Raw genomic sequence first — 67,778 nt, forward strand, 5'->3', positions numbered from 1 at the left:
CAGCTCCCCTGCTGGGATCCATCCCTTCCCCTGTGCTGAGAGGGGCTCAGTCTCCAAGTGCTGGGCATCTGACATACACTGGGATTTGCTTTGCCTGTGGCAGAAGTGGAAGCCAAAGGCGATACAGACAGGCTGTCCCCCGAGGAGCTGAAGGGACTGGTGAATAAGCCGGAGTTGCTGAGTGTGACCGAGCGCCACACCCCCAGCCAGGCTGTGGCCTTCTGGCTGCTGGAGACGGAGCTGGAGAAGATGGAGCTGGAGCTGGGAACAGAGATCCGTCTGAAAACCCAGGGTGACAGCCCCTTCATATGTGAGTGGCCCCCTGCCCCGGGCTGGGCTCTTCGTGCACCTGCTCCACACAGCGGCACTGGGTCATTGCTCTTGGCTTTGAGGCACCATCCTCCAGCTGCCTCCTGCCTGTTAGTCACTGGTATTAACAGGGATTGAGGCGCTGCGGCCCTGTGCGTGGTGTTGGGTGTGGCCCTTTGGATGTGTTCTGAGGCCTTAACCCAGATCCCCATGTAGTGGCACCAAGACATGTCCTAGGCATTCCTCAGCTTACCCAGGAACCCAGATTCCTGCTGCTCCTGCCTTGTTTCTTCTCTGCCGGCTTCACCACAGAGGCAGCTCATCAACCTCCATTTCCAGGGCTTACCTGCCATGTGGGAAACTGCCGCCGCCAAACCCCCCCGCCCCCTCACCCTGCACTCTGCTCCATTAGCTCCTTTCTCCCTCTCAGTCTCTCTAGCCAAGCTGCATGCAGGGACAGTGACCAAGTGTAACTTTGTTGGCGACGGACAGGCTGGGGCTTCCTGGACAGACAACATCCTGGCTAACAGACCTCCAGGAGGGCCAGCCCCCGAGCCCAGGGGACGAGGGGACGGCGCAGAGGAGGATGAATGGGTAGGTGGAAATACTTCCTTCCATTCCTGTTGAAGTGGGGAAGCAGGATCACAGAGAGGGATTAATCATCTGGGAAGTTCCTCTCTGAGCAAGGTCCAGTCGCTCAGATGGGAGAGGCTGGGATTGCCGTCCTGGGGGCTGACTCCTCTGGGAGTATGGCAAGGTACCAGCACGGTGGGCTGCCCCATAGCAGCGTGCCTTGCTGTGCCCTGGAGAGAGGAGTGGGCAGCTCTCCTGAGAGCACAGTTCTGCTAGGGCTGTATTGAGTACACAGAGGCCACTGATCAGTTGTCTGAGTGGGAGATCTCAGTGTGAAAGGCTCCATCTCCTGGGAGGCAGCCGGCCCCTTGCCTGCGAGAGCTGTGTATTCCGTCCCTGTCCTAGGCTGCCTGACTCAGGCTCCCTCCTCCAGGGCACACACAGGGGCTCTGGGCTGGCAGTGCCCATCCTCTGCGGTCTGCTCTGAGGACAGACCGCAGGATGTACCAACTGCCCCTGAGCTACCCCTGTCCTGCGCAGAAAAGGGAGCCAGCCATGGGGCTGTGGAGTCCCTACAGTGCTTCAGCAGCTGCTGCTTGGATTTCAAGAAGTGGGGACAACGGCCAGGCTGGGTCAGAGCATGGGCCCAGGTAGCCCAGTGTCCTGTCGCTGACAGTGGCCAGTGCCAGGTGTGTCGTGGGGAGTGAACAGAACAGGCCAATAGTGATCCAACCCCATCATCTACTCCCAGATTCTGGCAGTCGGAGGCCTCATGGACACCCAGAGCCTGGGGCTGCATCTCAGACCTTGACATCTGCACACCTGCATTCTGGGAGATGGCTTCTGTCCTTTACGGCCAGTGCTGTGCTTATTCCTGTCCAAGGGGGGACTGCCTCTGCTCCAAGGAGCACCCGTCTCGATTCCTGACTCGTACTTTGTTGTGTTTGTGGTTTTTCCACTTCTCTGTTTCTTCGGCCTGTTATCTCATGCTGCTTCTTGGACACGCCGGCTCTGTGGCTACACAGCTCCCTCCTGCTAGTCCAAGATGAGGCCAGCAGTGGGCGCTGCACCACCAGCCAAACCCACACTGCTCTTGCCTTTCCCTCCTCCCTTGGCTCGCTGAGCCCATCCCCTCTCCTGGAGACCCTGCATGGCTGCTGGGTTCTGAGCCCAGCCTGGATTCTCTTTCGCACTCACTGGCTCTGTTTTCTTTTCTCTTAGGATGACTGAGAGCCGAGGGACTTTCTCCACTGAGGCAACAGCCACTCTGTACAGTAACTTCTGTTCTTGCTTTTGACTCCACGGCACCAGGGATGGTGCAGAGCCTGGATGAGGGGATTCACACCCCTGCGTTGTTCAGGGTGCAGTTTGCACTGGGCCAGCCCTGAGGAAGAGGTCTCCATGCCCAGCTGGCCTCTGTATGTTTTGCAGTGTTTGTCCACCAAGGCCTTTGGGGTCCATATCACTCTGCCCTGAGTTCCAAGAATCCCTGTCTCTCCTCCTCACCTGCCTCCTGCTTTGGCGGAGGCTGTGGCACAAGTGACCAAGCTTATGCTTCCCTTTGAAAAGGATGGAATACTCAGAGCATGGCAGCTCGGGCTTTTCCTGGCTGCTGTGAGCCACTTGGGGCAGGGTGAAGGTTGGCACTGCCCCTCTGCTTAGTGCACCCTGCTCAGCCGCGGCCCCTGAGAAATCCCACTCAGTACGTGTGGTAAGGCCTGTCTGGCCCAGCCAGTCCGTCTCCCTTGGCCATAGAGTCTGTTCCTTATGAAACACTAACCCGTGTATGCTGCTGATTGGAAATGTCCCAAGCTGCATGCATGAGCCATACTCTAACATCCTGCCTGTGTATTTATGAGCAGTGTCTTTTTTTAATAATAAATCTCTCAAACCTACACCAGAAGCATGGGACTGATGTTCTCAAAGCCTCCCCAGGGAGAACTGGCTCTTGTATCTTTTCCAAATACTGGCCTCTTAGTTTTGCCTGTAACCTAAAAAAGAAGAAACTTTCAGGGGCAAGTAATACAAGCATCTCTGTCTGGCTAGGAAGAGAGGGTGGTTCTGTGGGGAATTTCCTTAGCTGCTGGCTTAAAAGGAACTGCCCTTCATTCCGTACCCTGTGCATGGGTAGAAAGGGCACATTTTGTTACAGGGCCCACCTGGGCTGCCTGCTTTCCAGCGGGGGTCTCTCACTGAGGAACTTGAGAGCTACTGTACATTGAAAAGAAGCGTGTGGTCTGCAACACAAGGCTGCCTGGCCCAAGGTGTGAATGGGGAAGCAGGGGAGAAAGCATCTCCTAGACCCGCTTCTGGGGAAGTGCCTCTGGCTGATTTCCCACTTGTGGGCTGTCTCTAGCTATGATTGCTCCTTTGGGCAGCCGCCCACCTCAGGAATACGGGATAGGTGCTGAGAGATGAAGGGATGCCTCTGCTTGCCCCGGCACCAAGTGCTGCTGCATTTCAGCCCCCCCATGTGCCTGGGCCTGAGTCTGCTCCATGCCGAGTGCTAGTACAATGCTACGTCTGCTTGCCTGCCAGCTGCCCCATTGCCTGGGCCAGTCCTTCCCAGCAGTGCCAGGGGGGACAGTGAGGCAGGGTGTGGGCGTGGCACTCGAACACCCAAGTTAGGCCTGTTTCCTCCCTAAGGCGTGTGAAACTGCCAGCTCCTGACTCAGCCAGGGTGACCCCAGCAGTGCTGGGTGGTGTCCACTGGCTCTGGCTGCTCACATATGTGTTCCCCCCGGCAGGGCCCGGCCAGGGGGAGGTAAAGGGCAGTTTGTCCCTCTTGGTGTCGTGTCTCTGAGCACTCTCACCCCCACTGCGGGCTGGAGACCCTGGCAAACCCTGTCCACAGACCTCCTGGGTGTCAGGCCAGTCCGAGCTGCTGCGCTCCCAGGGTGCACGCTACTGCCCTGGCTCTTGGGCGTCGTTCGGGTTGTGCAGGGAGCTGTTTACGTGCGGCCGGGCCCTATGGACAATGTAACTGCAGCCTCTCGCTGTAGCCCAGCGCTCACCATCCACCTGTGCTGGAGTTAAGGGTCAGCGACTTCGCTGTGGGCCAGGAGACTGAGCCCTGGTGTGTGCCCTGGAGCTGTCGGGTGAGCAGCTCAGGGCCCCGTCTGTGTTCCCGTTACTCAGACTGTGCAGCGCCTGAAGCAGCAGATGATGAGGATGGAAATGGCATAGAAGGAAGTTGTTACGAGGGCTGTGACTAGCTGGCCTTGTGATGGGATGGCTCAGAAATCAGCAGTTACTGCATGGCCATGGTGTGAGCACTGGGGGGGAACGCTGCCAGCCTGGTGTGCCAGTCCCACCCCGTTCTGAGGGCACTCAGCACTTTCCTTGGTAGGGCTTTGGTTCCCTGTGCCATTTGTACCGCTGCAGAGGGGATGGGTCACCCCACCAAGCACTGGCAGCTCTTGCTCTAAAGGAAGCTGCCGGGGCAGCTGCTTCCAGCCCTTGGTTTTCTGCCCAAGGATCCGGGAGCAGTCCCTCGGGCTCCGTTGCGCCAGCCCAGCTGCACAGTTTGGGGTGTTAGCTCCAGATGTTGGAGCCAGCGCTGGCTCTGCAGCCCCCGGCTGTTCCTCATGGCTCTGCAGGCTCTCGGCAGCGCTCAGCCCAGCGACTGTGCCACTCTACCTCAGGCCCAGAGCGCTCTCTTTGGCTGTGGCCTGCCAGGCAGGGGGACCCTTTCCAGTGAGCGACAGCCTGCTCCCTGCCCCGGGTCTGTCCCCTCTAGGCCAGGCTGTGCAGTGGGCCCCACTTCGCGATGTCCTGGATGAGGTGCCACGTGCCTGCTCTGTGGAGGGGCTCAGCCCGGGGTTCCCGAGCTCGGAGCCGCACAGCTCTCCAGGAGGGCTCCCTACCATGCGGCCCAGCACCACAGAGCTATCCCTGGACTTGCACCGTCCCAGGTCAGCATGGGGCTTTCCCAGGACAGAGGCCTCCCCTGGGAGCTAGCTCCCCCTGCTGGTGCCCCAGAGACCTGCAGGGTGCAGGGCAGCACGTCTGTCTGGTTTAGCGGTGGGTCACCTGCTCGTGCCAGAGGCACCCAAGGCCCTGCCAGGGCAGGATGGGGGGGGGGGCAGAGGAGAGGAGAAGTGAATGTGGGGGTGGTAACACTTCAAACAGACAAAAGCCTCCTTGCACTGCAGAAGCCCTGGCTGCCTCCCAGCATGACTTGTCTGTGGCAGGCCCTGCTGGTGGTGGCTTGGGACACCCAGGGCAGGGGCTGTGGAGTGGCGAAGGGGAGGGACGTGTCTATCCTACTCCTCTGTGCTGGAGCGCTGTGGAAATCAGCAACTTCCTCACTTAGCAAAACACGATTTGATAGGGATCCGCTGACTCCTTGGGACGCCCTGAGTAGCAGTGGGTTAGGGTTAGGGTTAGGGAGCGCGCATGGGGCCCGGCTTGTACCAGCGCCCCGGCTGTGTCTGTGTGTGTGGGGCCCGGCCGGGACCGGCGCCTCGGCCCTCTCTGCGCGCGTGAGGCCTAGCCCGTACCAGTGCCCCGGCCGTGTCTGCACGTGTGAGGCCCGGCCAGTACCAGCGCCCCGGCCATGTCTGCACATATGGGGCCTGGCTGGGACTGGCGCCCTGGCCGTCTCTGCGCGCGTGGGGCCTGGCCTGTACCAGCGCCCCGGCCCTCTCTGCGTGTGTGGGGCCTTGCCAGGTCTGGTGCCTCGGTCCTCTCTGCATGCGTGAGGCCCAGCCCGTACCAGCGCCCTGGCCATGTCTGCGTGCGTGAGGCCCGGCCAATACCAGCGCCCCGGCCGTGTCTGCGCATGTGGGGCCTGGCTGGGACCGGCGCCCTGGCTGTCTCTGCGTGCATGGGCCTGGCCCGTACCGGCGCCCTGGCTGTCTGCGTGCATGGGGTGTGAGGCAGTAGGGAGCGGGGCGGACTGACCTGGGAATGTCGTCTAGTTTTACTGGGGCTGTCTGCATGGGGGATGGGAGAGCAGGGGGTGACTTTAGGTGAGGGATGGTACCTGAGCCTGTAATCTGAGCCAGGAAGGAGGGTAGGGGGAGTCAGCACCTTTGCCCGGGAAGCTGGACAAAGGAAGGGAGCCTTCTGGAGGGGGTTTTGGTTTCAGTTTTGGGCTGGCTGGGAAGAGGCAGGGAACCCCAAGTCTGGGATCTAAGCTCCTTGCCCCCCGAGAGGACCTGGCTGAGGGGTCCTGGCTGCACCTACAAGACCTGCTTGGGACTGTGTTCCTGCAGTCTAATAAACCTTCTGCGTTACTGGCTGGCTGAGAGTCACGGTGAATCGCAGGAAGTGGGTGTTGCAGGGCCCTGACTCCGCCACACTCTGTGACATGGGGCCCGGCTGGAACCGGCGTCCCGGCCGTCTCTGCGCACATGGGGCCTGGCCGGACCTGGCGCCCCAGCCGTCTCTGCATGTGTGGGGCCTGGCTGGAACCAGTGTCTCGGCTGTCTCTGCGCACATGGGGCCTGGCCGGACCTGGTGCCCCAGCCGTCTCTGCATGTGTGGGGCCTGGCGGGAACCAGTGTCTCGGCTGTCTCTGCGCGTGTGGGGCCTGGCCCATACCAGCGCCCTGGCTGTGGGACCGAGCGTGATGAAGTGGGACTGTTCTTAATGTTTCCTCTGAATACTGTGTGAGTGTCTCAGTTTCCCCTATGCATTTCTTAAGTCTCTAAGGGCTAAGATTGGAACTTGGGAGCAGGGAAGTGATGGCTTATGACCATCTCCTCAAGAAGGACATTGTGATACTGTGCAAAAGGAGAGGGTTACGCATTGGGAAGTTCACCAAGGCCCAGTTAATCGTGCAGCTGGAGGAGGAGGACCACTCTAAGAAGCAGCTTCCTGACCCAAATGGGGCTACAAGAGGATCTGGGAGCAGCTGGAAGGGTAGCCAGGGATCCCCGAGAGTCTGGTCCCCAACCAGACAAGGGTCTTCATGAGCGGGTTCCCCATCAGGGGATCGGAGACGGATGGGATTGGAGCAGAGCCCGAGAGAGCGAGAGGACTGTGAGAGAGAGCAAGAGCCCAAGAAAGAGCTGCAGGAGAAGCAGCAGCAGCATGGACTGGTGATGGTGGAGCGGAGAGGCACAGGGGGTTCCCAGGAGTGAGTAGAGATAGACCTCGGGCTGCCAGTTCCGCAGGGAACCTCAACACTAAATTGCTACCCCTGGTTAAGGAGGGGGGAATGTGGATGCCCACCATACTGCCTTTGAGCAGGCGGGTGATGTGAACCAGGGGGACCGTGCAGAAACACGCTGGTATCCAGCTCCCTTGCTGGGTCCCAAGGCCGTAGACGCTGTCAGCCAGATGGGTAAGGTGGTGGACAGGCTCCCACTCCTGGCCCCAGCCTATAAGTCTGCATGGAGTCTCCTGGGCTCAGGCCCCTCAGACCGCCAGTGGGAGCGGAAGGTGGTTGTCAATGGGGAGACCTGCCTGGGGGCTGGGGATGAGGGATTTGGGATGTGGGAGGGGGCTCAGGGCTGGAGCAGGGGGTTGGAGTACAGGAGAGGGTTAGGGCTGCAGGCTCCCCGCAGTGCTTACCTCTGGTGCCTCTCCGGAAACAGTGACTTGTCCATGCGGCTCCTAGGAGCAGGGGCAGCCAGGGAGGCTCCGTGCGCTGCCCCCAAGCACCAGCTCCGCAGCTCCCATTGGCTGGGAACCTCAGCCAATGGGAACAGCGGGGGCAGAGTCCTCACTTGGGTGCAGCTTGCGGAGCTTTTCTGGCCAACCCTGCTTTTAGGAGCTGCAGGGACAAGTGTCACAGAGTGGGGTGAGTCAGGGCCCTGCACGCCCAGCTCCCTGCCATTCACCGGGACTCTCAGCCAGCCAGTAAAACCGAAGGTTGTTAAGACGACAGGAACACAGTCCAAGACAGGCCACAGACAACAGGACCCTCCCCAGTTAGGTCCATCTAGGGGGCCAGGGCGGCCAGAGTCCCATCTGGACTCCCCTCCATTTTCCCAGCCAACTCCAAACTGAAACTCCCTGCAGCCCTCTCACCCAGCCTCCCCCCGGCTCCTCCCCCAGCCTTTGTCCGGTTTCTGGGCAGAGGTGTCACCTGGCACCAACCCCCTTCCCGGGTTCTCATGTTACATGCTCAGGTAGCCTCCCTCAAGGCCAGTCTCCCATCCCCAGTGCAGACAGTCCCAGCCAAACTCCCCTGCAACCTTCCCAGGCCAACGCTCCCCACTCAGCATTCAGAGAGCTCAGCAAGAACATTCCCACTTCATCACAACAAGTTGCTGCTTCCCGGAAGATGCCCGAGGTGAGTGCCGTGGGGAGCCTGCACCCGGAACCCCCTCCTGCACCCCAGCCTGCCTGGGGCCAACCAGACTCCCAATGGCCCAGTCAGCGGTGCTGCCCGGAGCCATGGGCGTCCCTATTTGACCAGGCCTTCCAGTTGAAAACCAGCTGCCTGGAAACCCTACCCAGCAGGTGGCTGGCAAGACCGAAGCCGAGCTTCCCGGAACACGACGTAACCCTGAAGGGCCCCAAGGCTGCTGCACCCTGCCCAGCGTCACAGCACTGTCCAGCTGTCACTGCACAGGGCTCTGATCTTCGGGCAAGGCAGAGAGGAATTGCCATCAAAGGCCAAGTGCACAGCTGGGCTGAGGGCTGCCCGCTCTCGGTGCCGGAGCTGGGCAGTTACAGGCCCTGGAGCCAGATGCTGCTGTCAGCATGTAGCCAGGAGCTCCTGCCCTCTGGAGCAGCACGGGGCAGCTCTGCTGCTAAACCCTCCGGCAGTGCGTTGCCAGGCTCACCTAAGCCCCGATTGCAGAGTGTTCCTGCCAATGCCAGGGTCTGCAGAGGCAGGTGAGGGGGAGGGGGACTCCAGCGGGAAGGGCCAGGGCCAGGCCCAGGGGACGAGCACACTGGGGACGGCTCCTGTCTGTGTTGTCCCTGGGCTCCCGTTGTGAGGCCAGTCTGTCGCAAGGGCACGGCAGTGACCTCACCAGCTGCACAGCAGGTTCAAGGTGGAGCGGCTGGGTGTGCTTGCGGGGCAGGGGGAGTTTGCCCTCTGAATGCCGTGTCCAGGTGGCATTAACCCTGCCCCCTGTGTGTCTTTGTGCCCATTCACCTGCTGGGCGACCCGTGTCCCATCTGCCAGGCGAACCTCCCCAAGGAGCAGGGGCTTTCATGTGGGCCAGTGGCTCCGTGATCAGCTGTGAAGAGAACACGTTATGGAGTGATTGGTCTCTATGAACTTGTTCTCTAGCTGCTCTGCTAGAGGTGATGCCAGGGCACGTTCCCTGCCAAGTGCAGCAGCAGGAGTTCCTGGCTGTGCGACATTTCAGTAAGTGCCACTCCCTGGCACTTCCCTTCACAGAGGCCATTCTGTTAGCAGAGCTTGTTAACTTCTGCGTGGCAGTGTCCTGCCCCAGACTCTGGTGCCCGATCCCCTCTGGTGGTGCCCATTCCCCCTGGCTGTGCCCTGGACCCCCTGGCAGTGCCCATTCCCCCTGGTGGTGCCCAGTTTCCCCCCATTGGTGCCCGTTCCCTCTTTGCTGTGCCCTTACCCCCCCGGTGGTGCCCATTTCTCCCCCAAGCAGTGCCCGTCCCCCCGAGCAGGCAGGTGAAGGGCTGCCAGGGTTTGCTGGGCTCCTGCGGTTTGCCTGGCTCAGGCTCTGGCAGGAGCATGGCAGCTCCTCTGGCCTGTATCCATGGCTCCTCTTGTTGCTGGGAGCTGCCAGCGCCACCCTGTTGGTCCATTCTGAGCAGCGGGTGTTTGGCTGAGCCCGCTGGTGGGGGAGCCTTTCCCTGCGGGGATGGGGATGAGGTTGGGCCTGTTCCAAAGGCTGTTCAGGTCACTCCTTGCTGTTCCTGGCACTGCCAGAGCCTGGCACCGAGAGGGCCGGGTTAGCGGGGGTCTCGCCATCCCTTCAGCTGTCTCAGCAAAGCCTTGCCCTGCTAGCAGGTCGGGTTTCTTCACCTCCACGCATATGTGCTGCTGGTACTGGCAGTGCTGTTTACCTCTGTCAACCTTTGAGAGCCTCATAAAGCAATATAACGATCAAATGAAACACCCAGCGGGTTTTGGGTTTCAGAGAAATAAACAGAGGGTCATAAACCCTTTATCTTGTCGGGTGAAGGTGGCTGCTGCTGAGACAGCAGGGCAGCCTGTCACCTGGGCTGGGGCATGACTAAGAGGAAGTTGTTGCCATGGTTATTTTTGGTAAAAGTCAGGGAGCTGGGGGGCTGAGCTCACTGTGGCTGCCATGCTCACTGCAGGGCCTGGCATGGCCTCTACAGCCCTTGCTGGAGTCAGCTGCCCCCCTCTCCCATCGGGCCGCCCTCCCTGACAGATAGCCAGGGAGCTGGCCCTGGGCTGGCACATCTTGCTGCCCCCCACCTCTGGTTCCCTCCCCTTCCTACCTGGCTTCCTGCTGGGACACGCGTCCTGGCCAACGCCAACGGCTCCCCTGCTTTTGGGGTAATTTCTGCTCCCTGTAACTGGCTCTTAACCTCCCTTGTGCCATGGGTGGGGTCCCCCTTGCTGGGTGTAAATCCAGTGTCTCCCTACCCTCTGCATAGGGAAGGGAGCCCAGCAGCCCGACCCCCTCCTCCCCCACCAGTGCTTGGGGATTCTGCCCAGAGCTCCCCAGGGCCTGTGAACGGCACTGCAGCCTGCAAGGCCCAGCCCCCAGCATGCCCCTGACACCTGCCCAGGTCTGGACTAGCCACAGCTAACCTGGCAGCTGCGCTGCATGGGACCCACAGGTGCTCCTGGCGTGGCTGGTGGAATGGAAGCCCCAGGACAGGCTGGTGGATTATTGGCGGGAAGTAATCTGGTCACGAAAAGCAGCTGCTATGACTCTGGCCTACCAGGTGCCAGCTCATGCCAGGGTCCCCATGTCTCATGTAGCTGGGATCAGCCTGGCTCAGCTGTGGACGAGGGGTGTTAAAGCAGGAAGGAGAGTGATAAGGTCGAGTTTGGTGTTCAGATTATGGATCGCTGCTGGTGAGTGGCTACAGCTCACTTTTAGCAGCTGGCTCTCATGTTGCCAGGGAATATTTGGGCGGGTACATTGTGAGCTCCTGCAACTGTGTAAATCACCAGACAGGAGAGACTAACCAGTGTGAAGGGCTGACCCCTAATGGCCAGACACCAGGACTGTTGTGGGATGATAAAGAGGCCAAAGGATTTTCTTGTTTTTCTTCTTCAATATGAATCATGCAAATTGATTCATCCTATCAGCTGAGTTCACAGCTCAGAGCACGTGGCAGGAAGGGAATAAAACCCTTAACAAGAAGGAATTGGATGTGCTGCTTGGACTCTGGGAGGCAAGGTTTTCTAAGCACAAACAAGAGATCCCCAGCTGCTTAGCCTGGGTTAGCTCTAAAGCAGTGTCTCTCAACATTTTTTATACCAGGGGCTGGCTTGTGTGCCTTACTAAACTGTACCAGGGAGATTTCAGGGATCGGTGCTGGTCCATAGACAGATCATTGAGAAACACTGCCCCAAAGCACATCTAGAACTTGCTGACTATAGAAGCTTCTATTGCCTTTTGAAACTTAAGATAACTTGTGTATGTGTTTACTTGCTTTAACCTTGAAAATAACTTTTGTTTCCTTCCCTGTTAATAAATCTGTAGATAGTTTATCATAGGACTGGCTACACCTGGCATCTTTGGAATGTGATCTAAAGTGCAATTGACGTGGGGTTAGTGACTGGTCCTTTGGGACTCAGCGTAACCTGAATGATGATGTTATTTTCGAAAGGGCCAATCTCTCCCAGCAGCAGGCTCACCTGGGTGGTGAGGAGGAGCGGAGCACCCAAGGGGCCTGTCCGTGGCTCCATGGTCAGGCTGTCACAGTGCCGGAGAGGTTCACACTAGATAACTAGGTACAGAACTCACCGTCTATCTGGGGTTAGTGCCCTGATTCCTACCAGCCTGCCCTGAGCCTGGCACTCATGCTCTGGAGTCATGGCAGGCAGTGTTATGGGTGCTTTAGTGAGGGGCTTCCAGGCAATGGGGGGCTGCTCCGGAAGTCCACAGCCAGGGCTGCACTTATCAGTAATTGCAGCCAGCTAACTGCAGCCGCTGTGGCCTGTGGGGGTGCAGCTTGCCATGCCTGAGACGGTGTGACGTTGGGCCGCTCGTCCTGTTCAAGACGTGTTTCTGCAGGTCCCCAAGGCAATGCTCCACAGACAGCAACGGTCTGGCTGTCTGGCTGTGCACAGGGCACCCATGGTTTGCAGCGAGATGGCTGGGGCTGGGGCCAGAGGGAGGGTGGCCCGGGGCAGGCGCAGGAATCAATGCCTGCTGGGGGTTACATAAGAACAGCCAGACTGGGTCAGACCAAAGGTTCATCCAGTCCAGTATCCTGTCTGCTGACAGTGACCAATGCCAGGTGCCCCAGAGGAAGTGAACCTAACAGGCAATGATCAAGTGATCTCTCTCCTGACATCCATCTCCACCCTCTGACAGACAGAGGTTAGGGACACCATTCCTTACCCATCCTGGCTAATAGCCATTAATGGACTTAACCTCCAGGAATTTATCCAGTTCTCTTTTATACCCTGTTATAGTCCTAGGCTTCACAATCTCCTCAGGCAAGGAGTTCCACAGGTTGACTACAGCGTGGTTAGGGCCATGGGGTGACGCTCTCGAGCTTACTGTGGAGCCAGGCAGCTGGTTGGGATGGTTCCACCGTGAGCTGAGGGCAGTACAGTGCTGGTGTCGCTCACCGAAGGGAGGCCAGCCCCAAGCTCAGAGCCATGGCCTGGTTCCCTCAGCCTCTCCTCATAATCATGTGCTCCAGCCCCCTAATCATTTTTGTTGGCCTCCGCTGGACTCTCTCCAATTTGTCCACATCCTTCTTGTAGTGTGGGGCCCAAAACTGGACACAGTATCCAGATGAGACCTCATCAATGTCGAAAAGAGAGGAATGATCACATCCCTCGATCTGCTGGCAATGCCCCTACTTATACAGCCCAAAATGCCATTAGCCTTCTTGGCAACAAGGGCCCACTGCTGACTCATATCCAGCTTCTCTTCCACTGTAACCCGAGGTCCTTTTCTGCAGAACTGCTGCCTAGCCACTCGGTCCCTAGTCTGTAGCAGCATGGCCCAGCCCAGAGCCCAGTGAGTAACCGGGGTCTCCACTGCTGGCTGCCTGGACCCCAGGTGCTACTCTACATGGCATGTCCCCTTCCTAATGGTTCCTAACATTGTTTGCTTTTTTGACTGCTGCTGCACATTGAGTGGATGATTTCAGAGAACTATCCACAATGACTCCAAGATCTTTCTTGACTGGTAACAGCTAATTTAGACCCCATCATTGTATATGTATAGTTGGGATTATGTTTTCCAATGTGCATTACCTTGCATTTATCAACATTGAATTTCATCTGCCATTCTGTTGCCCAGTCACCCAGTTTTGAGAAATCCCTTTGTAGCTCTTCGCAGTCTGCCTAGGATTTATCTATCTTGAGTAGTTTTGTATCATCTGCAAGTTTTGCCACCTCACTGTTTACCCCTTTTTCCAGATCATTTCTGAATCTGTTGAATAGGACTGGGCCCAGTACAGAGTCCTGGGGGACACCACTGTTTACCTCTCTCCATTGTGAAAACTGACCATTTATTCCTAATCTTTGTTTCCTATCTTTTAACCAGTTACTGATCCATGAGAGAACCTTCCCCTCTTATCCCATGACAGCTCTCACCAATCTGGGTTCCTTCTCACACTGTGATGTTGTGACAAGCTGCAAAGCCCTCCAAGCTTGCACTCACACCAACATCCACAGGCAAGGGCCACACCCAGCTGTGTTCACAAATGCTCTGCCAGCCACTGCATGAAATAACAATTGAGAGACTCCAGCCAAAATACCTCCAGCTCCCCAGCCCAGATCCGGGAGCTGTACCGTCCTGCCCTGCCCAAAAGCCTGACCAGTGTATGAGTTATTACCAATCCGCCACTTCTACAAAGGAAAGTGGACGTGCACCAACTCTTGTTCGTGAGCTGAGATCTGTCCCCCAAGCACTTCCCTTGAACAGCACTCTTTCAGGTAAAATATAAACCAGATTTACTAACTATAGAAAGACATATTTCAAGTGCTGACAAGTGATAGCAAACAGATCAAAGATGATTACCTAAGAAATAAACAAAATTGCCATCTAAGTCTTATAGACTAGATAGGATTCGAATCAAGCAGTGTCTCACCCTGTTAGATAGTATAAACGGTCCCTCAAGCTTCCATACACAGGCAGGTTTCCTTCTTCCCTGCCTGGGATCCCTCTTCCCCCATTCAGTCTTTGCTCCTCTGCTGTTTCCAGGTCTTCTCGTGTGTGGGGAACGAGGCCCAGTCATGATGTCACTTCCCCTTTTATATCTTCTTCCAGCCTGCTGGAAAGCTCTTTTGCTGTGACCTGAGTCAAACAGTTCCCACTGTGCAGTGCTCTCTCTGAGAGGTTTCTATTGTACACCGTTCCAGGGGTAACCCTTGTGAGTGTGTGCATTTCCTCAATGAGCCATTAACGTTGTTTGGCCTTTTATTGTTGTACCTGAAAGGCTGCTTGTGGGTGCTCCCACCTCACATGTTTCAGTAACACACACATAGCCAAACTTCATAACTTCACATGTGTGCACACAACTCAGCAGGATATTAATGTTCAACCGATGAAGACTTTTAGAATGATACCTCACAAGGCATACTTTGTACAAAACACAGCACCATGGTGAATATGGGGTGCAGAGTGTCTCTTTGGGGCACAGAGGGTCACACTCCACTCTACTGTCACCTGCCTGGTGGAGATCAGGAGGAGCAATGCCTGCGAGGATGCAGAGGCTATGATGTGGGTAGGCTTAAGGTGTCTGTAACATAGCGGCAGGCGGTGTTAAGTACAGGACCTAGTGTCTTTGCGTGAGGGGCTTGTGCCCACACTGCACAGATGTATTCAGCAGAGAAGCAGCAAAGTGCCAGTGCTGTTGACCTCAGAGTGGACAGGTCTGCACCCCCGTTGATGTCACCAGCTTGCTGAGAATGGTGTTTAATCTGCTAACTTGGCTTTAGCCATCTCAGTGTGCAGTTGAGAGTGTGTGACGAACTGGGAAAGTTCTTAATGTTTTCTCTGAGTACTGTGTTGGTGCCTCAGTGTCCCCATGTCAGTTCTTAAGTCTCTGGCAGAGCCAAGGGCCAGTGCACCTAAATGCCTGACCCTCTGTCTCCTAGCAACTGATGGCCTGGGCCCCTCCTCTGCAAAGGTGCCAGCTGAAGGTGTTGGAGACAAAGAGATCAGGTGACCTCCTGGCCCAGGAAAGGGGCTGAGCAGAGAGGAGGGGCTGGGGAGGGGCTGTTAGTCTGGAGCTGGCTGGGGTCAAGGATGGAGGGCAGACGTGGGGGTCTGGCTCACTGCCCCCCAGAATGGACCCAGCCGAGGGGTCCGGTTCGCTGTATCTACAAGCTCTGTTTTAGACCCTGTTCCTGTCATCGAATAAATCTCTGTTTTACTGGCTGGCTGAGAGTCACATCTGACTGCAAAGTGGGGGTGCAGAACCCAGTGGCTTCCCCAGGACCCCGCTGGGGTGGACTCGCTGTGGGAAGTGCACGGAGGGGCAGAGGATGCTGAATGCTCCAAGGAGAGACCCAGGAGGTGAAGACGTGTGAGCTTCTTGCCCTGAACAAGTCTGCTCCAAGGGAGAGGAGGTTCCCCAAAGTCCTGACTGGCTTTGTGGGGAGCAGTTCCAGAGCATCGCCCGGTGACTCCGTGACAACTGGTGGCAGTGGTGGGACGTACTGCACCCCGTGAATGGCGCTGCTTGCAGTAAGTGACTGGGGAGCAGTAAAACAAAGGAGGGATAATGAGGACCAGGCGTGCTGAAGGCTCAGAGAGGGACGGTTTCAGGGGGCAGTTAACCTCTGGGAGTGTGTGACTAGCGAGAAGGACTGTTGGAGTAACGGGGTCCCCCTGAGGACTGCAGCGAGCAGTCTCAGGGGCGGAGGAGCTTGCCGCTCGACCCTGGGAGAGAGAAGGATTTTGCAGTAGCAGGGTTCCCCTGGGGATTGCAGGAGCAGTCCCAGGGGCGGAGGAGTCTGCAGCTCGACCCTGGCACGAGAAGGGCTGGCACACCCGGGGTTCTTCCTGGAAACCATGGGGGAGCCAAGAGCACACAGGCCTGTGAGTCCAGAGCCACTTGGGAATGATGAAGTGATGGCCTATCACCATCTCCTTGAGAAGGACACTGTGATCCTGTGCACAAAGAGAGGGTTACGCATGGGGACGTTCACCAAGGCACAGTTAATCGTGCAGTTGGAGGAGAAGCACCGCTCTGAGGAGCAGATTCCTGGCCCAGATGGGGCTACAAGAGGATCTGAGAGCAGCTGGAGCATCAGCCAGGCATCCCCGGGAGTCTGGTCCCCAATCAGACGAGGGTCTTCACTATTGGGTTCCCCATCAGGAGATTGGAGACGGATGGGATGGGAGCAGAGCCCGAGAGAGCGAGAGGACCGTGAGAGAGAGCAAGAGCCCGAGGAAAAGCTGCAGGAGAGGCAGCAGCAGCGTGGACTGGTGATGGTGGAGCAGAGAAACGTAGGGGGCTGGCCAGGGGTCAGTGGGGAAACACGCCTGCAGGGGCGAGACCCTGGGACAGAGAGAACTGTGGTGGTGCAGCCCCAGATGCTGAGGGACTGTGGGATCTGGGTGAAGTTCCCTGGAGTGAGGCCCCTCGCCCTGCCTATGGCCCAGATCCCTGTGCAGACCCAGGAGGGGTCGGGCTGGCTGGTGGTTGGGGTTCTCCAGGATATCGGCTCGGAGGCCCTGTTGGGGGGTGACTGTCTCCCCATGGGACAGGATCCAGGCCCCGCTCCTGTAACGGCCGAGGGTTTGAATTCAAATCCAGGGAACCAGTTGGCTAGGATTGAAATGGTCAGTGAAAATGCAAATAACCTGGCTGGCAGGGGGGAGGGGCTGCTGGGCTCAGGATACCTGCCTACCTATAACCAGCCCCCTGGGGCTGAGTGGGAGGGAGAGATGCTCCCTGCCCCCCTGCACACCGGAGAGGGGGCTCACGCTGGCTCTGATGCTGTGACCAAAGCAGAGAGCTCGCTGCCTGTCCCCACTGGGACAGCAAGGGCAGCGCTGAGCACGGGGGGAGCTGAGACCCCAGCTGAGTGGGGGGACACCCAGGCAGGGCAGGTCGGCTGCCAACCAGGTTTGCCTGGTCCAGACGTGCTGCTGGGAAGTGATTACGCAGCAGGGAGGGAGCTACCAGGGACAGGGCTCAGGGGGGCTATGACCCCAGGCCCAGCCAGCGAGAGAGAGCAGGTCCCACTCCCTGTCCCAGCTGCTGAATCCCAGACCGAGCTGCAGAGGGATCCCTCCTTGGAGAAGCTGAGGGAACTTGCTGGCCACAGTGCTGCAAACCCCCTTGGGGAAGGCTGCAGGGACAGAGTCCTGCCGGAGAAGGGATTCCTGTACCGGAAATGGGCTCCCCAAGGGAAAGTAGAACTGGGGGGAATCGAGAGACAGCTGGTGGTGCCCCAGAAATCCACAGGGTTCTTCCCTTTCGAGCTGCTGGATGGGAGGAGAGTGAGGGGACCCCTGAACCTGAAGAGGGAGGATTGGATGAAGAAGGGGGAAGACCCCCGGGGGGATCTCTTCCCTGAGGTGGGAGACAATCTCCCCATCAGGTGTTCCCCATTCAGAGTCACTGGGAAAGCAGCCCAGAACCTGGAGAGAGAGGTCAGGGACATGCTGGCTTTAGATGGGATCCAGCCATTTTACAGCCCATGGGCCTCACCCGTGGGGCTGATCCCCAAGCGAGACAGGATGATCTGGTTTTATGGGGGCTATCAGAAGCTTAAAGCCATCACAGTGTCCGATGCCGACCCCATGCCTAGGCCTGGGGAGATTCTAGACAAGCTGAGGGGGATGGAGAACTTGGCCCTGGCAGACACTGATAACATGTGCATCTTTAGCCAGACCTGGGAGGAACAGGTGTCCCAGGTGAAGAGGAGGCTGGGCTGCCTCAAGGAGGTGGGACTGACGGTAAAAGCTGGAAAGTGCAAGGGGGGACGGCAGAGGTGTTGTGTCTGGGCCACAAAGTGGGAAGCAGCTGCTCAAGCCCAGAGCTGGCAAAGGCCAAGATGAGGGCTTTTAACCAAGGGAGCCTGAATCACAGACCAGAGGGCTGGGAAAAGACCCAATCCCAGCTTGAAGCCCAGGGGTACTGGGGTGGCAAAGGGTGTGGGCCGCATAAACCTTCCCACATGCGGTCTGCAAGTGCCATCAAGCACACCCGACCTAAGGGAGGGCGTGAGACTGGACTGTCCTGGTGTAACTCACACCAAGAGATGGGAGAGATGCTGGGGCATCCATGGGAACCTTGGTGGGTTCGAACTTCCCAAGGTCACTGGCTGGAGTGACCTCGCTCAGTTCGGTCTCGAAGGGGGGAGAGATGTGACGAACTGGGAAAGTTCTTAGTGTTTTCTCTGAGTACCGTGTTGGTGCCTCAGTGTCCCCATGGCAGTTCTTAAGTATCTGGCAGAGCAAAGGGCCAGTGCACCTAAATGCCTGACCCTCTGTCTCCTAGCAACTGATGGTCTGGGCCCCCCTCTGCAAAGGTACCAGCTGAAGGTGTTGGAGACAAAGGGATCAGGTGACCTCCTGGCCCGGGAAAGGGGCTGAGGAGAGAGGAGGGGCTGGGAGGGGTTGTTAGTCGGGAGCTGGCTGGGGTCAAGGGTGGAGGGCAGACCTGGGGGTCTGGCTCACTGCCCCCCAGAATGGACCCAGCCGAGGGGTCCGGTTCTCTGTACCTACAAGCTCTGTTTTAGACCCTGTTCCTGTCATCGAATAAACCTCTGTTTTACTGGCTGGCTGAGAGTCACATCTGACTGCAAAGTGGGGGTGCAGGACCCGGTGGCTTCCCCAGGACCCCGCTGGGGTGGACTCACTGTGGGAAGCGCACGGAGGGGCAGAGGATGCTGAATGCTCCAAGGAGAGACCCAGGAGGTGAAGCCGTGTGAGCTTCTTGCCCTGAACAAGTCTGCTCCAAAGGAGAGGAGGTTCCCCAAAGTCCTGACTGGCTTGGTGGGGAGCAGTTCCAGAGCATGGCCCGGGGACTCCGTGACAGAGTGACACCACGGTACACGGGATTTATGGAAGGATATTTCCTCCCAAGTCAGCTGATGTTGAGTTTGCGTTTGGCTGCTCAGCATTTGAGACGGAACTCGCTTGCCTGCGTCTTTGCTGGGTTTGCATGCAGTTGGCTGGCTGCATAGTACTTGCCTAGGGTCTTAAGTGCAGTCACCAGGGTAATACACCAAACTCCTTGTGCTGTGTTGATGCAGAGACGCTGGACGCTGAGTAGATAAAGCACCTTGTGCCCAGGCAGCTTGGCTGGTTGTTTGTGTAGGTGTTGAATAATGTAGGTGCTAAAACATTACCTTGCGGGAGGCCATTCTTTGGATCCAGCTCCATTTACCACAGAAGTTCATGAAGAAGCTTCTGTTCTCCAGGAGGGTCATATTAGCTTCAGGAAGTGGTGGTTCTGTGTTCCCAGTAGGGCCTTGGTGAGGAGCCCATGATGTCTGACTATACCGTAGGCAGCTAAGAGATCAACAAACACTGCTCCTGAATCAATCCCCTTTTGTACCCAGCTTGGGGCTGTTGGGTCAAATTCAGAAGCTGTCCAATGCGCGCCTGGCCTTGCGAAAGACAGCCTGTAACAGGGTTGGAGGAGGTCACAGGTGGTTGTTTTGTGCTTATTCCAGGAGAGGGAAATGGCACAAAAGAGAGAGGGAAATGATTCAGCGAAGAACGTTGTCCAAAGTGACTAAGCAGCCATTTGAGCAGTTTGCCCAGAACACGGATGAACCACTGCAGGGCAAACGGGAGAGGAAGTGCTCATGGCGCAAGATACATCACATGGAGAGCAGCCAAACCACTTGGGAAGAGATGTGGGTGTGGGGAGTGCAGGCCCGGGGGAACCAGCCTGGCACAGGCTTCAGCAAAGCAGCTATTCAGCTGGTGCTGGCCAGGTTGGAGCTGGCAGAAGTGGGGAACCGGGCAGCCTGCAAGACAGCACTAGCCTGCAGAGGGAAGGAGCAGGGCTCGCGGCATCCAGGGTGAAGTGCCTGTGTGGCTGGGGAGGGTTTCCCAGGGTGGGCGCAGGCCGAGCAGCCTCCCGTTGCAAGCAGGTGGGAGTGATTTGCCCCAGACTCCTGGGGTAACCCCGAAAAGTGTCAGCCAGGGCCACTGGGCTTGTGAAGGGTTTGCACTGGGAATGGCTCCCAGCCCGAAGCTATGCCAGATCCCACCCCCGCCAGTGGGGGTGCTAGAACATGGGGCAATGCTGTGTAATGGGCTCTAATTCTGCACATGCCTCCGAGCGCCCCATGGCACTGGGTCCCGAGCTGTAGGTCTGTGTTTGGGGCAGGGCCTAGAGCAGAGCCGGGGGCCCGAGCCCCACCTTCACTGACTCCCCATTCCTGTGCCCACCGGCCGGTGCCGCTCTGTGGGAAGGCTCGAGGAGATAGCGGCAGTGGGTGGCAGGTGCGTGGGCAGCATGGGGCACAGGCAGTGGCTGTGAGGGCCTTGGCAAGGGTTTCTTGCTCTCCCGTCTGCTCCATTCCCCCGGGCCTGGCGCCCTGATGCCGCGGCAGCCTCCATTTCCAGGGCCCAGCCCCCCTGCTTCCAGCCCCTGGAGGGGGAGTGAGTCTCTGTCCCCAGTGTGGTCCCCATGGTCCGGTACTGCCTCTCCTTGGGTGCAGGGCCAGCCGGTCCCTCCCCCAGGCGGGGCCCAGCTCCACTCCCGGCTCTGCCTCCATTTCCTTCAGGCAGGGGAGAGATGACTGTGTTTGGAAGGAATTTTCCTGCGGTTTCCTCTGCTGCCTGCCCCCCACTTCCCAGCCAGGCTTAACCCTTCCAGCGCCGGCCAGGACAGAGCCACTCGAGTGCTGCAGGGGCTGGGCTGGGAAGGGCCACGGTGCACAGCAAGCCCTCGTGCTGTGGGGGGCAGGGAACGGCCCCAGCCCTGGGGTTGGCAGGGGATAGAGAGCGCCCTGCAGTGAAGCGGCCTAGATGAAAGCAGAGGAAGGGCCTGGGGGGGCAGGGGGTAGAGAGCGCTTGGCAACAGCCACAGGGTGTCCCACGTGCTCCCTGCCCCTCGCGGCAGAGAACAGCGCCCAGCCTAGCCGCACGGAGCTGCACTTATCTGCACGTGGGGGAAACAGGACGTGGCAGGGTTGCCTAAGGGGTGCTGCGTACAGGCCTGTGTCGAGATGGGCAGAGGTGTGAGAAGAGTGAGGGGGGGGGATACAGATGCAGCACATCTGCACTGGGCGGGTTGCTGGCCTGGTGTCTTGGCTCTTTGCCGTTCACGTGACCGTCTTTTCCTTCTTCAGGGCTCAGCTCCCCCTCTGGGCCATCTCCAAGAGCCCGGCTGTGAGCTGGGGGAGCCCACGTTGGCACAGCGTCCCCACCCGTCTCCTCCTGGTGCCCCGCACACAACAGCTGGCTCCTGCGCCCCCTGGCTGTGTGGACACATGGGGGTTGCTGACGGCAGCAGCTTGCCCAGGTTGGGTCTTTGGGCGATGGCTGCAGTGTGGAAGTCAGCGAGCCAGGGCACTGCCAGCTGGGTGCTCTGTGCCATGGCAGGCAAGCCAGATCCCGCGCGGCCCTCCTCTCCACGGGCTGCAGCAAAGCGCAGGCTGCCTGGGGCAGGGAGTCCTCAGTGAAGGGTGGTTTGCTAACTACTGAGTGGCCCAGCACTGCTCTGTGCAAATGGCTCAGGCTTTGCGTGGGCAGAAAGACAGCCCCCCCTGCCCGCCCTGCTTTGCCTTCACTCCCCATCGGGGACTCTTCTGCCTGCTCTTGGCCAGGCCCAGCTCCAGCAGAGACAAATAATTGTGCAACCCAAGCCTCAGCGAGCTGTGTGTTAACCCCTCGGCACCCGGGCTGCGCCCACACGCTGCCCCGGCAGGTCCCTGCAGTGGGCAGGTCCCAAAGGGGCAGCGAGGCTGGGCAGGCTGTGGGCGTGGGGCCCCTGCCCTGGGGCACTCTCTGGGTGGCACAAGGTGCCTGGCTGAACAATGCTTTTCTCCAGCCCTCCTCGTCTCAGAGCATGAGACTCATTGCTGTGGGGCAACATGTGGGACGGGGCTGGTGGCGCACTGCTGTGGGGTGGGGTGTGGGGGTGCATGTGGGGCGGGGTTGGTGACTCATTGCTGTGGGGTTGAGTGTGTTGCGGGGCTGGTGACTCATTGCTGTGGGGCAGTGTGTGGGGCATGGCTGGTGGTGCATTGCTGTGGGGTGGTGTGTGGGGGCGCATGTGGGGCAGGGCTGGTGACTCTGCTGTGGGGCAGTTTGTGAGGCAGGGCTGGTGACTCATTGCTGTGGGGAGGTTTGTGGGGCAGGGCTGGTGACGCATTGCTGTGGGGCAGGGCTGCTGGGGAGCTCTGCAGGGAGTTGGTGCTAATGCCAGCAATGCATCCTGGCATCACCTGCTGCAGTGGCTGGATACGTGTGTGCATGTGCCAGGCTTTGCCAGGCGAATGACCTGCTCCTGGGTCCCCTGCCTTTGGAGAACTCCCTGTGCTGCCCCACAGACTGAACTGCAGATGGATCAGGCCATGGGGGGCTCCCTCCTGATGGGCAGCCGCCTCACGGTGTCACCACTGGCCGCAGGCTGTGACAGGGTGGCCGGTGCTGGCTGGGGCTTGCTCCCTCCGGGGTCGGCCCAGCCTCTCTCACAGCTCCCCCGTGGCCTGGCTCCGCCCGCAGCCCTGGTGCCTGGCATTGCCCTCCCTGCTGTGCCCTGGCTCCGCCCGCAGCCCTGGTGCCTGGCATTGCCCTCCTTGCTGCGGCCTGGCTCCGCCCACCGCCCTGGTGCCTAGCATTGCCCTCCCTGCTGCAGCCTGGCTCCCGCCGCAGCCCTGGTGCCTGGCACTGCCGTCTCTGCTTCGTCCTGGCTCTGCCTGCAGTCCTGAGCCTGGCACTGCCCTCCCTGCTGCAGCATGGCTCCCGCCGCAGCCCTGGTGCCTGGCACTGCCGTCCCTGCTGCGGCCTGGCTCCGCCCACAGCCCTGGTGCCTGGCATTGCCCTCCCTGCTGCAGCCTGGCTCCCGCCGCAGCCCTGGTGCCTGGCACTGCCGTCCCTGCTTCGTCCTGGCTCTGCCCGCAGTCCTGAGCCTGGCATTGCCCTCCCTGCTGCGGCCGTGAGTGAGCTGGGGCAAAGGCCTAGGCTGCCTCGCCTGCCCCCAGCCAGCACCTGCACTCCTGGGGAGCTGCTTGGCGTGAGGCCGGCCCCAGGCCGGGGCCGTGGCCCCTCCACCATGCATTGCTGGACCCTGGGGGGCTCCTCTGGGCACTGGTTCTGTTGCTTTGCCAGCCCCTGCTCAGTGCAACGGGTGCAGGTTTGTGCTCCCTCCAGCTCTTGCTGTCTCCTGCCGGGAGCTGGCCACAGCCCAGCGCTGAGCCCCGAGGCGGCTTGGCCGCCCGCCCTGTCTGCAGTCCCCTTTCATGGCTCCCCTGGGGTTTCCCTGAGCCCAGCAGGGCCCGTGGGATCAGTCACTGCCCTTGTTTCCATGATTATTGTTTATGCAGGAGGCGAGTTCCATGCTGGGGGGACCAGAAATGCCTTATTCAACCAGGGGCTAAATGCTCTTGTTGCTCGCAACCCGCCGGAAAGGCCTAAATAACCAGTAAGTGAGTGAGGCTACCTCAGAGGGCGACAAACCTTCTAGCCTGTTGTCCTGGAGTCCCCGGGCCATGCTCTGGAACTGCTCCCCACCAAGCCAGGCAGGACTCTGGGGAGCCTCCTCTCCCTTGGAGCAGACTGTCTCCAGGGCAAGAAGCTCCCACGGCTTCACCTCCTGGGTCTCTCCTTGGAGCATTCAGCATCATCTGTCCCTCCGTGCGCTTCCCACAGCGAGTCCACCCAGGTGGGGTCCTGGGGCAGCCACAGGGTCCTGCACCCCCACTTCGCAGTCAGACGTGACTCTCAGCCAGCCTGTAAAACAGGTTTATTAGATGTCAGGAATAGTGTCTAACGTAGGTACAGAGAACGGGACCCCTGAGCTGGGTCCATACTGGGGCCCAGAAAGCCAGACACCCTCGTCTCCCCTCACTCCTAGTCCCCAGCCAGCCCTGAACTGAAACCCCCTCCAGCCCCTGCTGAGTTCCTTTTCCAGGCCAGGAGGTCACCTGACTTCTTTGTTCTCCCCCACCTTTAGGATCCCCTTGCAGGGGGGAAGGGCCCCGGCCATTAGTTGCCAGGAGACAGAGTGTTGGCCACAGTATTCAGAGGAAACATTAAGAACAGTCCCACTTCATCACACCTGTGACCAAGATCCGGCCAAAGTGGCTAACCCAGCGGGGCTGCGTCCTCTTGGGGGGCTCCAGCAGGCTCCAGCATGGGGACTGAAAACCCCTTTCCACGTTTGCTTTGTCTGGCCCCTGCTGGAGCCGAGGGCCGACCATTGGCAATGACCCACTTGTTTGTTATAGGGTATAAAAAAGGAGTTCCTTATGCAGCCAGTGATCGGCCGCACCCGTGTTTCAGTCCTGTTAAGTCAGCCCACAGCTCAGCCAGCAGTGACGTTTCACAGGGTCACGCCACGGTAACAGGGTAATAACTCGGTGTGCTCACAAGCTCATCCTGTTCAGTCGTGTGCTTTGGGCCCGTTCCTCATGCCATAACGTGGCCTGTATTCTTCCAGCCCTCCTCGCTTGTACCCAGAGTCCCGCTGATGGGGCTCTTTGATGTCAGCCGTCGGGCTCCCGGGGGTGAGGCGCGGGCCTGTATCCTGGCCTCTGGGGCATCTCCGGCATTGGCCCCCTGGTTCTGTGATGTGAGCAGCCCAGTGAAATCCCCTGGCGCCGGTGGCTGATGGGCGCCAGGGCTGGGCCTGGGGCAGCAGAGGTGAAGGGCATGTTGTTAAATCCATCCAGGCAGAGGCTCTGGCTGGGTTCTGGGTTCTGCCCCAAGGCCCAGGAGAGCTGGAATCACTTTAAAGAGCCTGAACCAGGGAGTCGAACAAATCTGGAAAGGCCCTTGTCCCCAGTGCTGTACTCCCTTTGGCAGAAGTGCCGAGTCGGCCCAGCCTGGCCAAGCCGGGGCAGGGTCGCTGGAATACAGGCAGGGTTGCAGGGCCCAGCAGAGTCCCATGGAGCAGTGCGGGGCATGCCTGGGGGAAGGGGGCCCATGTGGGGTTCTGTGAGCAGCTGACTGCCCCGGCTGGGGGTCCCCGGCTGGTCACTAATCTCCAGGAAGTATCTGTGCCAAGGTCATCAGCACTGGCACAAACAGCTGTGGCTGGAGCCTGGCCACTGGCAGAGGGATTCGCTCCCACAGCCATTTCACACTAGACCTGGGGTCGCAAGATACAGATCCTGGCAGAGCCCAGTCCCCTGGCCTGGCTCCCAATCAAGCCCAGTTCCCAATCAAGCCCAGTTCCCACAGATCTTGCTCCTCTGGGATCCCAGCTCCGTACAGCCCCCGTGGTCTCCAGCCTGATGGCCCCTGGCTGCAGCCCCTGCATGGCACGCTGCACTGTGCCACAGGTCTCGGCTGCAGTGCTCTGCACAGGCAAGACAATGGCCCAGCAGCCTTTGGAATGGAGGAGCTGGGATCCATCCCATGTGCTGCAGGAAGTGTGGGATGTTCCATGTTTACAGAGCCCTGCTGACACCTCCTGCTGGCGTCCGGGGGCCTGTTGCTCCAGGGCGTTCCTCCGGCACAGTTTCCAGAAAGCGCCCAGCATTGCCAGGAATGGGGTAAGGGCTGGCTGGGCTGGCAGGGACTGGGAACATGCAGAGGCTGGATCGGTGGCTGACGCTGGGGCAGGGCCCACGGCCCCAGATATAGAAACAGTGGGGGGAGCTATGGCCTCTTTCCTGTTGCATCCGGCACAGCTGGCTGATGCTGGAGCCGGGGCAGGGGCTCTCTGCACCAGGCCTGGAGCCTGCAGCCTGGTGCCTGGCACTGTCTGCATGGCCAGTCCGGCAGCTGGCCTGGGAGCCACCCCTCGCTCACGTCGCCCTGAACAGACACCTGCCAGATGTGGCGTTGGCTCTGGGGAGCAGCGGGGGGGAGGCAGTGTCTGTGGGCAGGGGGACTCCAGCACCACAAGGTCTGTGGGTCAGAATCCGATGTCAAGCCTCCACCTTGGGCCCCAGCTCAGCAACATGGGCACTGCCTAGGCCAGGGCCGGCTCCAGGCACCAGCACAGCAAGCTGGTGTTTGGGGCGGTCCATGGAAGGGGGTGGCACGTCCGGGTCTTCGGGGGTAATTCAGCGGCGGGTCCCTCGGTCCCTCTTGGAGCGAAGGACTGGCTGCCGAATTGCTGTAGGTTCCCCCCCTCCCTTTGCCACTTGGGGTGGCAAAAAAGCTAGAGCTGGCCCTGGCTCAGGCCCTGGAGTCGATGAATGGCACATCCCTCACAGCAGGGCCCTGCCAGCTGCATCAGGCCTGCTCATGCTGTGACCTTCCCCAGGGCAGTGCCCTGTTGGCAGCCGAGCCTGCTGGGGGCTGGCAGGCAGTGCAGGGGTTAAGGTGGTGAGTGTGGTTCAGGTCAGGTTACTTCCCCTAGAGCACTGGGAGGAAACTTTCTTTTGCTGCTGGTTTGGGGCCAGCCGAGGGAGGCGGAGACAGATTCCATAGCCCGGGACTGGAGGCAGCAGCCCCTGTGGAGCTTGGAGCTCGCACCCTGGGGATGAAGCCACAAAGGTGAGTGTGAGCCTCCTGCTCTGGCTGTTCCCACTTACCCACACCCCCTTCACTCCTATGTACCCGCCCCGCACCCCCCCACTTCTCCGTACCCCCTGCACATCCCCTATGCACCCCACCCCTTGCACCCCACACAATTCATATCCCCTGCACACCCCACCCACACCCTGCACCCCCCCACAATCCATACCCCCTTCACAGCCCCTATGCACACTCCACCCACACCCTGCACCCACCCACAAGCCATATCCCCTGCACACTCCCTATGCACACCCCACCTACACCCTGCACAGCCTGTAAATCCCGTACACTCCCCTGCACACCCTCTTACGCACACATCATATCCCCTGCACAGCCTGTATGCCCCCAATACACACCCTACACCCCTGTACATCCCAATGCACACCCCTACACACCCCTGCAGACATACACCCTGCATACCCTGTACATACCTCCTTCACACACACCAAATTCCTTGCACATCCCACAGACCTCCGTACATCCCTACACCCACGCCCCTCACCACGCATACATCCCTTACACCCATCCACACATCCCATACCTTCCTCTACACCCTACCCACCCCTACGTCCTGTGCACCCATACACACCTACCCACTCCATAACCCTGCACAGCCCCTACACACACCTTGTACACCCCGCTACATGCTGGAAACACGCTTACACCCCATCCACCCTGCCCACCACATAGGCACCCCCTCCACACACACACAAACAGAACCTACACAACTCATTCTCCACCGCGCCAACCCCTGCACACGGGCGCTTTCACCCAGCGCCGTCTCCCTTGGAAAGGCTGGGGCAGCTTAGTGTCAAGTGTTTGGGTCTGATGTGGGGGGCAACCCCCAAACAGTAAGTGATCCGTGGGGGAGGTGTCCTTGCCCCTGACACAGACCAGTGGGTTGGGCTTTTCCCTGCACTTTGGCAACACTTGTTGAATTCATCCTGCCAGTAAAGTTTCTTTGAATGGACCTGAACTGCCTGTGTGTGCCTGGGGGCAGTGGGGTGCGAGGCAGGTGTGTGATGAGGAAGTGTGGAGTTTGCTATGGGGTGTGCCTGAGGCGTGTGCCCACGGCTTGCCTGGCCTGTAGGGCAGCATGTGCCCGAGGGCCCAGCGGGATGGGGAGAAGGTGTGTCGGGTGTGTGTGTGAGAGGCGGGCTGGCTGGGCTGGGGTGTGATGGGCAGAGGGGAGAGACATTGGGGGTACGGGGCAGTGGGGATATGTGTGAGGTGGGGAGTGAGGGGGTGTGTGCCAGAGGAGTGGGGATTGTTCTGTGTCAACAAGTTGTTGGAGGTGTTAATGTGTGTGAGCTGGCTGGGAGGGCCGGGGGTGGTGTGAGCTGAGGGGGATGGGAGGCTGGCCTGGAGGTGGGACCTGAGGGTGGGGGGCTGGCCTGAGTGTGCAACCTGGGGGTAGGGAGCTGGCCTGGGCGTGTGAGCTGGGGGTAGGGAGCTGGCCTGGGTGTGTGAGCTAGGAGAATGTGGGGGGCTGGCCTGGGCGTGGGAGCTGGGGGTGGGGGGCTGGCCTGGATGTGGGAGCTGGGGGCATAGGGGGGCTGGCCTGGGCATGGGAACTGGGGTTAGGGGCGCTGGTCTGGGCATGTGAGCTAGGAGAATGTGGGGGTCTAGCCTGGGTGTATGAGCTGGGGGTGGAGGGCTGGCTGGGTGTGGGAGCTAGGGGTGGGTGGCTGGCCTGGGCGTACGAGTTGGAGGGTGGGGGGCTGGCCTGGGTGTGTGAGCTGGGGATGTAGGGGGGCTGGCCTGGGCGTGGGAGCTGGGGTTGTGGGGGCTGGCCTGGGTGTGCGACCTGGGGGCATACGGGGGCTGGCCTGGGTGTGCAAGGTAGGAGAATGTGGGGGGCTGGCCTGGGCGTGGGAGCTGGGGGTGGGAGGCTGGACTGAGGTGCGAGCTGGGAGAATGTGGGGGGCTGGCCTGGGTGTACGAGTTGCGGGGTGGGCCTGTGGGTCCTCCCCCTTCCCAACCCCAGGGATCGACTCCAGAGATAGCTCCGGCCAGGGCTATTTGCAGCCTAACCTTGCTTCTGTCCCCATGGCTAATCTGTGGTGTGAGCTCCACGCCTGTGGAAACATCTGCGGCTGGTCCCCGGGTTGAGGGGCTGGGGCTGCGGCAGGGGGGGCAGAGAGCTGCTTCCCAGCTTGTGGGGGGTTGTGATATTTTGCTTCTGGAAACTGTCAGTATCTTTTGCCAAAGCAAATCTCCCCCCATCCAAACACGTCCTTCCAGCTCGTTTTCGACTCCCGGCTCCCGGCGTGGGAACCGCTGCAGGGGCCATTCTATTCCAGCCTGGCTGCTGGGAACAACTGCACTCCCCAGCTGTGCCAGGCTGGGCAGAGGGGCTCCGGGAGAGCCAGACAGAGGGGCAGGCCAGGGGTGTGGCTCCAGCACGCAGCAGAAAGCCAGAGGAAGCTGAGAACGTTCCCCCGGATCATTCACAGAGCTGCCGGGTACCCGAGCCGCGCTGCAGGCCGGGGGCTGGCTCAGGAGTGCTGAGGCTGCATGCGTTTGCCACGCTCTGCAAAGTGCAATGTGTGCACCACACAACGTCCTCTCCAAAGTCCTGCTGGCTCTGCACTGAGGTCTGGCCCCACTCGCTCCCCACTGGGGGGGCTCCCAGCAGGGCCCAGAATGGAGGAGCGCCCAGGCCACCAGGCCCCAGGCCCAGCACTGTTCTGAAGGATGGGTTGTGCTGCTGTCCAAGAGCTCAGATAGGGTCATGAAGCACCCGGGCTTCCCAGCGCAAAGCTGTCTCGCAGACACGCCCCACGTGGCTTCCTAGCTCCCGCAGGGTCACAAGCTTTGCAAGGCAGCAGCTGGCTGCCGGGACTCAGGATGTGGGGCACCGGGAACCAAGTGGTTCCTGCTGAGGAGCTGGACCGTGCATTGCTCCATGGCCAGGGTGCTTGGCCTGTCTCTGCAGGTACAGCAGCAGCCAGTCCAGTTCCTTCACCTACAGACCTGACTAGGCCTGCTCTGGGCACTCTGGGCACTGCCCAGGGCTCCTGAGGCTAGGACCATGCCCCTTGGCGTGGCTTCTCTCTGCCTAGGCCCCTGGCTGGCACTGGCACGTGGGAAGTGAGAATGCACTTCTGGGAGCCCTTGTTCAGGGCCTCCGCAAGTGATGCGCTCCCCCGATAAGCTGATAAACTTTATTACACAATGCAGCAGATCATGGACTTTGTAAGCCTTGCAGGAGGCTGGCATATCCTGCAACCCGCACAGCCTGTCTTGGGAGCTCCCACAGCTGTCCAGCTCCACAGCAGCCTGCGGGCTGTACCCCTAGGATCCCCCATGTCAGGCTCCCAGAGCAGGCAAGGGCTCCTGGTGTCGTGGTGGGTGAGACACTGGCCTGAGCCTGCCTGTTCAGTGTGGGCAGGTGTGTGCACACAAATGCCCACCAGCCAGGGAGGTGCACACACCAACATCCTGACAATGCACTGTGCTTTTCCTGTGCCTCCCGCCCCGGGAGCGCAAGGTGCTTTGCAAACAGCCAGGCGGTAGCTGAGGTAGGCGTCTGTAGAATCCCAGGGTTGGAAAGCCCTCGAGGAGCCACCAAGTACATCTCCCTGCGCTGAGGCTGGACCAAGTAAACCTAGATCAGCCCTGCTGGGGGTTTGTCCAACCTGCTCTTCAAACCCTCCCGGGATGGGGATTCCACAACCCCCTTTGGCAGCCTGTTCCGGAGCATAAATGATCCCCGTCCTCTTTTGGACAGCCCTGCGCAGACGGGCAGGTGGTCTTAGCTCCCCTTTCAGCTTCTCTTCTCACGACTAAACAGGCCCACTTTTTAACCACTCCTCACAGGGCAGATTTCCCAAACCTTGTGCCATTATCGTTGCTCTCCTCTGGACTTTCCTAAAGCAGGGTTCCCAGACCTGGACACAGCCTCACCAGTGCCGAGTGGGCCAGTTACCTCCTGTGTCTTATATATGGCACTATGGAGGTGACTGTAAGCATGTCACATAGGGGAAACTGAGGCACAGAGAGGCTGGAATGGGGTTCCCTAGGGAAGTGGTGGAATCTCCATCCTTAGAGGTTTTTAAGGACGGGCTTGACAAAGCCCTGGCTGGGATGATTTACTTGGGGATTGGTCCTGCTTTGAGCAGGGGGTTGGACTAGGTCCCTTCCAACCCTGATATTCGGTGAGTCTATGACCCAAGGTCCTAGAGCAAGCCAGCTACGGGTCTAGAACCCTGGAGTTCTGATTCCCAGTCCTGCCTGCTTTATCCACGAGCACCCACTCCCCTCCTAGCATTGAGGATAGAACCCAGAATTCCTGACTCCAGGCCCCTGCTCTAACCATTAGCATCCGCTGTCACACGTGGTGAGAGACAAGTGCTGGTCCTTTTGGAGGGAGATTGATCCTGTTGCTTTTCCCCAGACAGGCACTGCTACAAGTGCCCTGTTTCCAGGGCTGGCTCCAGGCACCAGCCCAGCAAGCAGGTGCCTGGGGCGGCCAAGGGGAAGGGGCGGCAGATCGGGCTCTGCGGCAGCAATTCGGAGGCGGGTCCCACGGTCCCTCTCAGAGGGAAGGACCAGCTGCCAAATTGCCCCCGAAGAAGAAAGCGACATGGTGGAGCTGCCACCGATTGGCACACCCCCCCCCCCCCCGCTGCTTGGGGTGGCGAAAACCCTGGAGCCTGCCCTGCCTGTTTCCCATTAACTTCCTCTTGGAGCGGGGGTGGGGGGTGTGCTTGTCTCAGTGACCTTTGTGAGCCTCCCAGCCATTAATAGGTCACCCATTAACCTGCAGCTGATAGCCCCTGGGAGCCGCATAAAAGGCTGCTGGGCGCCTGGCACTGCTATGTGCCCTGCCTTTCCCTCCCCAGCAGTGCACCATGGCAGCCGGCTTCTTCATCAGCAAGACCCTGGGCATCGTGAGCATCATCCTGGGCCTGGGCGCCGTGGCCACCATCATCGCCCTCTCAGTCGTGTACTCGCAGGAGAAGGAAAAAAATGCAGCATCCTTCCTGCCCAGCATCACTTCCACCTCAGCCACCACTCCCAGCACGGCCACCTCGGCCGCCACCTCGGCCACCACTCCCAGCAAGGCCACCCCCACCAACGTGACCAACACAACCCCCCTAGCCTCCACGGCTGCCCCCGCTAACCCCTGGAACAACCTCAGACTCCCCGAGTCCCTGATCCCGGAGCACTACGCTGTGACCCTGCAGCCCTTCCTGACCCCGGACGCCTCCTCCGGCCTCTACATCTTCAAAGGAAACAGCACCGTGCGCTTCTCCTGCCAGAATGCCACCGACCTCATCCTGATCCACAGCAAGCAGCTCAACTACACGCAGCAGAGCGGCTTCCTCGTCTCGCTGCAGGGGGTGAGTGGCTCCAGCCCCCCGCCCATCACAAAGACCTGGCTGGAGACCGAGACCCAGTATCTGGTGGTGCAGCTCCAGGGGCAGCTGGAGAAAGGCAAAAGCTATGAGCTTGTCAGCAGCTTCACGGGGGAGCTGGCTGATGACCTGGCTGGCTTCTACCGCAGCGAGTATGTGGAGGATGGAGAGACCAGGTATGGCCCCGGAGTGCCCCCACAATAGGAGGTGGGCAGCCAGCTAGTGGGGGGCAAGGGAAGGGGCAAAACTGCAGCAGAATTTGGAGTGACCTGCAGCACCCAGGGGGTGCCAGCTGCCCAGGGTTCCCTAGGCACAGGACTGGCTGCAGGCTGCGGGTCTCTCCCTTCCCATTGTGATGATTCTGCAGGCTGCAGCTGTGGGGGCAGAATCAATGTAAATGCCTGAGGGGCAGGGCGCCCCCCCCCCAAGTCCAGCTTCCCCCTATACACTGCCGCGGACCTGTACCATGTGCAGGAGGGGAGCTGTGAGATACTTCGGGGCTGAGCACCCCTCCTACAGACCGAGTACGCCAGTCTGACAGCAGCTGCTGGTGCCGGCTAAAGCCAGGTGAAATTTGGAAATCCTACAAGCTGCAGCTGGCAGCTGGGGCCCCAGACCCCCCACCACATCCCTAATGTCACTGGGGGGAGTTATTTGGGGAACAGTCGCCTCTCCTGCTGTCTGTGCCCTTCCTCCTATTCCCGATCTCCCCCTGGGCCCAGCCTGCCGGGTCCTTCCTCCCCCACATTCTCCCTCCCCCCTGGGCCCAGTCTTCCTGGTCGGGTCCTTCCTCCCCCCATTCCGCCTCCTCCGGGGGCTGTCTCTCCCTGAGTGGCTAATGCCCAGCCAGCCAAGGGCTAACAGTGCTGGCCAGGCCCAGTGCAGGGCAGGCAGGGTCTGCAGCTGCACCCCTGCAGCTCTGCCATCGCCCCTCCCTGGCCCGCAATGCTGTGTGGTTCCAGGCTGGGGCTCAGGGGGTCCAGGGGATCTGAGCCAGCCCAGGTGTGAGCAGCCCCCTTGGGGCACCAGCAGCAGGAGGTCTGGGGAGTCCTGGGCCTGCCTGCGGGACCCCCAGGCCATGGCTGCCGGGTGTGGCAGGGCTGAGCGGGCTGCCTTTGCTTGCAGGGTCGTGGCCACCACGCAGATGCAGGCGGCTGACGCGCGGAAAGCCTTCCCCTGCTTCGACGAGCCTGCCATGAAGGCCAACTTCACCGTCACGCTGATCCACAGCCCCAACCGCCTGGCACTGTCCAACATGCCTGTGCAGAGTGAGTGAGCCAGGCCTCAGCAGCTCTGGGAACAGGGTGCCCTGCGCCAGCAGCCTCCACCCTGCCTCCTGCCCCTCCCCACGGGCTGCGCTCATTGGGCTTCCTCGGCCCCCCACGGCTCCAGCAGGGCCTGAGTTGAGTCTGCACCTCGAACCCAGGGGGTCACTGGCGAGATGGAGCTGCTGGGAGATGAGCCGAGCCCCGAGCGCATACAGGGCCCCGGGGGCAGGGGGGAGCAGCTAGCAGAGAAGAGGAAGGGGCTGGAAAGTAGAGAGTGGGATGGATTCTCATGTGGGCTCAGCACCGGGCTGCCCACTGGCTCCCCTGAGCCTGATGCCCACACGCATCCCCACAATGTGGCCAGGCAGCCCCTGCTGAGAGCCCCTCCGCTCATCACAGGCTTGAGGTGGTTCTGCTCCGAGCTCGGCTGCCTGCACCTGCTGTGGCCGTGTTGGGGCAGAGGGACGGAGCACTCGTCCCCAGCAGGGAGGGGTGAAGGTGGATGTGGGTGTGGGGGGAGAAGCTTGAGGGAAGCAAAGCAGGAAACCAAACTGGTGTTAGGGGGACTCCACGCTGGCGGCTGGGACCAGAGCCCGGAGAGATCCTCGGTGCGGGCAAGGAGAGGGCCACGCAAGGGGCCCACTCCCCAGCCATGCCAGGGGACTGCAGCCCTGCTTCAGGGGCTGGAAGGAGCCTGGCTGCTGGGGTGTGAGCTACATGCCTGCTATGGGAAGGGAGGCGCTCCCAGGGGAGCACTGCGCCCTGCTCTGGGTGGGGATGGAGGAGCGTGAGACTCGCTGATGGAGCCGTGGCTCTTCTTTCAGGCTCCATGCAGCAGACCATCGATGGCACCACCTGGAACGTCACTGAATTCCAGACCACCCCCAAGATGTCCACATATCTGCTGGCCTTCATCATCAGCCAGTTCGAGGCAGTGGAGGCCATGCAGGACAACGTGCTGGTAGGGAGCAGAATGGGGCAGGGGGCGGTCTGGCTTGGCTGTGGGGTAGGGGAGCCTGGACTGAGCCTGGAGTCTCCTCTTGCAGATCCGGATCTGGGGCCGGCCACAGGCCATTGCAGCAGGGCAAGGGGACTATGCACTCAACGTCACAGGGCCCATCCTCAAGTTCTTTGAGAACCATTACAACACGTCGTACCCACTGCCCAAGTCTGGTGAGTGCCAGGGCGAAAAGCCAGCTGCTGTGCGCACGGGAATGTGTGTGCCATGTTCTGCTGGGCTGTCCTGTGCTGGGAGCAGGGCGCGGTTCTGTGCTCTCCTGTGGGGATGAGGGGTTCCCTGCTCCCCTGTGGGGATGGGGGGGGTTCTGTGCTCTCCCGTGGGGATGGGGGTTCCCTGCTCCCCTGTGGGGATGGGGGGGGTTCTGTGCTCTCCCGTGGGGATGGGGGTTCCCTGCTCCCCTGTGGGGATGGGGGGGGTTCTGTGCTCTACTGTGGGGATGGGGGGTTTCCTGCTTCCCCGTGGGGATGGGAAGGTGCCAAGCTTCCTGCAGGGACTCCAAGCGTGGGTACCAACCTCAGGACAGGCTGGTAGGAACCAGGGCACAAACCCCAGACTGGCGGGGAGTTCTCTACCTAGATTGCACCAGCCAGTTATCTAGTGTGAACCCCTCCGGCACTGTGACAGCCTGACCATGGAGCCACGGACAGGCCCTTTGGGTGCTCCGCTCCTCCTCACCACCCAGGTGAGCCTGCTGCTGGCACAGATGGGCCCTTCTGCCAAGGATCCCAGCAATGTTCAGGCTGCTCCCAGTCCCAGAGGACCAGTCACTTACCTCAGGGCAGTTGCACCTCCGATCTCTCACCAAAGACAACACTTCAGCCAATTCAATAATAAACTCCCTACCGACATATTACTAGGGAAAGGAAGCCAGAGTTATTGTCAAGGTTAAAGCAGGTAAACATAGATACACCAGTCAGGTACAATCTTAAGTTTCAAAAGGGAATAGAAGCTTCTATAATCAGCAAGCTCTGGATGTGCTTTAGGGTTAACTCTGGCTGAGCAGCCAGGGACCCTTGCTTATGCCATGTAAAGCAGAGTCCAAGCAGCGCAGAGATCCAGTTCCTTCTTGTCGGGGGGTTTATTTCCCTTCTCTCTTGTATCTGAGCTGTGCACTCAGCTGATGGGAGGAATCCACTTGCATGCCTTGTTTTCGGGGGGGACGGGGGGGACAAGAGGGACAGTAACCAACAGTTTTTTGTCCTCTTTAATGTTCCACTCTCCTCGGTCTGGTGTCAATGGCCGTCCCTGCTGGGGAGGATGTGACACTTGCTGTGAAGGGGTCAGCCCTTTGCTCTAGTTAATGTCTCTCTCCTGGCTGGTTTCAGAGCAGCAGCCGTGTTAGTCTGTATCCGCAGAAAGAACAGGCGGACTTGTGGCACCTCAGGGATGTCTACACTACCCGCTGGCTTGGCGGGTAGCGATCGGCTTCTCAGGGATCAATATATCGCATCTCATCTAGGTGCATCTGAGGAAGTGGGTATTCACCCAGGAAAGCTCATGCTCCAAAACGTCTGTTAGTCTATAAGGTGCCACAGGACTCTCTGCTGCTTTGACAGTCACAGGGGTCTCCATCCTCCAGGCCATCAGCCAGGGTCCTGAGTCCCTCTCCGGTCTCTGTAACAACAAACTCCCTCTCCACTCACCTCGTTAAACCAGTAACACCCGGGGACACTGAGTCCCACCCCCTCTGCATGCAACCCACAGGGAAACACAGAAACCCCCAAGAAACTCCCCCACTTCATCACATCTGGCACCCAGGCTGCCAGTATCACTCTCCCAATGCCCAAATGTGCTCAGAAGGGGTGTCTCTGGCTCTCCTGACTAAGACTCAGGGTCTCCCTTTTCTTTACAAGGCATCAGGATTTTTCCCAGCTCCTACTCCTGCAGAGCTAGGCTCCAGCGTAATAGTCTGGAATTGGTCCCTTTGCCCACCGCCCCCATATCAGCAGAGAGTGGCCTGTTAAAACCTTAAATCTTCTCTTAAACAGATAAGGCGTAAGTTGTTGAATAGCCCAAACAATGGCTAGCATTTCTTCTCACTGCCAGCACAGTCCTGTTCAGTGGGGTAGTTATTTACCCAGGAAGATAATGGGACCCCTTGTCCCCCGGCCCAGCCTGCATTAGCATGTGCCTAGCTCAGTGTTAGACGTCAGGGCACAGCTGAAATCACGGCTGGCAAAACCGACTCTTTAGACAAAGTCTCTTTTATATCCTTTAAGCCTTTCTCCCAGGCCTGGGCCATAGCAGTCAGGCTGGCTGCCCCTTTTTGGTATGGTCTGTTATGGGGGCCACAAATCCCCTTTGCAAAGCCCCAGTGATAGCTGGCCAGACTGATCAACGATTGGCCCTGCTGCTTGGTTCGGAAGGCTGGCCAATTCTCACTGGGATCGGGCTGGACAAACCCACTGCCCAACCTGTGTTCCCAGTAAGTTACCTAAGGGATGTCTACACTACCCTCCGATCCAGCGATAAACCGATCCCTGAGTGCTCTCCCGTCGACTCCTGTACTGCAGCGCCATGAGAGGCGCGGGCAGAGTGGACGGGGGAGCGGCAGCAGTTGACTCGCTGCATTATTCATGTAGCTGAAACTGCATAACTTAGATCGATCCCCCCAGTGTAGACCAGGCCTTAGAGGGCCCCATCTTGCATTGGGACACCTTGACAGTAAGGCTGGCTTCTCCAAGCCTCTGCAGTACAATTCCACATGGCTCAGATGGTCTTGCCAAGAGTCCCTCAAAATAGCCAAGGCATCTCCTCAGGCCTTGGTAAAGGTCTGTAAGCCCTGCAGCACCTCAATGATGGCCCTCAGAACGGGAGCCCAAAAGGTATAACTTTAGAGAGGCCAGGCTCCCCTGTGAACACTGACTTTTCCTGGGTATCAGCAGCTGCAGGAATTTGCCAGTATTCTTGAGTCAAATCTAGAGTAGTTATGAATTTTGCACCCACCCCAGTGGATTCAGTTCGCCCCTTGTCCAGGGTCAGGTTGGGTGATGGCATTTACCCTTCTAAAGCCCAGATTAAATCTTATGGTTTTATCTCTCTTGGGTACCACTATAACAGGAGATGCTCCTGGGCTTTTCAACTTAGTAATCACCCCATCCCTAGCCTGTTCTCCACCTCATCCTGAATCTGGCTGCATTTCTCCTGTAGCAGGACATGCTCTGCCAGGAATGCCTGTTTTTGTTAGCTGAACCTGGCAGGTTGGAAAGTACCTGCCTGTGGTCTTTCAAGAGGGCCAACATCCAAACCCTCCCAGATAGCCGTGCTTTCTAGAGGCATCTCTTCCTTCCTCTCCCTGGCCAGATCAATTAAAGGAGTAGTAAATGGTCCTTCATCAGCACAGCAAATCGTATTCACCCCCATCTCTCTGTTGTGGGAAGCTCTCAATCTATTGCCATGCGCTGTTTGCACAGCTCCCCTGCCATAGAGCGTCACTGCATCGTAAGTGACCTTGTTCATGCTCTCTGTCACCTCAAAAGAGTCCTCCCAACAATCTTGCACCATGTTCTTCCTCACTGGGATCAACACTAGCCCCACGTCACCTATATGACAAGAGCTTCCTCCACCATGCCCATCATACTGAGCTGTCTGGGACACCTGACTCTTGTCAAGGCGCTGAGGCACTACGTCCAGCATAGACTTTCGGTTCTCTTTAAAAGGAGTGATAGACTCCCCCCAGGCTGTCCTGCCTCCCCAGTCCCGCCCTCCAAAGAGTCTCGAATCAAATCTAGGGGTCCCCTCATTTGTCTCCCATAAAGAAGAGCGAAGAGGGCAAGCCCTGTAGATTCCTGTATGTGAATAGCAAATAAGGGAGCAACACATCACAGCCATTCTCCTGCTAGGTAAGACACATCCTCAGCATAGACACCAATGTCCCACTGAATCTTTCTACCAGCCCATCGGTATCTGGATGGTGCGGGGGGGCAGGGGGCAGCCTTTATATGTCTCACTCCACACAGCTTCCATCACTTTCTGAAAACTACAGACATGAAATTTGCACCATGGTCTGACAAGATTTCCCTGGGAAAACCTGCTTTGCTAAAATGGTGATTAGGGCAGTAGCCACGGTTTCAGCTTCTGTGATAGACGAAGCTGTGGCTTCCGAGTGCCTGTGTCATGGAGTATGGGGGAGTCCAGCCCTGCACCCCTCTTCCTGGGACTCACAGTGACTCTCAGCCAGCCAGTAAAACAGAAACTGAACTAACTCCTTCCAGCCGACTCCTTCCTTTTGTCCAGCTTCCCGGGCCAAGGTGCTGACCCCCTCCCCTCCTACCTGGCTCAGGTTACAGGCTTAGGTCCTGTCCCTCATCTAAAGTAATCCCCGGCTCTCCTATCCCCCACACAGACAGTCCCTACTGCATCACATCCTGGTGGCAGAATCCACAACAACCAGTAGATACGTCTTCCCATTTCTGGAAGGTCTGGGTAGAGGTCCCACAATGTCTGCAGACACTCTGGCAACACCTCCTTAATGATGGGCAATGGCTGCGAAGGTGCCTCGCAGGGTCCCTTTAACCTCTGACACTTCCAGTGTAAGACACGACTCTTACAGTCATTTTTTACTGTCTCACACATGTGAGGCCAATAGCAATTCTGTCAGAGCCTCTCACAGGCTCTCTCCACTCCTGAGTGTTCGGCAAAGGGACAGTCGTGACCCACCTGAAGCACCTCTGCCCTGTGCTTCTCAGGCACAGACACCTGTTTGCAAACCTCACCAAAGCTCCTCTTCTCCCTTGTGGGAGCTTCCCTGGACAACAAACCACCCCCTAGGATAAGTGACCCTTTCGTTCCTGGCTGGAGTGTGACTGTGAGCCGCATTCCTCTCCTTGGCTGGGGAAGGAGCAGCCTGTTGAGCCTCCATAATGGCCTTTGGGGTCTCCCTGAAGTTAAGAGCAAAGCAATGGTGCCTCCAAACCCCTCTGTGACATACCCAGGCTACAGTGCTGACTAGTGAGTAGCTGTCTGCCCTGCTCTCCAAGTTGGGGTGCCCTGTCCACTGTTTTGCTGCTGTAGCATCCAGTCCTGGGCTGCTGACAAACAGCCTCCAGTGCAAGTCACTCCTCACATGCAGGGCCGGCTTTAGGGCAATTCCCCTGATTCCCGGGAATTGTGCCCCACAGTGTCCAGAAGAGAGGCCCCGCACCCTCCGCCGAAGTGCTGCCGGAAACAGCAGCAACCGATTGAGCTGCCACTGAATTGCCGCCACTAACTTTGCCAGCGGCTCAATCACTGCTGCTGTCCTCGGCGGCACTTTGGTGGCAGCTCTTTTGAATTGAGCCCTGCACATCGCAAAGCCGGGTTTGTACTGCAGGGTGACCCCAACACACCCCCTGTCCTGGATTTCCCCCCCGAGAGGTGTGTGCTGGACTGCCCAGCCCCTCCTGGAAAGTAAAGCTAGACAGAGTCTGTCGTTTTATTACTAGAAAGGACAAGGCACAAATCCTAGGGCTGCCAAATCCCAGACTTGTTCTGGAGCTTCCAGGAATTAAAGATGAAACTTTAATTCAAAATTAGGTCATGTGATGAAATTTCCAGGAATCCGTCCAACCCAAATTGGCAAACCTAGCAAATCCTGTATCCCAAATGGAGTTTGCCAAACCCTTCAGTTCAAACACACTGGATTAGTTAAATCACTAAAACAGGTTTATTATCTACAGAGAGGGTAATTTTAAGTGAATCCAAGCAATGAACCAGACAAGCCAGAACTGTTAGAAGACAAATAAAGAGAAAGCACAGCTAAGGACTAAGTCAACAAAGTAGGTGACATTCAAAGCCAGGGTTTTCTCACCACATGCTCTCACCAGTCTTGCTGGCCAAGCTTCAATCGATGGGGCTTGGGAAATCTTACAACTGTTCAATACGTGTGCTTTGCATTGCTGTATGCGTACATCGCCCGCCTCCAGTTCATTAAAGGCTCGTCTGGCTTCCCCAGTTCCTCTGGTTCACAGGAGAGGCGGCTGTTTCTCTGCTGGAATATTGCGCATCCCACCTAGTATCCCAAAGGCTGCCAGGAACCCTCTTATGCATCTGTCTGGGTAGCAGTCGGGCAGGCGTGCGCCCCCACCCTTGTGTCATGGTGGGGGCACTCCCTGGACGAGGACGAGCTTCTATCAGCCTCCTGTGCGCCGTCTGCTCATCTTCTTCATTTGCTTTAACTGCTGCTGTTTGTTCCGTGTGTCTTTGGTGGCTTTCTCAGCTGCCTGGGCTGCTTGGTCTCTGATCTGCAGTTCCACCAGCAGTCTCTGGGGGTCGCTGTCTCCCTGGGCACCCAGGTGCTGCAATTGGGCCAGTTCCACTGCTGAGGTTCCTCTGTGGCATGTGGGTCTTCTCCTCCCCCGGGCACCAGACCAGAAGCAAAGCTCTCAGCTCTGGAACTGGGGCTTTCTTTGGGTCAGATTTGGCCTTTTGCAGATTTGGCTGGCCAGGGGCTTTTCTCACAAGACCAGCAGAGCCTGCGGCTCACTCATCATGTCTGTTCTTTAACCTTTAAAACACTCACTGTTGAGTTTAAATTTTAACAGCTCTGGGGTTCTGATCCATGAGCTTAATTGACCTCCGGTATGTGAATCCTGCCAAGCTGCCTGCAGGGACTCCAAGCGTGGGTACCAACCTCAGGACAGGCTGGTAGGAACCAGGGCACAAACCCCAGACTGGCGGGGAGTTCTCTACCTAGATTGCACCAGCCAGTTATCTAGTGTGAACCCCTCCGGCACTGTGACAGCCTGACCATGGAGCCACGGACAGGCCCCTTGGGTGCTCCGCTCCTCCTCACCACCCAGGTGAGCCTGCTGCTGGCACAGATGGGCCCTTCTGCCAAGGATCCCAGCAATGTTCAGGCTGCTCCCAGTCCCAGAGGACCAGTCACTTACCCCAGGGCAGTTGCACCTCCGATCTCGCACCAAAAATGGCACTTGTAGCTTATTATAGGACTGGCGATCTCTAGGTTTAGTAATAGGAAAAGGAAACCAGAGAGTTATTTTCAAGGTTAAAAACAAGTAAACATAGATACACCAATGAGTTATAATCTTAAATTCAAAAGGTAAATAGCAGCTTCTATAATCCACAAGCTGTATTTGTCCTTTCGGGCTGACCCCTGCTAAGTAGCTGGGGATCCCTTGCTTATGGCTAGAAGCCTTGCCCCCAGAGTCCAAGCAGTGCAGCGATCCAGTTTCTTCTTGTTATGGTTTTTTAACCCTCCTGCCACATGCCCTGAACTGGGCAGTCAGCTAATGGGAGGAATCCACTTGCATGATTCGTCTTCACAGGGGGCGAGGGGAGAGCAGAACAACACACGGCTGTTGTCCTCTTTATCATCCCACAACAGTCCATCTGGTGTCAACAGCCCGTCCCTGCTGGGCAGGATGCGACCCTCGCTGTTGGGGGTCAGCCCTTCCCACTGGTTAGTCTCTCCTGTCTGGTGATTTACACAGTCGCAGGGGCTCATAATGCACCCACTCAACTATTGTCTGACGACATCGGAGCCAGCTGCTAGAAGTGAGAGTTAGTGCTGCAGCCACTCACCAGCATTCCCTGAACACTGCGCACGTCCTTATCACTCTTATGCCTATTGTAACCGATCCCAGCGATGTTGTTTGTCCATGTTCAGGCATGGGGACCTTGGCGTGAACCGGGGGTCCTGTGGTCTCCCATGGGTCGGGGGTTCTGTGCTCTCCCATGGGGCTGGGGGGGTTCTGTGCTTTCCCATGGGGTCAGGGGGTTCTGTGCTCTCCCATTGGGGTATGGGGGGGTTCTTTGCTCACCCATGGGGCTGGGGGGGTTCTGTGCTCTCCCATGGGGATGTGGGGTTCTGTGCTCTCCCATGGGGTCAGGGGGTTCTGTGCTCTCCCATGGATCGGGGGTTCTGTGCTCTCCCATGGGGTCAGGGAGTTCTGTGCTCTCCTATGGGTCGGGGGTTTTGGGAGAGTTCTGTGCTCTCCCATGGGGGTGTGGGGTTCTGTGTTCTCCCATGGGGTCAGGGGGTTCTGTGCTCTCCCATGGGTCGGGGGTTCAGAGCTCTCTCATGGGGTGGGGGGGTTCCGTGCGCTCCCATGGGGTTGTTGGGTTCTGTGCTCTCCCATGGGGATAGGGGGGTTCTGTGCTTTCTCATGGGAGTGTGGGGTTCTGTGCTTTCCCATGGGAGTGTGGGGTTCTGTGCTCTCCCATGGGGTTGGGGGGGTTCTGTGCTCTCCTATGGGGTCAGGGGTTCTGTGCTCTCCCATGGGGGTGTGGGGTTCTGTGCTCTCCCCTGAGGTCGGGGGTTCTGTGCTCTCTCATGGGGTTGGGGGGGTTCTGGGCTGTCCCATGGGGGCAGGGGGGTTTCATGCTTTCCTGGGGGGGGTGCAACCCTGCTAACGAGGCCTGTCCCTCTCCCAGACCAGGTTGCCCTTCCAGACTTCAACGCAGGTGCCATGGAGAACTGGGGGCTGGTGACGTATCGGGAGAACTCACTGCTCTATGACCCTCTCTTCTCCTCCATTGGCAACAAGGAGAGGGTGGTGACGGTGATCGCTCATGAGCTTGCCCACCAGGTACCCAGTGTATCCCCCCTCTGCCTCCCTGCCTGCCCTCAGCTGGGTGTAGAGAGGCTGAAGGGCTGAAACTAGTCCGGAGTTCCCTGGGCTCCCTGGCTGTGTGTGTTGGAGGGGCTCTGTCCCTGGGCTTGGGGGATCCCTGGCTGTGTGTGTTGGGGGGGCTCTGTCCCTGGGCTTGGGGGCTCCCTGGCTGTGTGTGTTGGGGGGGCTCTGTCCCTGGGCTTGGGGGCTCCCTGGCTGTGTGTGTTGGAGGGGCTCTGTCCCTGGGCTTGGGGCTCCCTGGCTGTGTGTGTTGGAGGGGCTCTGTCCCTGGGCTTGGGGCTCCCTGGCTGTGTGTGTTGGGGGGGCTCTGTCCCTGGGCTTGGGGGCTCCCTGGCTGTGTGTGTTGGGGGGGCTCTGTCCCTGGGCTTGGGGGCTCCCTGGCTGTGTGTGTTGGGGGGGCTCTGTCCCTGGGCTTGGGGGCTCCCTGGCTGTGTGTGTTGGGGGGGCTCTGTCCCTGGGCTTGGGGCTCCCTGGCTGTGTGTGTTGGGGGGGCTCTGTCCCTGGGCTTGGGGGCTCCCTGGCTGTGTGTGTTGGAGGGGCTCTGTCCCTGGGCTTGGGGGCTCCCTGGCTGTGTGTGTTGGGGGGGTTCTGTCCCTGGGCTTGGGGCTCCCTGGCTGTGTATGTTGGGGGGGTTCTGTCCCTGGGCTTGGGGCTCCCTGGCTGTGTGTGTTGGGGGGGTTCTGTCCCTGGGCTTGGGGGCTCCCTGGCTGTGTGTGTTGGGGGGGCTCTGTCCCTGGACTTGGGGCTCCCTGGCTGTGTGTCGGGGGGCGGAGGCTCTCTTCTGGGGCTCCCTGGGCTTGGGGGATCCCAGGCTGTCTCTGTGTGTGGCTCTGTCCCAGGGCTCCCTGGGCGTGGGGGCTCCCTGGTTGTGTGTCGGGGGTGAGGGAGGCTCTCTCCTGGGGCTCCCTGGGCATGGGGGCTCCCTGATTTTGTGTCACGGGGGGCTCTCTCCTGGGGCTTCCTGGGCATGGGAGCTTCCTGGCTGTGTGTGTCAGGGGGGCTCTGTCCCGGGGCTCCCTGACTGACCCTCCCCGTTTCACTCTCTTCTCAGTGGTTTGGGAACCTGGTGACCCTGCGCTGGTGGAACGACCTGTGGCTAAACGAGGGCTTTGCCTCCTACGTGGAGTACCTGGGGGCGGACTCAGCTGAGCCTTCCTGGCACATTGTGAGTAGCCCCAGGAGGGGTGGCGCTACCCAGCGGGCTGCAGCAGCAGGAGGCACGTGGGAACTGGCCTTCCCTTGTCACCCACACGGGCTCAGCAAGGTGGCAGGTTTCAGCCCAAGCAGGATCACTGCAGCCTTGCAGGAAGGAGCTGCATGCTCTCGGGGAGGGGGCCCTGCTCTCTGGTTGGCAGCAGCCTTTCCTGGCACTGGGACCGGGGGATGGAGGCCAGGGGGTCTCTGTCGTCCCTCCAGAGGGGCAGTGTGGAGCTGCCGGCAGCAGTGAGCCAGCGCTGCTTGCTGGGGCAGGGCCCACTCTCAGCTCCTGGTGCTGCTGGGCGGGGAGGAAGGAGCCCCCCTCCGCAGGCCCCTCCTGCCAGGCTAGGGGTGGGAAGGGAAGAGACGGCACCATGTCCGGGCTGGCTGCAGTCCCCACATGCCCGCGAAGGATGCTGAGGGCTGGCACCTCCTCGGGCAGGCGGTAACCTTGTGCCTTTGCAGAAAGACCTGATAGTGCAGAGTGAGATGTACAGAGTGATGAAGGTCGACGCGCTGGCCTCCTCGCACCCGCTCTCCTTCCTGGAGAGCGAGATCAACACACCGGCGCAGATCAGCGAGGTCTTCGACGCCATCGCCTACAGCAAGGTGAGCACTGCCCAGGGCCCGGGGTTTGGAGCAGCCCCACCTGGGAAGCTGCTCGGACCCTCGCTCAGCGCCTCTCTCTGATCTTCCCGCAGGGGGCGTCGGTGCTGCGGATGCTCTCGGAGTTCCTCACCGAGGACAGCTTCAAGAAGGGGCTGCAGGTCAGGCCCTGGTGGGGCTGCGTGCCGAGCAGAGGGCTCAGCCGGACGCGTCCTGCATGGCCCCTGCTCCGAGGCAGGCGTCAGCCTGGGCTCCCTTGGGAGGGCGCTCTGCTGGAGGGGGAACCTGCCAAGCCTCCCCACACTCTGGCAGCGCTCACCGGACCCACGGCCGGTCTGCAGGAGGCGGTGCTACGGAGGAGGGGCAGAGGAGTGGGTAGTGCCTGAGGGCAAAGGATGGTGCTGGGGGAGTGCCCCCTTTGCACATGCAATGCCCTGCTCAGCGTGAGTTACATGCCCGCTCTGTGCCAGTGCAGAGGCTGCAGGGCTGGGGCAGCCGCTGGCTGCAAAGCCTGGCAATTCAGACAAGTAGCAGGCTTTCGCTTGGAGGTCCCTGGTCCAATTGAGCATTGGCCACATGGCAGCCGTCATGCCCATGGTGGCCATGCCTGGGGAGGGTTCCAGCCTGCACACTCACTCCCACAGTTTCAGTGCAGCGCCCGGAGGCATGGTCCTGTGGAGCCCACGCCCGTCCGAACACTCTGCCGGGAAGAGTGTGGGCGAGCAGCAGGGAGGGCTCTACTGCTGGGAGGTGGGCCTCTGCCTTTGAGAGCCATGCCCAGAAAGTCTGGGGCTTTGCTCAATACAATGCCTCTGCCTTCACCTGGCAGCAGGGGTGCAGGATGTACTCTGCTGAGACCCGGCTCTGGGATCCCCATCTCATCCTGAGCAAATAAAAACATAAGAATGGCCAGACTGGGTCAGACCAAAGGTCCATCTAGCCCAGTGTCCTGTCTGCCAATAGCGACCAGTGCCAGGTACGCCAGAGGGAATGAACAGAACAACTAATCATCAAGTGATCCATCCCCTGTTGCCCATTCCCAGCTTTTGGCAAACAGAGGCTATGGACACCATCTCTGTCCATCCTGGCTAATAGTAATTGATGGATATATCCTCCATGAATTTATCTAGTTCTTTTTGAACCCTGTTATAGTCTTGGCCTTCACAACATCCTCTGGCAAGGAGTTCCACAGGTTGACTGTGCGTTATGTGAAAAAATACTTCTTTTTGTCTGTTTTAAACTTGCTGCCTATTAATTTCATTTGGCAACCCCTAGTTCTTGTGTTATGAGGAGTAAATAACACTTCCTTAGTTACTATCTCTGCACCAGTCATGATTTTATAGACCTCTATCATATCCCTCCTTAGTCATCTCTTTTCCAAGCTGAAAAATTCCAGTCTTATTAATCTCTTCTCATATGGCAGCCGTTCCACACTCCTAATAATTTTTGTTGCCCTTTTCTGACCCTTTTCCAATTCCAACATATCTTTTTTGAGATGGGGCGACCACATCTGCACCCAGTATTCATGATGTGGGCGTACCATGGATTTATATAGAGACAATATGATATTTTCTGTCTTACTATCTATCCCTTTCTTAATGATTCCCAACGTTGTTCGCTTTTTTTGACTGCTGCTGCACACTGAGTGGATGGTTTCAGGGAGCTCTCCACAATGACTCCAAGATCTCACTGTTCACCTTTTTTTCCAGATCACTAATGAATCTGTTGAATAGGACTGGGTCCAGTACAGACCCATGGGGGACACCACTATTCAGCTCTCTCCATTCTGAAAACTGACCATTTATTCCTATCCTTTGTTTCCTGTCTTTTAATAAGTTATTGATCCATGAGAGAACCTTTCCTCTTATCCCATGACTGCTTACTTCCCTTTGGTGAGGGACCTTGGCAAAGGCTTTCTGAAAATCTAAGTACACTATATCCACTGGATCCTCCTTGTCCACATGCTTATTGACACCCTCAAAGAATTCTAGTAGATTAGTGATGCATGATTTCCCTTTACAAAAACCATGTTGACTCTTCCTCAACAAATTATGTTTATCTATGTGTCTGACAATTCTGTTCTTTACAATAGTTTCAACCAGTTTGCCCAGTACTGAAGTCAGGCTTACCGGCCTGTAATTGCCGGGATCACCTCTGGAGCCCTTCTTAAAAATCGGCGTCACATTAGCTATCCTCCAGTCATTTGGTACAGAAGCTGATTTAAATGAGAGGTTACGGACGACAGTTAGTAGTCGTGCAGTTACACATTTGAGTTCCTTCAGAACTCTTGGGTGAATCCCATCTGGCCAACCTTCCCTTTCCCTGTGTTTTCACAGTCCTACCTCCACGCCTTCAGCTATGGAAACACGGTCTATGACGATCTGTGGACTCATCTGCAAAAGGTACGAAGCTGGAGGAGCATGACGGGCTGGGGCGGGGTTTCTGTTGCACGACATTTCGGGTAAGAAGCCTGTTACTGTCAGGGATGGGGCGCAGGGGCCCACCCAGCCGCAATGAAACTGAAATTAAGGTCCCGCAGCCACCTTCCCTCCACCCCTTTGGCAGATAGGCTCCATTTGCATGACACACTCCCACGCAGGGCACAGTGCTGGCTGCGTGCCTGGGCCCCAGCAGGCACATAGGCGGGCTTGGCGCACGGCTCCGCTGGGCACAGGAGAGGAATCGGTGCTGTTCCCTGGCAGGGGCCTGATTGGCGCTTGTCTTGTCTTGTCTGTGCTGCACATGGCCCCTGCCCCAGAGGATGGCATGGCCCCTGCCCCAGAGAGCGGCCGATCCTGTCAGCCCTTGCACCTGGCTCATGTGAGCAGCGCCAGGGAAACCTGCTGAGGCCAGCCGGGATGTCCGTAAGATACTGTTCTTTCACGAGCCGGTGACCAGAGTCCTCGTTGCTGGGGGAGGCTGGTGTGACGCCGCCGGTGACTCTGCCAGAGCTCTAGACAGGCAGTGGGAAGGACTATCCCTGTCACATCTCGTGAAGCAGCTGTGAGGGTTTGACCCAACCTTCCCAAACACCCAGCTCTGGGCGCTTCTCTCTGCCCCAAAAGGTGCCCTGTTGAAGGGCAGGGGTGGGGACAGAGCCGAGACTCCCTGGCCTAGCCTTTGCGGAGCCGATTTGCAGAGAACAGCAGCCAATAGCCCCTTACCGCCCCCTGCACAGGTAGTGGTTGAAGACAAAATTCCGCTCCCCAGCACCATCAAAGACATCATGGATCGCTGGACACTGCAGATGGGCTTCCCCATGGTGACCGTGGACACGAAAGTTGGCTCCATTAGCCAGGAACACTTCTTACTGGACACAGAATCCATTGTCGAGCGGCCCTCAGTGTTCAAGTGAGTGATCGAGCGGCCCTTTCTGTCCCCCGAAGTCCCACGCTGGAGAGACCGACTGTCCTAAGCATGGTGGGGCATGAGCCCCTCCCCTGTCACTACAGAGCCCCACGGCTGTGCCTCTTGGAGGGGGCACTCTGCGGGATCGTGGCCAGGACTGCATTGCGGCACCCCAGGTAGAGACCTTGTGGTGCTGGATCCCCTGGAGCCCCATGGGCCTTCTGCCTCCAAGAGCCCGAGGCCAGCCCCGTTCCTCCGTGCTCCTTGCAGGGCCCTCCCCGTGGGGCATCGCCCCTTTGAGGGGTGAGGGTGAGGGTGTGATACAGGTGAGTCCACAGCGATCGTGGGGGGGGAATCCCTTGCACTGGGAGGCTGGGACTCTGCCAGGGGCAGAACCAGCAGAGTAAGGCAGGGCAGGAGAAGACCCCAGTGTCTGTCTGTCCATCTGCAGTTACACCTGGATAGTCCCTGTCACTTGGATGAGGCAGCAGGATGGGGCAGGACAGATATACTGGCTCAGCCAGAACTCAGGTACGTGCTGGTCCCTGGCCGTGTCCCAGGCACTGGTGCTGCTGCTGGAGCAGGATATGGTGCTAGTGGGCCACAGGTTAGCAGTTGCCAGATTTGCCATGGCAGTGCCATGATCAGTGCCCCGGGGAGATTTCAGTGCAGTTACTGGGGGTGTCACTACCCCCTCTTCAGCCCAGGAAGGTAAGCACAGGGAGAGTCTTTGTAGGGGAGCAGCAGGGAGTTCTAGGGGAGAGGCCCCCAGAGGGGCTCAGCAGGGGAGTTCTAGGGGGAGGCCCCCGGAGGGGCTCAGCAGGGGAGTTCTAGGGGGAGGCCCCTGGAGGGGATCTGTGTGAGGGTTCTAGGGGATGGGCCTTGGAAGGGGTCGGTGGGGGAGGTTTAGGGGGCAGCCTCCGGAGGGGCTCACTGGGGGATTCTAGGGGGAGGCCCCGAGAAGGGCTCACCGGGAGGTTCTAGGGGGAGGCCCCCGGAGGGGCTCAGCAGGGGAGTTCTAGGGGGAGGCCCCTGGAGGGGATTGGTGGGAGGATTCTAGGGGGTGGGCCTTGGAAGGGATCGGAGGGGGAGGTTTAGGGGGCAGCCTCCGGAGGGGCTCACTGGAGGGTTCTAGGGGGAGGCCCCTGGAGGGGCTCACTGGGGGGGTTCTAGGGGGTGGCCCACAGAGGGGCTCACTGGGGGGGTTCTAGGGGGTGGCCCACAGAGGGGCTCACTGGGGGGTTCTAGGGGGAGGCCCCTGGAGGGGCTCACTGGGGGGTTCTAGGAGGTGGCCCGCAGAGGGATCTAGGCTCAGGGACTCTCTGCTGTAGACTTGAAGGGAGGGGCCCCACTAACGTGCGTCCTTTTCCTTTCTCAGCCAACAACCCATCATTCATGATGACTGGTACCCACAACTGGCTCCTGCTCAACATCAACGTGACGGGGTATTTCCGGGTGAACTACGACCAGGACAACTGGAACAAGCTGCTGACCCAGCTGGACACCGATCACCAGGTACCTGAAAGCCCAGCCTCTGCCCCTGCACCAGCACTCTCAGCCCAGGGGACCAGGCCCCTGCTGTGGGGCGACCGGGCCCCAAGCTGGGCCAGGGATGCCCATTCCATGGCTCCTCTCCCCCACACGGTCTGCTCCTGCCCCCTGCGTAATCGTCTTTGCTCTTTTCCAGGCCATCCCGGTGATAAACCGAGCCCAGATCATTGACGATGCCTTTAACCTGGCCAGGTGAGTTGCCCAAGCTGCCACAGGGTGAGAACCAGCCTCTGGCCTCCTCCCCCACCCCCACGGCAAGTCCTCTCCCCAGGGTGCCCGAGCAAGGCTGGCAGGCCGGGGAGACGTGTGTCCCCGCACACGCCCCTCAGGCAGTGAGAGGGAGGCCCCCACACCCTCCGGTTCCCCCTCTCTGGGCTGGGCAGGCTAGGAATCTCCTGCTGCTTCTCGCTAGCGGCTCAGTGCTGGACGGTGCAGGAGCAGGTGCTGCAGCGGGGGTTGAGGACTGGCAGAGGCTGGGCGCTGAGATCCCAGCAGGCCCATGGGCAGGGGACTGGGCTGCTGAATGCCTGAGGCGTGGCGGCCCCGACTCTGTGCCTACCCCAGGTACACAGCCAGCCTGTGCCAGGCTCTGTCCTGCCTGGCACCCTGGTGCAAGGGGGTGGGGGGAGCGTCCAGATGGGGGCTTGCATGGGGAGCTGGGCTGCATGTCCCCCTCGCCTGGCCAGGCTGGGGGCAGCAAACATCCAGGGGGGTGGGGATGTAACAGAGCAGGCCCTGTAGGGGGTCTTCGGGATGGACTGGCCACTCTGCTGGCTGGCAGGCAGGGCTCAGTCTGTGGAGTATTAGCAACGGGGATGGGGCGGGGTCCATTGCCGGAGGGGGATAGGAGGGGGCGGCCAGGTAGGGATGGGGGGGTCCATTGCCAGGCAAGGGGATGGGGGGGTCCATTGCTGGGGGGATATGGGAGGGGTGGGGTCCATTGCCAGGTGAGCGGCGGGGGGGTCCATTGCCGGAGGGGGATAGGAGGGGCGGCCAGGTAGGGATGGGGGGGTCCATTGCCAGGCAAGGGGATGGGGTGGTCCATTGCTGGGGGGATATGGGAGGGGTGGGGTCCATTGCCAGGTGAGCGGCGGGGGGGTCCATTGCCAGGGGGGATGGGAGGGGACGGCCAGGTGAGGATGGGCGGGATCCATTGCCAGGCGAAGGGATGGGGGGGTCCATTGCTGGGGGGGGATGGGAGGAGGCGGGGTCCATTGCCAGGCGAGGGGCTGGGGGAGTCCATTGCCGGAGGGGCAGGATGGGATGGGCGGGGTCCATTGCCAGGCAAGGGGATGGGAGGGGGCGGCCAGGTGGGGATGGAGGGGTCCATTGCCGGGGGGGATGAGAGGAGGCGGAGTCCATTGCCAGGCGAAGGGATGGAAGGGGGCGGCCAGGTGGGGATGAGGGGGGTCCATTGCCGGGGAGGATGGAGGAGTCCATTGCCGGGGGGAATGGGAGGGGGCAGCCAGGCAGGGATGGGGGGGGTCCATTGCTGGGGGGGATGAGAGGAGGCGGGGTCCATTGCCAGGCGAGGGGATGGGAGGGGGCGGCCAGGTGGGGATGGGGGGGGTCCATTGCCAGGGGGGATGGGAGGGGGCGGCCAGGCAGGGATGGGGGGGGTCCATTGCTGGGGGGGATGAGAGGAGGCGGGGTCCATTGCCAGGTGAGGGGATGGGAGGGGGCGGCCAGGTGGGGATGGGGGGGTCCATTGCCGGGGGGTATGGGGGAGTCCATTGCCGGGGGGATGGGAGGGGGCGGCCAGGCAGGGATGGGGGGGTCCATTGCTGGGGGGGATGAGAGGAGGCGGGGTCCATTGCCAGGCGAGGGGATGGGGGGGTCCATTGCCGGGGGGGGAATGGGAGGCGGAGGGTCCATTGCCAGGCAGGGAGGGTGCAGAGGGCACATCTGGTGGCATGGCGGGAGGATGTGAGCTTTGCAATTGGCTGTTTAGGGCTAAACACATCAGCATCGTGCTGGCTCTGAATACCACCACCTACCTGGGCAAGGAGCAGGAGTACCTGCCCTGGAGCGCCGCCCTCGACAACCTGGGCTACTTCCGCCTGATGTTTGACCGCAGCGAGGTGTACGGCCCCATGCAGGTGAGGTCCTGCCTGCCCCAGGCCAGGTGGATTGCGCTCGGAGGGGCACTCTGCCGTCCCCGCCTGTGCCGGGATCGGTTCAGCAGTGGGCCTGGCACAAAGGCAGGGCATAGGGTGGGCTCTGCAAATCGCCCCTGTGAGCCGGGCCTGGGCGGGTCGGAGCTGCCCGGGGAAGGGCATGGGGTGAGGGAATGGAGGCGCAAGGAGCGGTGGGCGCGCTGAGTGATCGGGGTGTGACGGGGGGAAGCTACTGACCCTTCTGGCAAGCGGCGCTCACCCTGCCCGTCCTCCCCCAGAAATACATCCAGAAGCAGGTGACCCCCGTGTTCCAGTACTTTGGAAACGTCACCTCCAACTGGACCAGGATCCCAGACGGCTTGATGGAGCAGTGAGTCCCAGCATGCCGTGTCCTCCGGCCAGCCATAGGGCAGGCCCTGCACCCCCGGCGCCCCGGGGGCCTGGAAAACTGGCTCCTCCCATGACTGCTGCTGCCTCTTGTCCAAGGGGAGGGCTCTGGGTCCCCCGCTTCCTGCCCCAGCCCTCAGCGAAGGGGGGCGCTGGGCATGGCTCGCAGAGTGTGGGCACGCTGGGGCCAGGTGGCCGGCTTTGCGTTACAGGCATATGCCACTCTGTGCCCAGTCCCCAGCCCCCTCCAGACCCCGCCTCTCCTCCCACTCTTCCTCCCTCTGCCCCACTGGACCCCGAGAGGCCGGGCGTTCCCATCCCCACTGGTGGGCTGGCTGAGCTGGTCAGAAGCAGCTGCCATGTGGTGCCCGTTGGGAACTGCCCAGGGGGCACCCAGGCAGCACTGTCCCTGGTAGTGCCCACTGCTTGCAGCCTCGGAGCGAGGTGACTCCCGCCCAGCCTGAGCTGCGTCTGGCAGACAGGGCAGCAGGAGAGATGCCTCCTGGGTCTGGCTGGAGACAGGCCGGTGGGCACCTGCCTCTGTCACGGCCATTCTGCCTGGTCTCTCTGCACGCCAGGCCTGGCTCCTAGGGCCCCTTCACCGCGTCCAGTCGCTGACACGGCTCCTCTCCCCATGCAGGTACAGTGAGATCAACACCATCAGCACGGCCTGTTCCAACGGGGTCACGGAGTGCGAGCAGCTGGCGGCTGCCTTCTTCAACCAATGGAAGCAAAACCCCAGCAACAACCCGTGAGCCCTTCCCCGTGGCCTCTGGGCAGGGGGAGGTGGATGGAGGCTGGGCTGGACCAGGCCGTGGCACCCCCTGGGATGGGGGTCTGGGCTGGACCGGACCGTGGTGCCCCCTGGGATGGGGGCCTGGGCTGGACAAGGCCGTAGTGCCCTCTGGGGATGGGGGTCTGGGCTGGACCGGGCCGTGGCGCCCCATGGGATGGGGTGGCTGGAGCAGGCCCATGAGGGAGCTCAGGCAGAATTTGCCTCTTTCCAGCTGGTAAATGCCCAGCTCCCTGGCACTGTGGGCCCCTGGTGTCCTAGTGAGGTGCTAGCCCTACGCATGGGCCTGCTCTCTCCAGGTGGGGGGTGGCCCCCAGCACTCCTCCATGGGAGCCTCTCCCCATGGCCTGCGCCAGGGCTCTGCTGAGTGGGGCCCGGTGCCTGAGTGCCGAGCGCATTTCCCCGGCACGGCCACCGTGACAGGCATGTTCCCCCCCCAGGATTCCCCCGAACCTGCGCTCCTCCATCTACTGCAGCGCCATAAAGACGGGCAGCGAGGCAGACTGGGACTTCCTCTGGCAGATGTTTAAAAACGCCACAGTGGTGGCCGAAGCCGACAAGCTCCGCTCGGCCATGGCCTGCAGCGAGCAGCCCTGGATCTTGAGCAGGTGTGTGTGTGGGGGGGGCCCCAGGCGCGGGGATGGGGAGGATCCAGGCTGCCATGGGCACAGGGAAGGAGAAGGGCAGTAGGTGGCCCTGTACCTGCCACGGGTGCTGCGTACCAGCCCTGCCTGCCTCCCCACCAGGTATCTGCAGTACTGCCTGGATCCCACCAAAATCCGGAAGCAGGATGCCACCTCCACCATCAACAGCATCGCCAGCAACGTGGTGGGGCAGAGCCTGGCCTGGGACTTCATCCGGGGCAACTGGAAGACCCTTTTCAGCCAGTGAGTGCCACGGAGGGGCAGCCCGTGGGAGGGGGCTGGGGAATGGGGGAGCAAGGGAGGTGGAGGAGCTAGGAGAGATGGGGGAGGTGGAGCAAGGGGGACGGGACAAGAAAGGGGGATGGGGAAAGAGAATGGGGGGTCAGGAGGGGTGGGGGAGCTAGGAGGGATGAGGCGGGGGAGCAAGGGGGACAGGACAAGTAAGGGGGATGGGGAATGGGGGGAACAAGGAGGGATGGAGGAGCTAGGAGGGATGGGGGGACGGGGAGCATGGGGGGTGGAGGAGCTAGGAGGGATGAGGAGTAGGGGGAGCAAGGGGGACGGGACAAGTAAGGGGGATGGGGAATGGGGGGGAACAAGGAGGGATGGAGGAGCTAGGAGGGATGGGGGGACGGGGAGCATGGGGGGTGGAGGAGCTAGGAGGGATGGTGGAGGGGGAGCAAGGGGGACAGGACAAGTAAGGGGGATGGGGAATGGGGGGGAACAAGGAGGGATGGAGGAGCTAGGAGGGATGGGGGGGCAAGACGAGTGGAGGAGCTAGGAGGGATGGGGGGACAGGGAGCATGGGGGGTGGAGGAGCTAGGAGGGATGAGGAGTAGGGGGAGCAAGGGGGACGGGACAAGTAAGGGGGATGGGGAATGGGGGGGAAGGGGGTGGAGGAGCTAGGAGGGATGGGCGGAGGGGGAACATGAGGGGTGGAGGAGCTGGGGGGGTGAGGAGTAGGGGCAGCAAGGGGGACGGGACAGGTAGGGGGGATGGGGAATGGGGGGCCCTCTCAGTCTCTCCTCGTGTGTTAAGTGCCCTTTGTGCCATCCTAGGCTCGTATGGCTCCCTGGTGAAGAGCAGGGGGTGCTCCTGCTCTCTCCCCTGGCTCCGTGGCTGGGGCAGCCCCTCTGCTGAGTCCCGGCAGCCACAGGGCCCTGGGGTGGCTGTTTGTGGGGCGCTGCCCCTCCCCCACACCTGCCTGCTCACCCCGCCCTTCCCCTCCACAGGTACGGCGGGGGCTCCTTTTCCTTCTCGAGCCTGATCCAGGCGGTGACGCGGCGTTTTGCCTCTGAGTTTGAGCTGCAGCAGGTGAGGCCCATCCCAGGGGCCCCTCGGGAAGGGAGAGCCCCGTCTGGTCTGCTCTAGCCCTCCCCCAGGGCCGGGCTGTCGCTCCCCGCAGCCTCTCCCCAGGGCCTGGCCCAGGTGGGGTCTGAGCCGCCCGAGTACTGGGGCTGGCACCATGTTGCGTGGCGTCGTCGGCGCGTCACAGCCCCTCTCCGTTAGTGCGGCTCTGCTGCCCAGGCCGGAGCTCCTTGCCTGGCCACCCTGCAGCAGAAGGATCCTGCCTCCCTGCTGGGCGGGCGAGTCCGTCAACCCACTTGGGGTGAGCCAGGGCAGATCTAGGGAGAGCTCCAGCTGTGAAGCCGGCCCCAGGGATGGCAGCGCCCCGCTACCTCCAGATACACATCCCCCCTGCCCCATTTGTGGGGCCGCAGCTGAGGAATTGGTGCTGCAGGAAATCTCACGTGTTACCTAAGCACCCCAAGGCTCATGCCCAAGGGCCAAATGCCTGTGCCTTGGGGTTCACATCCTGGCCTCCCTCCCTGTGTGGCCAAGCAGTGCACAGACGGCTGCTTTCCCTCTTCTCCTGGGTCCATCCCTCTGGCCCTGCTCAGTGCCCTCCCCAGGTCTGAGGTGCCCAGGTGGTGCCAGGGCCGCATGAGGGCACCGCGGTGCAGAGGCCTTGTCCTGCTGCCGCCCTTGCTTACTCCTGGGCCTGCTCTTTCTCGGCAGCTGGAGCAGTTCAAGGTGGACAACGCTGACGTGGGCTTTGGCTCGGGCACGCGGGCTCTGGAGCAGGCGCTCGAGCAGACCAGAGCTAATATCAAATGGGTGGCAGAGAACAAGCAGACGGTGCTGACGTGGTTTGAGACGGCAAGCAGCTGAGTGGGTGAACTCAGTAACGCCAACCCCATCCACGTCTGCCTCCTCCCGCTGCTCGGGGGGGCTGAGCCCGGGCTCCTGAGCCCCACGCCCTGGGCATGCAGCCTCCTGAACTCTCCTGTCACTGGGTCCATGTCCCCTTCCCCAGAGCCACACGCCCTCCCGCCCCCATTCTGCCTACACTCCCAAAATGCCTTGCACTGCCTGGGGCTCAGCCTGGCTGTGCTCACACAATGCTTTGCACACTGGCCCCATTGACAGGGCCTCTCCACAGCCCTTGTTTCAGTGACTGTCCCAGGGAAGCCCAGGTGCCCGTGGGGTGGTCATGGGCAGACTGGAGGGTGAGGGCAGCGGGGCTGCTGACTGGGGAGCCTCCCAGCCTCGCCGCGGGTCAGGACATGTGTCTGCTGTATAGCCCTTGTCAGCCCCCGACTCTGTAAATAAAGGCTTAATGTTAAATGGTAAAGCCGTGGGGCTGGGGCTCAGCCCAGCGCCTCCAGCACTCCCACAGCTTGCTCGCATGCTCAGCTCGGGCAAGAGCCCGGGCCGTTCCCTTTGCCACCGGCGTGGTCAGTGTGGGGGAGAATGGGGCGGGGGGATGTGAGCAGGAGGCAGGGTGGCTCGGGGGACCAGGGAGTGGAAATGCTGGGAGAACAGCCACTCCCCACAGCCGGGATGTCAGGCGGAGGGGCCAGCCCCTGCCGCAGGTGAGCTCTGCCCAGCCCGCTGAGGCTGTTAGGAGCTGGGGTGAAGTGACGAAGGCCTGGCGGGTGCTGTCTAGTCGTGCCAGTCCCAGCTCTGCTCCCAGACAGGGTCGGGAGGGCCGGCAGCAGGGAGTCGGGCAGGCTGGTGCAGAGCGATGGGCGACGGGGAATCAGAGCGGGTACCAGTGCCGGGGGAATGGACCAGCCCCGCTGAGAAGGCATGGGAGCAGTGGGCCCTGGGGGTGGGAGGCAGGGGGCGCAGGCCCCATCACAGAAGCTAGAGGAGAGTTCCCTCCATCCCGTCCAACCCTTCCCTCCATGGTGCCCGCTGGCACATCCAGAGCTCGAGCTAGCCTGGTTGTGAATCTCCCTCAGTGACGGGGCTCCCGGCCCTTCCCCCAGCCTTCTACTCACTGCACTGTCTGCTGGGGAGGAGGCTCTGGCAGGTGCCCAGCGGAGCAACAGTACCCGCAGGGCAAGGAGCTAGGGCTGCTCCGGGCAGGCCTAGAGTGGCAGTGGCTGGGCACAGGGTGTGTAAAGCAGGAGGTCCTGGCTAGCTGGGGTAAGTACTTGGCCATATCTTCTAGCTCTGGGCTGGAGGCACAGGCTGGGGGCAGGCAGAGGGAGAGCTGGGGGCAGGCAGGGAGGAGAGCTGTCAGGTTGGGGCAGGTAGGGGGGAGGACAGGTGGGAGCAGGCGTAGGGGAGGAGAGGTGGGGGCAGGCGGGGGAGGAGAGGTGGGGGGCAGGCGGGGGTAGGAGAGCTGGCATGTTGGGGGCAGGTGGGGGGAGGAGAGCTGGGGGCAGGCAGGAGGAGGAGAGCTGGCATGTTGGGGGCAGGTGGGGGGAGGTGAGCTGGGATCTGGCAGGGGAGGAGAGGTGGGGGCAGGCAGGGGGAGGAGAGCTGGCAGGCTGGGGGCAGGCAGGGGAGGAGAGGTGGTGGTAGGTGGGGGGAGGAGAGCTGGCAGGAGAGCTGGCAGGCTGGGGGCAGATGGAGGGGTGAGCTGGGGGCAGGCAGGAGAGGAGAGGTGGGGGCAGGCAGGGGGAGAGCTGGCAGGCTGGGGGCAGATGGAGGGGTGAGCTGGGGGCAGGCAGGGGAGGAGAGGTGGGGACAGGCAGGGGGAGGAGAGCTGGCAGGAGAGCTGGCAGGCTGGGGGCAGATGGAGGGGTGAGCTGGGGGCAGGCAGGAGAGGAGAGGTGGGGGCAGGTAGGGGGAGAGCTGGCAGGCTGGGGGCAGATGTAGGGGTGAGCTGGGGGCAGGCAGGGGAGGAGAGGTGGTGGTAGGTGGGGGGAGGAGAGCTGGCAGGAGAGCTGGCGGCTGGGGGCAGATGGAGGGGTGAGCTGGGGGCAGGCAGGGGGAGGAGAGCTGGCAGGCTGGGGGCAGGCAGGGGAGGAGAGGTGGGGGCAGGCAGGGGGAGGAGAGCTGGCAGGCTGGGGGCAGATGGAGGAGTGAGCTGGGGGCAGGCAGGGGGAGGAGAGCTGGCAGGCTGGGGGCAGATGGAGGAGTGAGCTGGGGGCAGGCAGGGGAGGAGAGGTGGGGGCAGGCAGGGGGAGGAGAGCTGGCAGGCTGGGGGCAGATGGAGGGGTGAGCTGGGGGCAGGCAGGGGAGGAGAGGTGGGGACAGGCAGGGGGAGGAGAGCTGGCAGGAGAGCTGGCAGGCTGGGGGCAGATGGAGGGGTGAGCTGGGGGCAGGCAGGAGAGGAGAGGTGGGGGCAGGCAGGGGGAGAGCTGGCAGGCTGGGGGCAGATGTAGGGGTGAGCTGGGGGCAGGCAGGGGAGGAGAGGTGGGGACAGGCAGGGGGAGGAGAGCTGGCAGGCTGGGGGCAGATGGAGGAGTGAGCTGGGGGCAGGCAGGGGGAGGAGAGCTGGCAGGCTGGGGGCAGATGGAGGGGTGAGCTGGGGGCAGGCAGGGGAGGAGAGGTGGCGGTAGGTAGGGGGGAGGAGAGCAGAGCTGGCAGGTTCACTTTCTCCACATCACTCATGATTTTATAGACCTCTATCATATCCCCCTTAGTCTCCTCTTTTCCAAGATGAAGAGGCCTGCTCTTTAATCTCCCCTCATATGGGACCTGTGCCAAACCCCTAAGCCAGCCAGGCACGTGTGCCCGTTCACCTGCATGTTGTGCCATGCGTGGGTCTGGAGCCACTTAGCAGCACAATTTCCTTGCCAGGAATGTGGCACCTCCATTTCTGTGTCCCCCCAGTGGCCCCAGGCCCAAGAAGTCCCCTTGACTGTCCTCTCCCTGTGACCCCCATGACCCACTGTGATTCACCAGGCCCCATTGCCTCATGATCCCCATCCTTGTGAGCCCCATGACAACCCCACTCCACCCTCATGATTCCCATGTCCCCATGAGTCCGTGCCCATCTCCCTGAACACCCAGGTTCTCTGGCTACGTCTGGGGAGCAGGGCCTGGAGCTCCCAGCTTTGAGGGGCTGAGGCCAGGTCAGACGTGGACTGCCATTGCTGTTTCTGCAGGCTGCCAAGGGGCTCCTGGGCTTGCGGGGCGAGATGGGTCTAGTTCTGCCTGGGGGGACTTTGTGCTCTGCCCAGTTGTCTCCAAGAAGTGCCATGGGCAGGGGCTGACCACATGGGGAAGCATGCTCGCCTGAGTTCAGTGCTACATCAATGACCCATTCTCCAGGCCACTGCCCAGGGGATGCTGAGACCTGTGAGCCCCACACAGCACTAGGCCCTGCCCAGCACCGCATTGGGTCCCCCCTTCAGCCCCACACAGCACCATGTCAGGTCCCCCACGTCAGCCCCACATGGTACAACGGGTCCCCCTCAGCAGCCCCCTGGGGGACAGTGCCAGGCCCTGCTCCCAGACAGCATATGAAGGGACTGGGTAATTCTCAAGCAGGCAGCCCAGCCCTGCCCACACAGCCGGGTAGGGAGCTGACAGCACCAATGGGGGAACTCCCCATCTTGGCAGGGGGCTAATGAAATCTGGGCCTGCTGGAAAAATGTAACGTGAGCGTGAGCCAGATCAGAGCATGGAAGGAGCAGGGACCCTGGTCATACAGCTCCGTGCCCATCACCATCCACCCACCCTGCCTTCAGAAACTGCGTCTGCCTGCTCCCAGAGACGCCCCACCTCACCTGCTCCCAGACCTGGCCCTGCCTCCCCCAGCACCCACCTGCTCCCAGAGCCAGGCCTCCAGTCCCCACCCACTCTGAGAACTGCCCGCCCCAGTGCCCGCCTGCTCCCAGATCCGTTCCCTGTCCCCCAGCACCAGGCCTGCCCAGTGCCCACCCACTCCCAGAGCCACCCCCCCAGCACCCGCCTGCTCCCAGATCCGTTCCTGTCCCCCAGCACCCGCCTGCTCCCAGAGCCGTCCCCTGTCCCCCAGCACCAGGCCTGCTCAGTCCCCACCCACTCCGAGAGCCGCCCCACACAGCACCCATCTGCTCCCAGAGCCGGGCCCACCAGCCCATTCAGTGAGCAGCAAACCTGGCTGAGTGACCCTACACTAACAAAGCAGCAGGAGCCAGGGCAGGATGTAAAGGGTTTAATCAGAAAGGCCTTTCCCTGCCAGGCACAGCCAGTGTGAAGAGCGGGGCCCCGGCAGGGACCTGCTGTGAGCGGAGCTGCTGCGCTGAGCCCTAGTCCGTGAGGAGGCCCGTAGCTCCGCACCCAAACGCGGCCGATGTCCTGCGTCTCGTCATCTCTTCAGTGCCAGCTGCCCCCCATTCCTGCTGCTGGGCCGGCTCTGCCGGGATGGCCCTGTGGTGGCTGCAGGCTGGCTGGGGGCTGGGGTCAATGGACCACTCCAGGCCTGGCGACGTGGGCCCTGCCTTGTGCCAAAGGAAAAGGTGTGTTTAACAAGGTGCCAGGTGGGCTGGCTGGGCTGAGGCGCACTGCAGGCCCCACCAGACTCCACTGCCCCCAGTTCTCAGGCACCCCCTTGCCCAGGGCGCTGCAGGGACAGATCCTGTGCACCTCAGCTGCTTTCTGAGGGAGCATTTCCCCTCCCCCTAGGCTCCGTGTCGCTCTGGCCAAGGGGCCCCATTGCATAGCCCCTTGGCGTCGTGTCTGGCGCGCACTCGGGGCTCTGCACATTATGTCCCTGGCCAGGCCTCCTGCTCTGCAGCATGGGAGGGTCCTGGGGTCCCTGCAGCAGCCCCCCGTGGTTGGCCTTGGCATGAAGAGCAAGCCCTTGTTTCTGACCAGATGCTCCCTCCTGCAGCCGGGGAGTGCATGGTACAGACCTAGCACGTCTGCACAGGCTCTGAAGCTGCAGTGTGCTGTGCTCCCGCATTGCCCACATCCTTCCCTGGGCTCCCAGCACAGAACCCACCTCACTCGGGCAGGGCACAGATCCAGGTGCACTGGTAGCCCCTGGCTGTCACGGCAGACCCTTGGGGCTCCATGCCCAGTGGCACGGGTGGCTCAGCCCTGGCACTGAACACCAAGCGGGGGGGGCTTTCTGCCTGGTCACCCTGCCAGCGTTGCTTGGGCAGAGTGGCTCAGGGGACCCCGGGGGCAGAGAGAAGCACATTAAACAGAAGCTCCTGGCTTCCAAGCTGCTGCTGCTGGAGGAGTCTGGGAGCCAGCCCAGATCTCTCTGGCATGGCATTCCAATCAGAACCGTCCCGCCAGGGCCCAGTGCCCCAGGCTTGTCCTGTGCAGAGCCCACGGGCTGCAAGCAGGCACAGTGGCCCACCAGCTTGGATCCCCTAGGGGAATCTGGCCCGCTGTGGATGCTGCCAGCCTCCTGCCGGGGCCTCTGTAGCATATGGGGCAGGGAAGGGGCCCCCCCAGAGTGCAATGCGTACCTGGTAGAAAGCAGCCAGCAGGGGGCAGTGCGTGGGCGATGTCCAGTGCCTTGTGTCGGTGGCTCTGATCCCATTGGGCTCCAGGGGGGCTGCCGGATCAGTGCAGGATCCCCAGGATGCTGTGCCATAGGGCTCTGGAGGGCTCCCTGCCTTGGGGCGGGAGGTGGGCGAGCCCCAGGCCATTATGTCTGAGATGTGGGCCCCATGAAGCTCCGGGGGAGTCCCTGTTTCAGAGCAGGAGGTGGGTGACACCCAGGATGCTGCTCCAGTACTTTGAGTCCAAACCAGCTCAGGGGGTGTCCCTGCGGCAGGGCAGCAGGTGGGCGACACCCAGGACTCTGTGGCTAGGGGGGACCCCTCCCACGGGGCTGGAGATGCTGCCCGGAGGCCAGGGGTCGTGGCCTGGCAGCAACCCAGCCCCTCGGGGCACAGCTGGCAGTGCCGGCGTGGGCCCTCTCTCCTCTGGGCCAGCGTCTCCTCGCTGAGCCCCAGCAGCTCCGACAGGTGGGAGATGTAGCGGATGGCGAGGCGCAGGGTCTCGATCTTGGTCAGGCTCTGGCCGGCCGGTGCTACTGAGGGGGGCAGGTAGCGTCGCAGGGTGTGGAGAGCCTTGGACAGATTCCTCATGCGCAGCTTCTCCCGCTCGCTGGCGCTCTGCCTCTGCCCGCCGCCTGCCCTGCCCTGTGCCCTCTGGCTGCGGCGGCAGGGATCTGCCTGGAGCTTGGGGGGCAGAGCGGGTGCTCGCCCCAGGAGGCAGCCGTGGAGGGGCTCCTGGGAAGCCAGGAGTGCAGAAGAAGGGGACAGGCTATAGGAGTCTGAGGAGGAGGTGGGAGAGGTGGAGTCTGAGTGGGCCCAGCCCCACTCTTGCAGCAGGGCCTGGCTCGGGAGCAGCTGGAGATCCTGGGCTAGGAGCCGGGCAGGACAGCTGGCCATGGCGTCAGGGCTTGGGGCTTCCCAGGCTGTGTGTGGGGAGAGTGCAGCAGCCCTGGGCTTTATGCTGAGGCCGGAGGTGTGAAGTGGCACCTTGGCAGGTTGCATGGAGGTGTCAAAACCCACAGAGGCCTGGCTGGGCCTGAGGCAGGAGGCCCCTGGGAAAGCCAGCCCCATTTGCAGAGGTGTCAGTTCTGACTCCTCTGCCCTTTAATTGGGGCTGCCTGAGCTGGGAAGTGTGCAGGGGCCAATTCACATGCCAGCGAGAGCTGCTAATTTTCTTACCATCCCTCCTCACGTCAAGCAGCACAATCCCACAATGCCCCAGGCTGGGCCAGCGGGAGCTCCTCAGTGTCCTGGCTACGCTGGGCGCTTGACCTTCCCCAGGAGAGAGCCCCCGAGCGCTTTGCCTTGGCTAAGGCTGGGTGTGCTACCTCCTGCTAGAGCACAGTGCTCAGAGGGCAAGGCTGCGCAGGTGGTGAAAGCCAGGACACCTGGGGCCCATTCCCAGCTCCACCAGCTGCACACTGCTGCAGTGGGCAGACTGGGAGATTTCAGGCCAGAAGGGACAGGTGTCACCTGTCTGCATGACTCAGGCCAGAGACGTCCCTGAGTTAATGCCTGGCTGAATGGAGTGGGTCTGTTACATCAAATTCAATGATGAGAATCCACCATGCACCTTGTAAGTTGTTCCAGTGCTTAGTTACCTGTCCTGGGAAACACCCACGCTAAATTTCCAGGCTGAATTTGTCAAGCTTCAGCTGCCAGTTGTTAGATCATTTTTGACCTTCCTCTGCCAGATTAAAGTGCAACAAGCACTGAAATGTGGAGTCTGGGGGGGCACCTGGCCCCGCTTTCCCAGCCCCAAACCTTGGGTCCACATGGCTCCTGGCCTCCCCTACCCGCTAGAGCCTGGGGTCCACGTGGCTCCTGGCCTGCCCTCCCGTACCCCCTCAAGCGTGGGGTCCCCATAGCTTCTGGCTTGGCCTCCCCTAGCCCCCCCCCGGAACCCAGGGTCTGCGTGGCTCCTGGCCTGGCCTCCCCTACTCTACCCACCCCCGAACCTGGGGTCCGCGTGGCTCCTGGCCTGGCCTCCCCTACCCTACCCACCCCCGAACCTGGGGTCCGCATGGCTCCTGCCCTGGCCTCCCGCCCCCACAGAGCCTGAGGTCTGCGTGGCTCCTGGCCTGGCCTCCCCTCCCCTCAGAGCCTGGGGTCCGCGTGGCTCCTGGCCTGGCCTCCCCTAGCCCCCCCCGGAACCCAGGGTCTGCGTGGCTCCTGGCCTGGCCTCCCCTACTCTACCCACCCCCGAACCTGGGGTCCGCGTGGCTCCTGGCCTGGCCTCCCCTACCCTACCCACCCCCGAACCTGGGGTCCGCATGGCTCCTGCCCTGGCGTCCCGCCCCCACAGAGCCTGAGGTCTGCGTGGCTCCTGGCCTGGCCTCCCCTCCCCTCAGAGCCTGGGGTCCGCGTGGCTCCTGGCCTGGCCTCCCCTACCCACCAGAGCCCGGGGTCTGCGCCTGGTCTCAGTCCCCACCCAGGTGCCCAGGCCCTGCTTTCCCTATTCTCCCTTCCCCCAGTGCTGCTGCTCAGCGGTGGGGGATCCAGGGGGCCCTGGGCCCTGGTGTCTACTTTGGCCCAGCCCAACCGCCCCTGGCAGTGCTGGCTGGGGTCAGGGGGGCCTCGGGCCCAGCTCTACCACTGGGGCAGCCTCTGCCAGTCTGGGGGAGGTTCCTGGGGCACATCCTAGGGCTCGCACTCATGCTGCCCTGGGGCGTCTCTGCTCGGTGTCTTGGGGCGATTCCTGGGTGAGCCGGGCCAGGCTGCCGCCCCCGTGGGTGGCCTGGCTTGTGTCTCCCTGTGAGTGCACTGGGCTCAGCTGTTTGCACAAGTGCCACCTTGCCGGGCCCACGGGTAGGGTCGCCAACCCTCCAGGACTGGCCGGGAGTGTCCTGGAGCTGACATCAAGCTCCCAGTGGCTATTGAAAGCAAGCCGGGAGATCTGAATACGTACAGTACAATTAATGCCATCACGTCATGGTGGGGAAAACAATCTCCTGGAATAGCTTTAGGCAGACTCAGCAGCTGGGCCACGGGTCAAGATCCAGCCCTCCAGCCACCTGCGGAGCTGGGCCACAGACCTCCTTCCGGGGCGCTCCTGTGCCCCGCTGGCACATGGCACAATGGGGCACTCGGGCAGGCCCTGGGCAGGAGGGTTAGGGCGCCCCACAGGCGGCTGGGGTACAAGCCCCTAGACTGACAGGCTGGGCTGGCAGGGGCTGCGCCTCCCACTTTGCAGCTTTTCCAAACTGCATTTTAGGAACTTTTTAGGGACTTCTCCCCTCAACCCTCCCCCTGCCCCCGGGCTGAGCACATTTCTCTGGGTGACAAGTACATTGCCTGGCCTCCAACCCCTCCTGCTACAGGGCAGGGACCCATCACTGCCTGCCTGGGGAGACCCCACTGCGGGGGTGGGTCCTTGTTCCTTGCCCTGCAGCAGCTGGTGCCGGCTACTGTCCCAGAAGGATGCTAAGTGGAGCCCTCTGCTGAGCCAGGCTGGCAGTTCCTGTGCCCTGTGTCACCCCATCCAGCGCTGTATGAGTGGCTTTGTGCTGTTACGTGTCTGTTCCCCACTGAGGGGCCTGGATGGTGTGCCTGTGACACCCCCTGCACACACACACTCTGTGACATGCCCTGCACACGTGCTCTGTGACACGCCCTGCATATTGTGCTCTGTGACATGTGCTGCATACACTTGCTCTTGGACTCACCTTGCACACACATGCTCTTGGACTCACCTTGCACACATGTACTCTGTGACATGCCCTGCACACGTGCTCTGTAACATGCACTGCACACACACGCTCAGTGACATGCTCTGCACACATGCTCTGCACACATGCTCTGCGACACGCCCTGCACACACATGCTCTTAACATGTACTGCACACATATGATCTGTGACATGCCCTGCACACGTGCTCTGTGACACGCCCTGCATATTGTGCTCTGTGACATGTGCTGCATACATTTGCTCTGGGACTCACCTTGCACACACATGCTCTAGGACTCACCTTGCACACATGTACTCTGTGACATGCCCTGCACACGTGCTCTGTAACATGTACTGCACACACATGCTCAGTGACATGCCCCGCACACATGCTCAGTGACATGCCCTGTGCACACACGCTCTGTGACACCCTCTGCGCACACATGCTCTGTGACATGCCCTGCACACGTGCTCTGTGACACTCCCTGCATATTGTGCTCTGTGACATGTGCTGCATGCACTTGCTCTGGGACTCACCTTGCACACACATGCTCTGGGACTCACCTTGCACACATGTACTCCGTGACATGCCCTGCACACGTGCTCTGTAACATGTACTGCACACACATGCTCAGTGACATGCTCTGCACACACATACTCTGTGACATGCCCTGCACACATGCTCTGCGACTCACCCTGCACACACATGCTCTTAACATGTACTGCACACACATGATCTGTGACATGCCCTGCACACACATGATCTGTGACATGCCCTGCAAACATGTGCTCAGTGACAACCTCTGCACACATGCTCTGTGACTCACCCTGCACACACGTGCTCTGTGACATGTTCTGCTCCTGAGCTGCCCAGAATGGTCCAAGCCCCAAGGGACCCAAAGGAATAGGCCGGCATCCATTCCTGATGACGCCGCTGGGAAGGGGAGGCTCCTGTGTGCATGTGCTGGGGGCAGTACGGGGTGGGAGTGAACCCCAACTGTCAGCACTGCACAGAGCGCGCCCTCTGGAGGGGGCAGGGGCTAGCGCCGGCCGTCCATGCAGGGGAGGTAAACCTGCCCAGGAGTGCAGGGAGCGGGGGGTGAGGAATGGGGCAGGTAAGCCCTCAGCGTCCCCTCACCAGCCCCCCGGCACACTCTGTGTTTGCTGGGAGGTGTCACTGCACGCAGCCCCCTGCAGCGCTGGGCTCGGGCTGGGCGCATAGTGAGGAGCTCCCCGGGGAGCTCCAGCTTGGGGAAGAGGGACGAATAATTGATTCCATATGGTGCTGTGGGCCTGGGGCTTGGCAAGCTTCCCCCGAGGGAGGGCAGAAGCCTTGGGACAGGGGTTGCAGCTGAGGCCAGGGGCCGAGCGCCGGCAGCGCACAAGATGGCAGGGAGAGGCGAGGTGGGGGCTCAGCGCTCCCAGTGGGGGCGACTGGACAGAGATGACTGAGGGCAGATACCCCAGAGTCTCTGGGAGGTTCCCGGTGCTGGTGAGGGGCATCCCAGGATTCTCCAGGAGTCAGGGGCCGGGGTCCCCATAGCACGGATGGGATGGACGCTGGAGCCAGCATCACTCCCTTGCAGGGACCCCCCTCCATTGGAGGGCATAGGGAGCTCTGATCTTTCACCTCCGTCTGGGAGAGCTCGGGCTAACCCTGGGTTCCCAGCGCAGGTGTGGCTGGGCAGTCTGGCAGGGAGAAACGCCAGCACTTGTCAAAACCCAGGGTGGGTGGAGAGGGGGGGAGAAAGGCCCCCCCCAGCTTCCTGCCCATGGAGTCCATAGCCAGGGCATCCACTAAGGGGATATGGGAGCTGGGATGGGGGTGGAGAAAGGGGCAAGTGGAAACGAGAGAGGGGAACAGGCAGGAGACCCCAACCCCTGGGGCTGGGAGATGGAATGAGACTGGTTTCCTGGCCTGGCCTCCCCTCAGCCCCAGAACCTGTATATGCTTGTGTGTGTAAACACACTTTTATTAGTGCAGGGTGGGGCTATGTACACGCCTGTAGTAGTGTGAGGTCTATGTACACATCTGTAGTCGTGCAAGGGGGAGCAGTGTCCATGCCTGTACTCATGCAGGGGTGTGCGTGTCTGTTACACGCCTGTATTTGTGTGGGGGTTGTACATTCTAGTATTAGTGGCTGGGCCTGTGTACATGTCTGTATTGTGCGGGGATGTGTGTGTGTACACATCTGTGTCAGTGCGGCGGGTACCTGTGCGTACACTTGTGTGTGTGTGTCTGTGTACACACCATTATCAGTGTGGGACCCTGTATTTTGGAAGCACGTCCCACCCCACATTCCCTTGAGAGCCTCTCCCCCTTCTGTTTTCTTTTCCAGAATTGCACACTGGGTTCCATGGTAACCTTTACACCAGTCGTGTCAAGTGCCAGCTGCACTGGGCCTGGGAACGTAGCCCGGGGGTCCCTCCCAGCTCTTCACACCCTCCCTCCCTCCGCCTCATAGTGAGAACGCTCTGACTCCAGGGGGACGTGGGCTGGTGGTGGAGGGGGCTGTGGTTCTGGACTTCTCATTATGAGCGAGGGGCCCAGCTGGTTGGGAAAATCGTGTCATAGCCAGCCTGAGAATCCCCAGCAGGGGTGTCCAGCCCGCCCCCCCAGGCTGGGGTTTGTCCTATGGTAACTCTGGGGGTCCCCAGTCAGTGGATCAGGGTCCCACTGTGCCAGGTGCTGACAGACACCTAAGGGGAGACACAGCCCCCCACCCTGAGAAGCCTTACAATCAGGCACCATGTCACAGATGGGGAAACTGAGGCACAGAGCAGGGACATGCTGTGCTCAGTGAGTTAGTCGCAGAGCTAGGAGAGGAACCCAGGAGTCCTGACTCCCGTCCCAGGCCGAACTGCTCAGCTGCCCTGCCCATACACACCCCTGTGCCAAGGGGGTCGGGGGTGTGAGTGCCAGGGAAGGAGAGGGCTGGCCAGGCTGCTCCAAGGGAGGGAAACCGAGAAAGGAGAAATTGTGCCAGCATCAGCCCCTGCCCCCCAG

General features: G+C 60.5%; 3 protein-coding genes across 5 annotated transcripts in view; 2 read left to right on the plus strand and 1 right to left on the minus strand.

Moving 5' to 3' along the window:
* The window catches only part of ARPIN (actin related protein 2/3 complex inhibitor), a 5,197-nt gene extending 2,412 nt beyond the window's left edge, over positions 1-2,785 (plus strand). For both annotated transcript variants that reach the window (XM_030577618.1, XM_030577619.1), the window contains exons 4-6: positions 104-310; positions 740-903; positions 2,104-2,785. In XM_030577618.1, coding sequence (XP_030433478.1) covers positions 104-310; positions 740-903; positions 2,104-2,112 — 380 coding nt within the window. In that variant the 3' untranslated portion in view covers positions 2,113-2,785. The remainder of the gene's footprint in view (positions 1-103; positions 311-739; positions 904-2,103) is intronic.
* Positions 2,786-26,415: 23,630 nt separating this feature from the next.
* ANPEP (alanyl aminopeptidase, membrane) lies at positions 26,416-56,116 on the plus strand. Of its 2 annotated transcripts, none has more exons than XM_030577609.1 (21): positions 26,416-26,531; positions 31,400-32,091; positions 33,041-33,183; positions 34,008-34,144; positions 34,230-34,356; positions 42,578-42,732; positions 43,829-43,942; positions 44,440-44,583; positions 44,676-44,741; positions 46,917-46,982; positions 47,759-47,931; positions 48,380-48,459; positions 49,307-49,443; positions 49,616-49,671; positions 51,431-51,578; positions 51,875-51,966; positions 52,624-52,734; positions 53,217-53,384; positions 53,523-53,663; positions 54,653-54,734; positions 55,440-56,116. In XM_030577609.1, the coding sequence occupies exons 2-21, from the start codon at positions 31,409-31,411 to the stop codon at positions 55,590-55,592; spliced, it is 2,976 nt and encodes a 991-aa protein (XP_030433469.1). In that variant the 5' UTR covers positions 26,416-26,531; positions 31,400-31,408; the 3' UTR covers positions 55,593-56,116. The 2 variants fall into 2 exon arrangements, with proteins under 2 accessions (XP_030433469.1, XP_030433470.1); XM_030577610.1 differs by having other exon boundaries at positions 31,403-32,091.
* Positions 56,117-59,896: 3,780 nt separating this feature from the next.
* Positions 59,897-62,002, minus strand: MESP2 (mesoderm posterior bHLH transcription factor 2). Its single transcript, XM_030578188.1, has 2 exons — positions 61,070-62,002; positions 59,897-60,088 (listed from the first exon to the last, which is right to left on the minus strand). Exons 1-2 carry the CDS (start codon positions 62,000-62,002, stop codon positions 59,897-59,899), a joined length of 1,125 nt encoding a protein of 374 aa, XP_030434048.1.
* Positions 62,003-67,778: the final 5,776 nt, after the last annotated feature.

This window comes from Gopherus evgoodei, chromosome 10, assembly GCF_007399415.2.
Source record: "Gopherus evgoodei ecotype Sinaloan lineage chromosome 10, rGopEvg1_v1.p, whole genome shotgun sequence".
NCBI classification, from domain to species: domain Eukaryota; kingdom Metazoa; phylum Chordata; order Testudines; family Testudinidae; genus Gopherus; species Gopherus evgoodei.

What these genes read in the sequence shown, in the direction of transcription:
- ANPEP (XM_030577609.1), top strand. Translation starts at nt 31,409, where the DNA reads ATGGCAGCCGGCTTCTTCATCAGCAAGACCCTGGGCATCGTGAGCATC. An exon ending in CTCATGAGCTTGCCCACCAG is followed by an intron (nt 42,733 to 43,828) that starts GTACCCAGTGTA and finishes CTCTCTTCTCAG; the next exon opens with TGGTTTGGGAACCTGGTGAC. An exon ending in CTGGCTCAGCCAGAACTCAG is followed by an intron (nt 48,460 to 49,306) that starts GTACGTGCTGGT and finishes TTCCTTTCTCAG; the next exon opens with CCAACAACCCATCATTCATG.
- MESP2 (XM_030578188.1), bottom strand. Translation starts at nt 62,002, where the DNA reads ATGGCCAGCTGTCCTGCCCGGCTCCTAGCCCAGGATCTCCAGCTGCTC. An exon ending in TGCTGGCTGCTTTCTACCAG is followed by an intron (nt 60,089 to 61,069) that starts GTACGCATTGCA and finishes CTTTGGCACAAG; the next exon opens with GCAGGGCCCACGTCGCCAGG.